The following is a 71,065-nucleotide window of genomic DNA, read 5'->3' as shown; positions in this document are numbered from 1 at the left end:
TTCAGGTTACAGACTCCGCTAACCCAGAAATAGTACCTTGGGTTAAGAACTTTGCTTCAGGATGAGAGCAGAAATTGCGCAGTGGCGGCGCGGTGGCAGCGGGAGGCCCCATTAGCTAAAGTGGTACCTCAGGTTAAGAACAGTTTCAGGTTAAGAACGGACCTCCAGAACGAATTAAGTTCTTAACCCGAGGTGCCACTGTAATGAAAACTTTGCAGCTCTTGGGATTTTTTTAATTTAGAGAGAGGGAAAGCCGGAGGTGACATGATAGAAGTTCATAAATGGATGCATGGCATGGAGAAATGGATAGAGAAAAACGTTTCTCTGCCTCTCATGGCACTAGACCTCATGGACTTATTCAAACAGAGCATAAACTGTGGAACTCACTTCCCAGTGTCTGTTTTGATGCCGGAATGTCCCGCTTTTCCTTAGGACATCCCTATTTTCATCAGAGAAATGTTGGAGGGTATGGAATTATGCGACCCCCTAAGCCAAAGAGATAAGTAACTATACAACCTTTAGAAGACATCTAAAGGCAGCCCTGAAGGTATAGGGATTTTTTAAAAAACATGTTTAATGTTTTATTATGTTTTTATATATGTTGGGAGCCACCCAGAGTGGCTAGGGCAACCCAGTCAGATGGCCAGGGTATAAATGCAGCAGCAGCAGCAGCAGCAGCAGCAGCAACAACAACAACAACAACAACAACAACAACAACAACAACAACAGCTGAATAGGCTGTCCCTATTTTCATTGGAGAAATGTTGGAGGCTATGGTCATCAGGGGCAAGTGGGGAACCACCAGAAGTGCCTCCATCATAGAATCTCAGCAATTGAGCATAGAGAATCACAAGGTCCTTTGGGCCAAAGCTGCTTAGGGCTTTGGGAATTATCACAAGACCCTTGAACCTGGCCTGGCAACCAGAGGATGTAGGGCATAGGTACTGATGGGTGAGGCCTGGAGGAGACTTCCAAGAGTCAGGCTGGGAGGGCCACATTTGGCCCTAGGGTTTGAAGTCCTCCACCCGCTGCTTTTAGGTATTGTTGGATGCACCAGTTTAGATGTTGTCACGGCTGATCTGCAGCCTAAGCCAAGGAGCCCAGCCACTTGCCCCGTCAACTTCAAACCAGCCTGGCTGGCAGTACTTGCCTACTCTTCCCCTCCCCTCCTTCCAGCTGGGTTTGTGTGCACTGATCCTGCTCGTTCTGTGCCTGTTGAGGTGCTTGGCTGGGTTTGACCTGCTTTCGATGAGCCAGGGTTTGTCTTTGCTGAGACCTCACCCCCTCGCTGCCTGCTGTGTCCTCCTCCTCCTCCCCACTGTAAATCTTGCCAGGGCCACTGCAAATCACAAACAAGCCTGGAGGGCAAATGGGTGGGAATGGGTGCTGGCTGGGGAGGAAGAAGAGGGCAGAGCAGTTGGATGTGCTGTTTTCCGCAACCTGGGCTTGGATGCCATTCTGCCCACAGCCATATCAGTGTGACGGAAGGATTGCTCTCCTAGGCACTTCTACCTGGCTCACCTGCTCAGGTGAGTGCGATGGAAAGGGAAAGAACCACCAGCCCACCCTGCTCCACCTGCAACGTTTGAAAGTGGGAGCTTACAGCCCGGAGAAGCTGCCAGCAAGTTGGATTTCAGACTAATCCTTAACTGTAAGGCATGACAATTTGCTTTCTTTACCTCCTTCTGTCCTTCCCTCACCCTCCAGGAGTTGGCAGGTGAAAATGCTGGGTGGGGGGCTATTTGCAAGTACAATGGTACCTCAGGTTAAGAACTCAATTCATTCTGGAGGTCTGTTCTTAACCTGAAACTGTTCTTAATCTGAAGCACCACTTTAGCTAATGGGGCCTCCTGCTGCCGCCGCGCCGCCGGAGCACGATTTCTGTCCTCATCCTGAAGCAAAGTTCTTAACCCGAGGTACTATTTCTGGGTTAGCGGAGTCTGTAACCTGAAGCGTCTGCAACCTGAAGCGTCTGTAACCCGAGGTACCACTGTATGCCAGCAGGGCCCTTGTTGCAGAGGCAACAAAACAAAGACTGACCATGCCTTTGAGCATCTGCTTTGCATGCAGCAGGTTCCCAGGTTCAATTCCCTGACGTTTCCTGGTAGAGCTGGGGAAGACCTTGGGTCTGAAACCCTGGAGACCTTCTGCTAGTTTATGTAGACCATACTGAGCTAGATGGGCACCTTCCTGTGCTTATGGTTTCCTTTTGCTTTTTATTTTCGGGTTCAGCTCCTGTGCCCGCAAGAGAGGCTGTGAGATTCATCAGGCGAAGCTCACCACCATTGGTCTCTTAATCTCCATCCCAGGAAAAAAAGCTGAACCCACTTAAAACCTGCACATCAGAAGACCTTGAAAGGCACAGGGTTCCCCTAAGCACATTTTGAGAGCTTGAAGTCACTTGGGCACGGTGGCAACATACAAATGAGAGTCTGGAAGGCGTGTGTGGCTGGGACAGGGCTTCAATAGACAACAAAGCTCTGGGACCTTCTGTAGGAGAGGAAATGAAGATCAGGAGTGGTTTTTAAAACTCTGCTCCACCATAGTCCCGTTCAGGCTGCATTCAGGTGGCAATTTATTCCGTTTCTCTGACATTGTTAATTTCCTATTTCTAGTTGAGCTTTCACACAATGTAGAAGTCACTTCTAGGAATGTAGTGGAATATAGCTTAGTGTCCTTTCATGTTAATTGGTTCTATCTGCAACCCCATTAACCCAGAAATTAGGGGAACCAATTGCAAAATTTGGGGCAGTATATTGGCATAAGGTTCTTAACCTGAGGTACCACTTTAGCTAATGGGGCCTCCCACTGCCGCTGCGTGATTTCTGTTCTCATCCTGAAGCAAAGTTCTTAACCCAAGGTACTATTTCTGGGTTAGCGGAATCTGTAACCTGGAGCGTCTGTAACCCGAAGCGTCTGTAACCCGAGGTACCACTGTATATAGTTGATTCCTTTGTTCTTATGCTGGTCTCTGTGACAGTTTTCATGCATGTGCTGCTGTTTATTTTTGGATTTTATGATTTTGTAAGCCACCCAGAGGACTTTTTGTTGAATTGGTATAGAAAAGTTGTTAACAACAAACTGCAGCGGGAATTAAAAAATAGTAGTTGTTTCTGTTTGGGCATTTGGGGAAGATCCAGACTGTATCAACAGGAGCGCCACAAGTATTTCCCCAATTACAATGCCTTGTTCCATACAACTGAATGGAGTGAAGCAACGCACTAGGACAACTGGGCCTGGGGTTAGGGTTCGCAATACAGTGGTACCTCGGGTTAAGTACTTAATTCGTTCTGGAGGTTCGTACTTAACCTGAAACTGTTCTTAACCTGAAGCATCACTTTAGCTAATGGGGCCTCCCGCTGCTGCCGTGCCGCCAGAGCACGATTTCTGTTCTCATCCTGAAGCAAAGTTCTTAACCTGAAGCACTATTTCTGGGTTAGCGGAGTCTGTAACCTGAAGCGTATGTAACCTGAAGCGTATGTAACATGAGGTACCACTGTAGTGGGTGAATGAGGGTGATCCTATTGATTTCACACAATGCCCCAGAGTGATGTTGTTTCGGTGTCATTGTGAGAAATTAAAATGGTGGCCAGAGCTAGTCTCCTGGTGTTGCTCAGAGCTGACAATAAGTAAATAAAGGGCCAATTTAAGCAGTGGGGACCTGGCAGCTATCCTGGGATCCCAGATGCTGACACCAGCCTTTGATTTTATGAATTATCCTGAAGCCCTTGGCAGGGGAAGGTCTGTAGCTGAGTTGCAGCACACCTGCTTTACATGCAGAAGGTCCCTGGTTCCGTCCTCATCATCTCCAGGCTGAGCCGGGAAAAAGTCCCTTCTTGAAACCCTGCAGAGCTGCTGCCACTCAGTGTAGGTGATACTGAGCTGCGTGCACCAATGGTCAGACTCAGTATAAGGCAGCTTCCTATGGGCTGTATCCAACAGGATTCCTGCTCAGAGGAGAGCCATTGAAATGAATGGGCACGACGAACGTTGCTCCAGTCATTTCAATGGGTCTACTTTGAGTAGGACTTGGTTGGCTACAACCCAATGTTCCCAAGCCTGGACTGGGTTGGTCCTGCTCCAGGTTTGGTGCATCTGAAGGAGCTGTCCTCCCTGACCCAATAGCTGCCAGCCGCTTCCTGGAGATTTTAACTCCTGGCCGTTTAGAGATTCTGGCACACGGGAAGGTCAGCTGTGGTCCTTCTGCTTGAATACACCCCCTAATGAGCTGTCCAATTGTTTTAGCTGATCATTTGCTCCTAGGCGAGCTTTCAACAGAAAGTTCCTTTCCGAGATGCTCCCCCTGCCCCTCCCCGGGTGATTTCCACGAGATGGGGAAAAGAGCAACCTTTTCATTCATCTGGAAGCGGGCGTGTTTATATAATCTCATTTTTTATTTTTTTGATACTGAGTGTGCACCCCAGAGTTGCTGCAATCAATGGGCCTCGTGCCATTGATTGCAGCCAGAAGCCGGTGGCAGACTTTGACCCAACCGCTTACTCAGGACCATGTGCTGATGTTGCCATGGGGATACAGTTGTAAATGTATATTCCCTGGCATGAGCGATCCTCATCCATGTTGGACGGGTGGTGCCTGAATGCAGGGGTGGAAGGATCTCTCAATTTTGGTCCTCTCAGTTTCTCATTAGTCCAATGTTGAACTCTCCCCAGGCCATACACACCCTCTTTTGGCCACAGCCCACCTCCCTAGGCCACACACCTCACAGACCCTCTTTGCCCTTGAACTCCAGGAATGCCTCTCCCTTGTCTGGATGAAGGAGAGTAAGAAGAGTGTGTAGAAATACCCTACTGCACAGAGGAATAATAATAATAATAATAATAATAATAATAATAATAATAATAATAATAATAATAATAATAATTTATTTATACCCTGCCCATCTGGACGGCTGCCCACTCTGGGCGGCTTCCAACAAAACACTAAAATACAATAACCTATTAAACATTAAAAGCTTCCCTAAACAGGGCTGCCTTTAGATGTCTTCTAAAAGTTTGGTAGTTATTTTTCTCTTTGACATCTAGTGGGAGGGCGTTCCACAGGGTGGGTGCCACTACCGAGAAGGCCCTCTGCCTGGTTCCCTGTAACTTGGCTTCTCGCAGCAAGGGAACTGCCAGAAGGCCCTCTGCGCTGGACCAAGGTAACATTTACATTCATTGCTCCATCCACTTTTTTTGCCTCTGACCCTACTGGCACGTGGCCCTTAAAGGTTGCTGAGAAAGAAGTGCGGCCCTCAAGCTGAAAAGCATTCCCACACCTGTTTTGAGGCAAGCGACAATCTCGCAGGACCAAACGAAAGGAGATCTGTGATCAGATCTCCCGCCTTTCTAAATTAAGTCATTTATAAATACGTTTCAATAATTAAATATTGATAACTAAGGTTTGTTGCTGCAGAATTAAAACTGGAGGCCCACAATGAACTTTGTTCTTATTTATTCATTTGCCTCTGCCATTGATAGGATTTGGGGTGGGTAGATTTACATAAGTTTAATATTTTGATCACACATGATATACTTAAATATGTATCTTATCTCAGTGTGTCTATTTCACAATGTCTTTTTTTTATCCTAAAACACACATTTCCAACATTTTTGGTTGCATTCTTTGGTGCTCAGAACTGTTATCACGAAATTTGGAGAGAAGGGCAAAGTCTGGAAGGCATCTACATTCTGATTCACACATTCATAGAATCATAGAAATGTAGAGTTGGAAGGAACCAAAGAGTCATCTAGCGGCCAAAGGTGGGAGACCATGGAAAGTAGGAGGACTGCCTATTTTCAGGCCAGCACATTGGCCCTTTAAGAATTTAGATGCTCCACAAGGGGGCGGAGCCTGGGAGAGCTTTAAAAGGCTCAGTCTGCTGTCAGAGCAAGTGGCTTACTTGGAGCTCTCCATGGTTCTGCAAGTCCTGACCAGTCTCACTCTGTGGGCTCCTTCACAGGATCAGAACGTGACACTACAACTCACGTTGCCCTGATTATTTGCCATGTTGCTGGGAGATATTTTGAGTGAACAACCGTCTCCTAACCTCATTGCTTGATGGGTAGGAATGGGCAAATCTGTTCAATTTGATTTCTTTCAGTTTCTCATTTTCCAGTCTTAAATTCAGTTCTCGATATTTTTCAATAACAATTTGTGATTTGTTTTTTTTAAGTCCTCATGAAAATTCATCAGCAAATATACACATTTTAACGCAAATTTTGATGGGTGGCTGCCTGTCACTTTGCATTTTGTTTTTGTAAAGTGCAAAACCAGGTAGCCTCGCTTTTAAGTGCAAACTGAATTAAATTTCTCCCCACAAATCTCTATTTGTGGGTTCATCACCTCTTTCATTTTCATGTCAGAAGTGAAAGGTTCAAGCTGAGGATGGGAACAGCAGGCTGGGTTTTTCCCCAGCTGAAACACCGCAGACATAAACACCGATCAATACCAGCCATTTATCCCAATGACTTGTGGGGTTATTGGCTCCCAGGCCTTCCTTGGCTATTAGCAAAAGCTTTGCCCTTGCTGTTTTTTGTAGCCTGGGGTAGAAACAGATCAAGCTTTTAAGTGTTTATTGTGGAAAGCAGTGAAGAGTTAATGGTCTTAACAAAGTGCTGGTTATTAACAAAGCATGGAGATGAGCGGGGGACTGGAGGCATAGCTTGTCCTGTGGTGGTGGTTCAATCGGGGTTTCTTACCTGCCTTTCATCATGAGGTCCCAGGGTGGTCATAAAACCATAACACACACACACACACACACACACACACACACACAGTCAGCTAAAACTATTTAATTAACTCTGTATACCGCTCTTCATTCGAAGATCACAGGGTGGTTCACAGCATAAAAAATACAGGATAAAAACACAAAATACATAATCAAACCAAAACAATACCCTGCCTCCCACAACCAGCATTTACAATCAGAAGAATAGGCTGGGTCCTAGTAATGCGCACCTTGGGTGACAAAGGCCAGGGTGCAGTACAATGATGGTGCCAGGTGTACTTTTGTGGGGCGGGAATTGCCCAGCTTAGGGGCTGCCACAGAGAAGGCCGTCTTCTGGGCCACCAGGGTGTTGTAGGGGGAAGGAGGAGAAAAACAGCTCTGACAGAAATTCCATTTCCACACAATTCTTTAAGCTGCAGAAGAGCTGTCCTCTATGGTACAGTGAGGTGATTTTAGACTCTGGACTTAATACTCTTGGAGGAAGATTGTGTGTGTTTATTGTATTATTGTGTTGAGCTGAACCCCACCCTCAAGCTGCATCCTTCTCCATGGTGATGAGATATTTTTCTGTTTAAATTGGTGAGGGGTTTTTTAATGCTCAAATTAGCATATGCCACTTTTAGGCAGAGGAGCACCTTCTTTTTTAGCACATGCAACTTTTATGGAAAGCTGTGTCCTCTTTTGGAGGGTGGTGATGCTTTCCCTTTTTTTGGTGATGTAGATGTGATCGTTCCACTTGCATTATGTACAGTGGTACCTCGGATTAAGTACTTAATTCGTTCTGGAGGTCCGTTCTTAACCTGAAACTGTTCTTAACCTGAAGCACCACTTTAGCTAATGGGGCCTCCCGCTGCCACTGTGCTGCTGCCACGTGATTTCTGTTCTCATCCTGAAGCAAAGTTCTTAACCCGAGGTACTATTTCTGGGTTAGCAGAGTCTGTAACCTGAATCGTCTGTAACCCGAGGTACCACTGTATTGGGGTGTGCTTTTGTGAGGAACAGAATTAGCGTGCCAACTTCTCACTGAGCTTTTTGTACAGCTGTTAGCTAAAGAAGTTTCCTTACTGTGTGTTGATGGCTTAAATCAGCACTGGTGATTGGTCGCTGATGACTATTAGATGTCCCTCACCTGCTTTGTTCAGGCTGGAGAGTGTGTGTTTGGCCTTTTGGAAAGAAGGCCTGTGGAAAGATAAAGTTTGTATCTTTGCAAATGGCTGACATGAAGGTCCTGGAAGGAGGTAGGGAAGCTTTGGGGTAGCTTTGAGGGGGGACTGACTCATACTGCCTGCTGAATCTGGCATGCCCCAACCCCATGCTCCTCTTGCATATAAGCAGCTATTACAAAAGCACCCACAAGCTTCTAGTCCTCTTTAAATTAAAAAAAATCTGGAAGGCTTCTAGGGAAACAAATAGCATTAATGATTGGTTTCAGTGGTTGAGGAATAAACCCTTAAATCTTTGGCCCATCTCTGCAGCGCTTCCCATCAATGAGCTGAAGATCCTGCTGGAATTGTAGGTGTTATGAGTTCAGCATCTTTGCTGCTGCCACCCCTATCTCCACAGCTGTCTGATCTCATTATTGCACTTTCCCTCTCAGTCCCTGGGGGTGGCCGTTTCTGTTTCACAAGAACTAGAACATCCCAAGTGAAGTTGGTCACCTGGAGAAGGGTAATGGTAACAAATACCTGGAACTGACAGCTTCCCTTGTGGGTAGTCTATGAGTCCATTGCACCTCATCCCTTTTCCTGATTCAGAGATAGGGCAATGTGAGCCTGGATAGTGTTGCGATGCTCAAACATGGCAAACCAGAACACAGATGTGAGAATCTGCTAAACAGTCCCGATCTCATGTCATGTTTTCCATCCAACATTTACGAGCTAGAAATAAAGGACACACTTGTAAACCCACCAACCATATTCTCTAGGTCACTGTGCCTCACTTTCAGGTCCCAAACAGATGCAACTATTCATTCTTCAATTTATTATTTTTTAAAATTTAAAAGAGAGTAGCTTTGGGAAATCCTGATCCATTTAGAACTGGGAACGTTTGATGTGCTGCTGGTCTGCAAGGTTAGCTGTCAGAAATGTACTTTGGAATCATCTCTTTGCTGGTTTGGGGGGGATGAAGTGCATTGGTGATACTTTATTTTTGCTTCTGTGGTTTGTTTTCAATTAATAATAACATTATTATTATTATTATTATTATTATTATTATTATTATTATTAATTTATCCTCACAACAGCCATGTGAGGCAGGCTAGGCTGAGAGGCAGTGTCTGGCCCAGGGTCACCCAGTGAGTTTCATGGCTAAGTGGGGATTAGAACTCTGTCTCTTAAATCCTTGTGATACTGTTTTATTTCCTTTCCTTTTACATTTTTATGATCCACCGTGGTTTTAATGCTGCTGGGTGCTGCCCTGGTATCCTTGAGTATCCTCGGATTCCAAATGTCTCAGTTAAACAGGCATCTTCCCAGCAGTTGATTTGGGGTTTCATAAAATGGAGCAAATTGTTACTCAGCTTATTAATCAGATAAGGAACAAGATGGGGAGAAGTCCTTGTGGAGTTTTCTGTCCTGGGTGCTGAAGTGCTGAAGCTCAGGCTTAAAATATGAAATACATACAGGAATTGGTTTTGGGGGAAGCGCCATTTGCTGCTCTGACCTAGGCAATGTCTGCCCCCATTTCCTACAGCTCAGGCTTGATGCCTGCCTTCTGGATTGACAAAAGCGACTCTGATCATCTTGGGATGGTGTCACAACAGCCTCTGCCAGCTTCCAAGTGGGTTGGATTTCAACTCTGGCCTGGTGAAGAGTGCTTTATAACTAAACATTGTGCAAAAGCTGTGGGACAGATTCTGAACCTTATAAAGGAAGATAATTTTCACCCCTTGAGAAGCAGCTGCCTCAGCCGAAGCACTAGTGACGCCTGGTGGTCAAGTGAGGCCGGACACTACCCAGATTCTTGCAGAACAGGTTTCCCCCAGAGACATACACCCCCTTCAGCTATTTCTGCTGAATAGCTACAGAACCTCCCCTTTTGCACGGGTTGCTGGCGTACCTTGCTGGCTGCCAGGAATATCAGCACTCTTGGAACACATTTTCTGCTGTCTAACAACCTTTGCTGGATTAGCAGATTTCAGAGGGGTCGCCATGTCACTCTGTTGCAGAGAGAACAATAAAAGGGAGGCTGAGATGAGCACAGGGATCATAGCTGTCAACTTTTCCATTTTCTTGCGAGGAATCCTATTCGGAATAAGGGAATTCCCCTTAAAAAAGGGAAAACGTTGACAGCTATGACAGGAACATACTGCAGGTGCTGATCCACTGGTCCACGTAGCTCAGTATTGTCCACACTGAATGGCAGCAGCTCTCCGGGGTTTCAGGCAGAGTTCCAGGAGATGCCTGGGATTGAACCCAGGACCTTCTGCAAGCAAAGCAGGAGTTCTACCACTGAGTCACACCCCTTCCTCCACAGTGCTCCAACCCCCTACCCTGCACTCCAGTTTCTGAATCTCAACCTCCCCTCCCCACTGTTTTTGTCAGAGTATACACAAATCCTGATTTCTAAATGTACATTTAGAATGAAGTTGTATTTCAAGTTGTATTTGAATTTATCATGACCGCTGTCGCCCTCCTCTCCCTCGTTTGCCGCCCCATGTAGAATTTTAGATTGCAGCCCCTTCGGGACAGGGAATTGTCTTCCTGTGCTGTGGGGAACCTCCAGCCCACAGGCCTCATTGGGTCTGCCAGGCCTCCCTGTTTGGCCCACAAGGAAAAGCTACACCCACTTCCCTCTACAATTGGCATCATGTATGACATCAGGTCTGGGGTAGGTGAAGGCATGGCTTTGTCAAAAGGGGGTTTGCAGGCGCCACTGATCAGGTGGTCAGTGGTGCCTGCAAAGCGCTTTGCAGGCTCCAACAATCTGCTAACAGAGTAGGACTTGCAGGGATGGATTGTCACATTTTGAAGTACAGTGGTACCTCGGGTTAAGAACTTAATTAGTTCTGGAGGTCTGTTCTTAACCTGAAACTGTTCTTAACCTGAGGTACTACTTTAGCTAATGGGGCCTCCCGCTGCCCCCACACAATTTCTGTTCTCATCCTGAAGCAAAGTTCTTAACCTGAGGTACTATTTCTGGGTTAGCGGAGTCTGTAACCTGAAGCATCTGTAACATGAAGCAGCTGTAACCCAAGGTACCACTGTAATACATATTATCATCTAAAGCAGACATGGGGAACTGCAGCCCTCCAAGCCTCTGCATGTGGCCCTGGGACCTCTCCCCAGGCCCATCTCCCTCGGCCCATAACCTTCACTCGCCCTGCTTCAGACTCCAGCTGTTTTTGCCTGGCTGGAATGTGTCCCTTAAGCTCCGATGGTGCCTCTTGCTTGTCTGGGTGGAGGATAGTGAGAAGTGTGTGGCACTATGTGCATAAACCAGCCTATTGTACGGGTAACATTTGCATTGATTGCCCCTCCCACCTTTGCCTCTGGCATGTGGCCCTTGGAAAGTTGCTAAGGAGGGAATGAGACCCTTGGGCTGATAGAGATTCCTCACCCTGTACCCCATGAGACCATTTGAAGTAATAGACATTGCCCCCCCTCTCTCTCTTTCTCTCTCTCTCTCTCACACACACAGACGGGGGGGGGGCTATTAAATCCAGAGTTTCAAATTACCTAACTGCACCAGTGTTCTCAGGTAGAGATGGACGAAACTCACCGTTTCAGTTTCTCTCAGTTTCTCATTTTTCTGATAAAAGTTCGGTTCTTTATATTTCCACATCAGTTTTCAGATTTTTAAACAAATATGAAAATTCACCAGCTTTTTAGCACTAATTAAACAAAAGAATTTCTACTTGGTTTTGCCTAATATACACTTCCCTCCCCCCAAGTGATTTCCCCTAATATCAGGCACATTTGTATGTTATTTTTTTACTAACATCTACATTTGAATACAAACTTTATGTGCAATTTTGTATGCATTACTTGGTTGGAGAACTGCCTTGCAAAATTCAGAGATGTTTGAATTTCCAAGGATGGCTGCATTCTGTTTCATGTACTGAAATAAGTTTGCCTTTAAATGCAACCAGAAGCAGCAAAAGAGGGGACTGTATTTTCTGGAACTTCCGACACTCAAGCCCAGCTGGTCTGAGTATAAGGATGGAGGAGACGTTTGCTTCTGTTTGCATTTAAAGGCAAACTTATTTCAGTACATGAAATGGAATGCTGAATTTTGAAAAGCAGTTCTCCAACCAAGTAATGCTGCTTCATTGCTTATTTCCTTCCTCCTCCCCTTTTGGTTACTCTGTTCTCGGGTGCTCTTGTTCCTTTGCTTCCACCCTCTATTCCCCCCCCCCAAAAAAACCCTCTCTCCCCTTTGCTTGGCCTTCCTCGCTCCCTGCCCTGCATCTGGCTCCTTTTCTCAAGGCTTCTTGTGGCAAAGGGATCCAGCAATTCCCATGCACAGGTGCAAAATCTCTTGACGTGGCGCTGGCCCCCGGGCAAATCCCCATAATGCTGTGTCTCCTCAGCCCAGCGGAAATAATGCGTTGTGGCAGGTAGAGGAATTCAACAGACCAAGAATATCTGCTAGTGCGGGAAAGGCTCTGCCAAGCAGGCTTCCAAACACCTGTCTCTCAGAGCCCCAGAGCCTTGTTCCCAAAGCTACAGGTAGCAGTAGAAAGACCCCTGCAGACAGCAAGCCTGCCCAAATGCCCCTGGACCCTCCCTTGCTCATCTTCATCCGGTGTATGTGACCAAACTGACACTCTCTGGTGTGCAAAGCCTCCAAAATTTTGCCAGTGAAAAATCAAGACACCGGGGGTCAGGATTGGGGCCAGGGGTCACTCCCCAGAACCTCCCCGTTGCAGCTTGCTAAAAGGGTTCTGCTTTGTACTATGCATAAATTTACTCTGCAAAACCTTGTCCAGCGCTGAGAGGCCACAGATAGCCTTGAAAAGGGGCTGTGAACTGTTACTGAGAGTTCAAAAGCAGCCTAGGCAGCACACTACCCCCATGAATGTGTAGAAACTAGCCTACTGTATAAAGGTAACATTTATATTGATTTGTATTTGATTTGTGGTCTTCGGGCTGAAAAATCAGTCCCATGCCTGTTTTAGGGCAAGCTGTAATCTCTGGCAACCAAACTAGAGGAGATCTATGTTCAGATCTCCCCGCTTTCTGTTTTTTGGGGTTTGTTTGTTTTTTTTTTGTAAAAAGCAGCTGGGGTGGGGTGGATTCAGATGAGGGCCACAGCACTGACGGAAGGGGGCATTTAACCATTTCCTCCAGTGCCACTTTCCCAATATAATTTCCCTTCCCAAATAGCTACTTGCCCATTAGGAAAAATTGTGTTGGTGCCTGCAAGTTTTTCCAAAACAGATTTTTAAAAACCTGCAGCTTTTTAGTCAGAGGTAAAGACAGAAGGGCAAACCCCCCACAAACCCAGAATGGCAGCTCAAATTTCTCTCATATACACATCCAAACACAGAAATAACTTCATCTGCTATGCGCTAGTAACATTGTCCTACTTTTAGAGAGGGGCAAATCTGCCAATTTTGGTTCTTTCTTTCAAGTTCTCCCTCCCTATCCTTCTCTCTTTCACACATTGTATAATAAAAACACAATGCTGTCCACATTTTCACATCAGTTTGCATGTCGTTGTTGTTTTTACGGCATGAAAATTCATCAGCATCTGACTCAGATCTCTCACAACATGCATGAGTTTGTATGCAATTCTTCCCAAATATGCACATTCTTGCAAAGTATCCCCCCTCCCATTTAAGTGCATTTTAATGCATATTTTACCCACGAAAATGCATTTTTGTACCCGCTGTGTGGCTGGAGAACTGCATTGCAAAGTTTAGTAAAGTGTGAATGTCGAAAGGTGGCTGTGCTTTGGTTTTAATATTAATTCAGAAATTATCAATCGGACCTTTGGAGGAGAACTAAATCTAATTTATTCCCCTACCTTACAGGGCTGTTATAAGGCTAACAGGCAGCGAATATGAAGCACTTCAAACATTTCAGTTTAGCATAGAAGGGAGAGGACAGTGGGAGTGTGCCAAAATGGAGCAAGCAGCCCCAGTCAATGCGAACTACAATTCATTAGAAGTCTCTCCAGGCGCAGTTCCTCTGTGATAAGGATGGCTCTGTTGGTTGAGACCAAAGGCTGATCTAGTCCAATATTCTGTTCTCTCCATAGTGGTTGTGCTTCAGCACAAATTCCTGCTGCCCCCGCGCCCCCCTTCTTGCCAGGGAGAGTGCATTGGGGGATTTTTCAGTCTAGTACAGAAGGGGAACAGCAGAAGTGTGCCAAAACTGAATAACCAGTCCTGGTCTGCCTGTGAATATTTATGAGGCTGCCTCAGGCACATGAAGAGCAAATGTTTCTGAGCATCTGACCTGCAAACTGTGTTTGCAGAGGAGAGAGGAGTCCAGTTTCCCAGCTACGATTTCAGGCTGTGCATGAATCAATCTCTGAGGAACAGGAAATAGGACTGAGTTGGATATGACCACACACACACACACACACACACACACATATGAAATAAGTAAGAAAAGTGAGGCGATGCCACTGTACTCTGTACACACAGATGTCGCATCATGCACCTTTTAATGTGAAACATTACTAGGGGTGTGTGAGATGACAGGAACACAGGAAGGTGTCTTATACACAGTCAGACCATTGGTCCATCTAGGTCAGTTTTGTCTACACTGACTGACAGTGGCTTTCTGGGGTTTCATACTGGGAACATTCCCAGCCCTACTGGGAGATGCTGGGGATTGAACCTGGACCTTCTGTGTGCAGTACAAATGTTCTTCTGCTGAGCTAAAGCCCATATTTTCCAGTGAATTTATTTTTAATATCCTCTGCGTATCCAAATTAACTTAATTTGCTCATTTATTCATCTACTTCAAATATATACTCTTATAAAACTGCAGGTTATTACAATAATCCTGCCAATGATCTTATCCGTTTACAATTTATCTGTAAATATTCAATAAACCATTTCCATTCTTTTATAAAAAGTTTGTTATCTTGATTTCTTATTCTTCTGGTAAGTTTCACCATGTCTGCGTATTCTGTAAGTTTTTGTATCCATTCTTCCTTTGCTGGGACTTCTGCTTCTTTCCATGTTTGGGCGAGTAACATTCTTGTTGCTGTAGTTGCATACATTAATAAGTTTCCATGCATTTTAGGTAGTTCTGTCCCTATAATTACCAAAGAAAAACTTCTCAGATTTTTTAACAAAGGTTATTTTAAACATCCTTTTCATTTCATTATATATCATTTCCCAGTAAGCTTTAACCTTACTACAAGACATATAATAAAAATAACCTTCTTTCTCTTTACATTTCCAACACTTATTTGATTTAGATTTATATATTTTTGCCCATTGTCTATTAATGCATCTTTGTGCTCTCTCTCTTTCCAGATTGTGCTGTGGTTCCAGCAAGGTGAGCCATCGGGCGTGGATGCCTCAAGCCCCACACCCCATAACTTGAGATCTGGATTGTTGGGGGCAGCCATGTCGAAGGAAGAAGCGGGCTGTAAGCTGGCCTCGGTCTACAAGCACAAAGAACGCAAGCCCAAGAAGCCCCACTACATCCCTAGGCCATGGGGGAAGCCCTATAACTACAAGTGCTTCCAGTGCCCTTTCACCTGCATGGAGAAATCCCACCTGTACAACCACATGAAGTACAGCCTGTGCAAAAACTCCCTCTCGCTGCTCATCGAGTCGGACTGGCCCTATAAGAAGGGTAACCTCCTGCACCCGGATCTCCGGCTCCTGCATGCCACAGAGGCTTCACGGACTCGCGGGAGGTCCGATGAGCCCGAGATGCGCGCCTCGGGGGCCACTGGAACCACAAACCACAAGCAGGCAGCGGACAGAGAGGGCAGTGGAGACAAACTTACAGGGACTGAAGACCTGGCCTCAGAAAGGATGAGTGATGAAGCCAACCAGTTCCAAGAGGAAGAGGAGGAGGAAGAGGAGGAGCTGTCTGGGCTGCTGCAGGACATGGACTCTGGGGAGAAGAAGGAGAAGGCGAAAGAGGCCAGCCCTGCTGGGGAGGACTCGGCAGAGCCTGACATGAACACCTTGCTCTTCCGGTTTAAAAATAAGAGGGATAAGCCTTGCAAAGACCCCGCACCAGACTTCATCATCACAGATGTCTTCTCCTTGAAGAAGCATGTAGTGAAGGGGAAAGAGCCGCCTTCCCCTCTGGAGTTAGAAGCCAAACCAAAGCATTGCAAAGTGCCCAAAAAGTGTCCCGGGACAGGCGGGGTCCTGATGGAACAATGGAAGCTAGTAGCCAACGGGCAAAGGAGAGGCACCAGTGAGGTCCCAACGCTGTCTCCCGATGGCAACATCATCCCCTGTTATCCTCCTCCGGCATACGGTGAATACCATGAACCCCAGAGCCTCAACCTCTCTTTGCTGGGGATCAACTATCCATTGAACCCCAACCTCTTCTCTTATCTCAGCCCTTCTGTGACCAGCAGCACCACGCCACACTCCCACCTAACCCAGCTGCCTTTCCTGGCCTCCACTGCCCAGCTGATGCACCCCCATTCTGCTCATTTCCAGCCCCTGCAGAACCCCGAGAGGTCGGCCTTCCTGCCCCGCTTCTACTACCCACTCCTCTTCGAGCATTCTTTCGGTTCAGCGGAAAACAAGATGGCCACCGCCAAGCCTGAGGCCCAGCAACAGCCCGCAGCCGCCGTGCCCACTCCTCCCCAGGCCAAAACCCCCACAGAGCCCCCCAAAGCTGGCCTGCTGAAGGTGCCAGTGCTGAAGACCGGCCATCCTTGGGTGAAAGGGTTCCGGGAAGAGCCGCCTCCTCCAGAAACAAGCCACAAAGCGTTGCTGCTCCAAGCTGAAGAGGAGAAATGGCTGCTCCATGAGAAGGAAAGCGGTTCTTTCCTGAGTGTCAACAGCCTGTGCAGAAAGCCAGTCCCTGATGCCTACCGGAGCATCGCGGGTTTAAAAGAGGGGGTCGCGCTTCTCCCCAATAGTGTCAGGAAGGCAGAACTACCCATGTCCACTTGCTTGGATAGTGGAGGGACCAACCACAGCAACCTGAAGAGGAAATTTGCAGGGAACGGCCTTGATTTTGTAGGCTCTGATGTACTGACTCCTGCAAAAGTCACATACCAGGCCAGGTACGATGCGCTACATAGCCTCCATCCCTAATACATGCTTCGTAAGATATCCTGTGTGGCAGGAATGGGGAATCTCAGACTCAGGGGCCAAATGCAGCCCACCAAGCCTGTCTGTCTGGCTCTTGGGATTCTCCCGTCACACCCCCTCTCTCCAGGCCACACCCTTCAGCAGCCCTACTTCATACCATCCTTGAGCTTTTTTGCCTGGCAGGGATGTTTCCTTGAACTCTGATTGCACGGCTGGAGGAGAGGCAGGGGTGTGTATATGTAAGTAGCCCCATGTACAAAGATAACATTCACTTCCATTGCTCCACCCACTTTTGCCTCTGGCCGCAAATGGGCATGTGGCCTCTGGAAAGTTGCTTGGAAGTGAATGTGGCCCCTCAGGTGAATTAGGTTCCCACACCTGCTCTATAGCTTTGCAAGCAATTCTTCTTTTCTTTTTTAAATGAATTTTCCGCAATATGTATACATACAAATATAAAGTGGGGAATGAGATTAGGGTTACATCCGGGGTTATCAAGCTAGGGACCTCTGTTTTAACAGGCTGCTGCAGAGTCCAGGCCTGATGCTGAGTGATGGGCACACAGACCAGAGACTTGTTAAAGCAAAGCTTAGAGTTGTTTGGAACACATGATGCAGTCAGGCCACTTTGGCCATTCAGGCTGTTACTGCCTACTCTGTTTTGCAGTGAGCAACCATGTATCTTCCCGCCCACCAGGCACATTGGTTACTTCCAGACAGTCTGTTCCTTGAGCATTCATCTCGATTTGTTTGCACAGGGTCTGATGGGAGGTTAGATGGCATCAGCTATTTACTGAGCTTTCATCTCAATTCATTTCTGAGGATGTTAGATGAAGTTGAGCCATTTTTATCCCCCTGCTGTCCGGTACATTTTTCTGTCACTTTCCTTATCACAAAAGTCTGTGGGCATGTCTTCAGGCTGCTGTGGTATTTGGCTAGGAATCAATCACATACTGGCAAATGAAGGTGATGTCATTAAAGCTGATTGGGAGTTGCTTGGGAGCTCTTGCAGAACAAACCTGCTTCCCCGAAGATTACAATAAGGGAAGTGGCTGGGAAGCTGCACTGCTAGGTGTGGGGTGACACTTACTTTGATGCAACGTAATCTAATCTCCCTGCACACAAATCAGAAAGATTGCTCGTTAAATAGCCAACATCATGTAATCTTATATGATGTTCCTCTCGCTGCCCTTATCAGAAAAGTTCATTGCAATGGTGGTGGTAGGGTTGTTGAAGAATACATGGAAATAAAAAGCTGCAATGCCCTGTGGTTAAGCCACTGTACAAAACAACATCTGCTACTAGGGAGCTGTCATTGAAAATATTACCAAAGTGGTATTTGGCACCAAGGAAGTTATCCTTGCTGAACCCTAATGCTTCTCCTATATGTTAGAGAGGGTGAAGTTTGGTCAGTACATACCTCCACATGTGGTAGGATTGCCACAGGTGCAAGAGTTTGGGAAGGTGGTATGCCAGGATACCAATGTGATTCCCGGCCAATGGATACATTGACCAATGCTGGTCAACACTGGACCAACATCCATCTCCAACACTGTGTTTCTGGATATAAATTTAGACATTAATCATAAAGAGCTGTTGAGCAATTGTAGCTCAGAATTGGAAGACACTTCAGAATGTAAATATTGTACAAAAAAAGTGGCAATGGTACAAAAAAATGTGCTCTTTCAGAGAAAAACACAAAACAAAGGGTAATGCCAAATCAATTTAAATTTTGCAATGTGAATTTGTTGATGTGATTGATTCCCACCCAAGAATAGTTACAATCTGAAAGTGCCCCTTGCAAACTCATTCAACCAAACCAGAGAGGTCTTATTTTACCTTAGATGTTGTTCAGGTTATTTGCCCTGCTTCATTAACAGTTCTCTTCCACCCTGTCTGTTTTTTGTCCCTCTACCTTTAGCAGTTTGAGAGCTGCCCCTATGCAACCCTCAAAGTCTCTGGACCATTGGCACGTAGAACTCCATGCCTGCCCACCTGAAGACCAGGAAAAGATTGGCGGCTCTGACATTTTATCCCCCATAATTACACCTTCAGACCACCTACTTCTCAAGCCAAGCAAAGCAGAAGCTGTAACTGTTGACCCGAGAGACCCAGAGGCAACAACAGTGCTCATTGGTGACTTGTCGAAAACTTTAGAGGAGTATCAGGATGTGGAGAAGAAGCTCTCAGACCTGGCCAAAGAGGACAGCCCAGCACAGAAGCAGTTAAGGGACCAGCTAATCAAAATCCGGCAGGAACTGTTCCATATCCATCAAGCGCTGGAGAAGGCAGCCAAGCCCAGTGAAGGCCCTTTGGATCTCTCAGTGAAAAGGTCCTCAAAAGGTTTGGAGAAAGGATACCACGACAAGAAGGAACCCAAGGATGCCCTTGGTGTTGGAAAGGTCTATGACAAAGATCCAGGTTCCACCAATAGATGCTTGGTGGTGGGTGAAGCTAGCGAAGAGGATGAGGCATCTGATCGTCTTGTTGAGACAGAGAACAAAACCATTGACCTGTTGATCAAAATGAGTCGTTCAGAGGCTCTCCGGAGAAGCTCCTCTTCAGACACCCACCTGGGAGCCGTCATCAAAGCCGAGGTGCTCCCACTTACTGTCCCACTAGAACTCAGGCACGTGATGGAGCCCTATTATAGCCGTACCACCAAGTGTGAGGCAGACTCCAGTGTCCTGCTGTGCACAGATGGGAGACCCAACCCCAACCAAGGCCCACCACTTCCTGTGACCGAAGACATCCCGACAATGGGGTGTCGAGCCATCCCACGCTCCCTGTCGTGTGGTCTGCCAAACGAGACAGACAGGGTGTGCATCCACAGTCCTATAAACACAGACCCGTGATCCTCTCTGCCTGCACTTGCCCAGAGCGCTTCGACATGTCCCCTGCCCACAAAACTCCCTTTCCACACTCTTCCCGCCAACTCCAACAAACAGTTGAAAAAGGCTTTGAGGTCTGGAAGGTGCCCTACCCATCACAATGGCCTCTTGAACTTTCTGCCATGAAATCCAGGTGGATCATAGAGCACCCCCTTTTCAGATATTTATGAAATTGAGCTGTATTTGGAAAGTCCCATCCACACCTATAAGTCCTCCTCTCATTGTGTCCCCAATCTGCAGACCTGGAGATGGTTGGGGAGCAAATGAGATCAACGCCTTTTGCAAGGACATATGTAAGAAGGGGATCTGCCCCATTTCCTCCCTTATCAGCTAAGCAAGATACATTTTCTGATAAGGCTTGCTTCCAGATTACCTGTTTATTAAGCTGTCATATGGATTGGGTTCCACAGAGTTTGTAGGGCGCTCACTTAGGAGATCCCTATCCCCCTCACAGAGCTACAACTCCCATAGTTCCTTGGGAAGAGGGATTGACTTAAACCACTCTGGGAAATATAACCCTGTGAAGGGAATAGGGATCTCTAAGCAATTCTCAGCACCCTTAACAATCTAAAGTTTCCAGGAATCTTTGGGGGAAGCTGTGACTGTTTAATGTGGTATGGCACTGTTTTGTGTGTACTTACTTACTGGTTTAGTACTGGAAAATGTTGGGGAAGCTTGTCACCAGCATTGTTGGCACAACTAAAAAGCACAATTCTTTTCTTCATGTGAATTTTAAAAGCTTCCCTTTCCTGACAATATTCAGATAAGTGGTTATCTTTCTACATCACAGCTTCAATTGTTAGACTGGTTTAAGCATCATTCCCTGTCCTGTCCCTATAGTTTTATGAAAGGAGTTACACAGGAATGGCGAATTTGAGTTCCTCCAATGTTGTTGGACACCAGCTCTCATCAACCCCAGCCAGCATGGCCGATGGGTAGGGATGATGGGAACGGTAGCCCAAAAATATCTGGAGGGTTATAGATTCAGCATCCCTGAATTTTAGCTCCAATAGAATTTACAGCAAGCAACAGTTTCCAAGGATTCTCTGCTGGAAACCAAGCCACTGAAACTGGTATAGAACTGACACAAGCTTGTAGTTTAGACAGGGTGCAAGGAAGCAAAGGATCCCATAGCAATTCCCCAGCCCTCCCATCTGCTGAAAGAAGTGACAGTGTTCAAAATTACCGCTTGTCTTTATGCAGTCCTATGACAGGGATGGTGGATGGGGACTTGTGGCCTTCCATTGTTATTAGAATGATAAGAGTTGGAAGGGACTTCCAAGGGTTATCGAGTACAACCCCCTGCAATGCATCCGTGACAGATGGCCATCCAACCTCTGCTTAAAAACCTCCAATGAAGGAGAATGCACAACCTCCCGAAGGAGTCCAGGACTCTGATTGTTGGGGGTCCAGCAACGTCTGGAAGGTCACAGGTTTTCGATCTCTGCACAGTGCCCTGGGAGATGGCAGCATTTTGAGATTTCAGGAGGGAAGGGAGTTTTCTTGGCCTAGCCCATGGTTCTGAGAAGGCAGTGAATACCATGTGAAGACAGTGAAGGCATCAGCATGGTGTCTTATTCCATAAGGGATTCTGCACACATTGCAGTTATTCTACACACAGAAGAATATGAATTAAAAAATTGTCCAGTATTGTCTTCAGATACTTCTCTGAAGAAGTGTGCGTGCACACAAAAGCTTATACCCAGAACAAACTTAGTTGGACTCTAAGGTGCTACTGGACAATTTTTTTATTTATTTTGACTGCGTCAGACCAACACGGCTACCTACCTGAATACAGAAGAATATGAGTTTACCATAATGTGTAAGTTTTCCGGAAGTGTTGTTTACATCACTAGAATGCCAGAAGCTGTTTGCTAGTTTTGCTTTCGTTTCGTTTCTTTAAAACAAAACAAACAAAAACACCATACTTACACAACACAGGCTAACGATGTGATTCAATTGTCAGCAGAGACTATTATGGAACAGAACTGTATTCAAGGCTATATCCACAGTGGGTATTTCCAGATGACCTGTTTATTGAATATTCATCCCGATTTGTTTACAGGGAGGCTAGATGACATTGCAACAAAAGCAAGTATCATTTCACACTTTCTGGTCACTTTCCTTATCACACATAAGCCTGATTCTTTGAGGAAGCAGGTTTGCTGTGCATGAGCTCCCAATCAGCTATAATGGCACATCCTGAATATGCTGGCATGTGATTGAATCCCACCCTAAGATAGCAACAGTCTGGATGCACTCTGCTGGCAACTGCATCCAAGGTAGGCAACAGGGTTGGGTTTTTTGTTCTTTTGTTTCTAGAGAGCTGGAAGCAGCATGAGAGAGATGACATTTGCACATCATATCAGGGATACACAAATACACAAAAAGTGGCCTTACATCAAGCTGGACCATTATCCCATCTGACCAAGCACTATCTGGTTTGATTGACAGCAGCTCTCCAAGATCTCAGTCCATTGTCTTTTTGAGACGTGTCAAATTAATGAATTTAATGGATTTATGTTTTGCTGCCTTCACCATTCAAAGATTCCCCAAGCCAGCTTAACATTCATCAGAACCATAAATACAGTATGGTAAAGGCAGGCACTAAAAATAAAAATGCTTTTGCTGCACCATAAAAGCAGGAAGATCGGGGAAAACTCACATATAAAACTCAAACGCCTCATCATCAAATTAACCATGGGAAAAGGCTACTTACTACCTGTGGCTTCCAGGGACTGAACCTGCTGTCTTCCATATGCCAAGCAGACGCTTTACTACAGGGCTGTGGGCTCCACTTCTGGGTGCAAAAAAGGAGGTTTGCAGGTTTTGGAGAGCGATAAAAACAAGTGCACCATGGGCAACTTTCTCAAACAACTTTCAGCTCCTAGCTCCATGGTGGCTACACAGAACCTCTGGACTCTGGAGTCGGTGGTAGTATACCACTGGATGCCCACTGTGAGGGAGCAATAACTATTAAGCCCTGCTTTTAGGTTTTCCAGAGGCATTTGGTTGTCCACTGTAAGACATGGATGCTGGACAATAGGAACCATTCTTCCAATACAGCAAGGCTCTTCTCGTGTGTGTGCATGTGTGTGTCCAACCATTTGTTGGGAATGCCTTTCCAAAGGCAGGACCTACCATATTCTCTTACCTAATGCACAGGAATAAGGGATCACAGCTGCAGGAAAGGATGTCAAGCTAAGAGCCCCAAAGTAATTTAATGTGTGCTAAATGTTATCACATGGGCCAGGGTTGGGGAACCTGTGGCCAGCTTTCAGCATCCCAGGAATGAGAAGCTACATTCAGCCTGTGGGCTAGGCTAAATTTGACAGGCAGGTAGGGTTGCCCACCTGCCAATCACCTGGTGTCAAAATGACATCAGGTAACCTATTTTTGATGGCGTGCTTTGCAAAAAAAGCACTCCCCAATCAGATGATAGCTGGTGCTTCAGAAACGCTTGCAAGGGGCTTTGCAGGCACTTGTTCATCCAAGCTGCACCTTTACCTGCTTCACACCTGACATAATATGTGACATCAGGTGCAGGGCAGCTGAACGTGGCTTGGCCAAAACAGCCTTGCAGGCTACATGGGGAGGCTTGATGATGCTCATAGGCTGGAGGTCCATCACCCTGTTGCCCTCCCACAAAATCTGGAAGCCGACAGTGGATGACATAGGCCCATCCGAACTTTACATTTAAAGCAGGATCACTTCCCTCTAATAATCCAGGAAACTGAAGTCTGTTAAAGGTGCCGAGAGTTGTTAGGCGATTCCATATCCCCTCAAAGAGCTACAATTCCCAGTGTTTACTGGGAAGAGGGATTGATTGTTAAACCACTCTGAGAATTGGAGCTCTTTGAAGGGAACAAGGAATCGCCTAACAACTCTCAGCACACTTCACAGACTACAGTTCTCATGATTCTTTGAAGCCCTGGCTGTTTTAAGTCGTACAATTACTGTTTTTAAACGTGTGGTGCAGAGGAGGCCACGCTGTCTATCAGCAAAGTGCTCTACTAGCGATGTTAATGTAGGAGGACATTTCCGCGATTTGAAAAGCTAAGCTGTGAACATCCAAATGCTGGGGTGAGAGGAGGCACGTCCAGAGTTTGCCACAACATTGTCTTGTTTGCCCACACTTCCTATCACAGCATCCACCACCACCACAATCACCCATGAAATGCAACAGTCACTCAAACACCAATGCTGGGGCAACACCCCACTGCACTTCGTGCATCAGTCAATGGCAAAACACTGGTGAATAAATGATACATGCTATATTTATTTATTTATAGTGTATGGTGCTGTGGGGAGGGATATCACTGGGGTGGGGGTGGGATAAAGAGTATTATGTGTTATTTATTGTCCACAGGTCTAAAGAATGTAAAAAATAAATAAATTAAATTTTAAAAAATGAGTGGAAGTGAATAGCCTGATCTCTTTGCTAGGGTTATTATTGCTATTGTTGCAGAGGCAGCCTCTGCAATTGAAGTAATATGAATCATTCCCTCTCCTTCTGATGTTTATGTCTTGCCTAAACAGCATCACCCAAGAGAGAGGTATTAGCAGGCCATATATATAATTTATTTAGACCGTTTGTACCCAGCTTGTATCTGAACAGCTTACAACCAGTCAATTAAAACAAGATGGGCAAGCACTGTCTGCAGATTTACCACCTGAACAGCATGACACAAACGGGGGGGGGGCGCGGGGGGGAGCAAACCTGGGCACCAATTCTTAAAAGTTCAATAGTAGTCCTTGTAACGAGAAGTTCAAGTGTGACTGATGGATCTGGTCTCTGTTACTTAAGGGGGAAGCCTGAAAACAGTTGAATGAAGACCAGGTGTGACTAGTGGGCACAAAATTGCTAACTGACTGTTCAGGGATAATGGACAACTGGGGAATGGAATGGAATCTCCCAAAAGAGTATTGGCTGGGTGCAACCCTGAGCGAGAGGACCCTCCAATAGCTCCCGCTTGGACTCCCAACACGCTGAAATGTTTGGACGTTCCTTCACTATGGTAGCCATTTAGCTGTTAAAGCTTTGGTAATAGACTTGTCTAATATTTGGCTAAGCCTCATTATTAGAAACACATTCTCACCCTAAGCCCTGCAGAACACTGGCTAAGATTAATTTCACTGTCTTTCCTAAACCGAAAAAAATAAAATAAAATAAATTCTTCCAGTAGCACCTTAGAGACCAGCTAAGTTTGTTATTGGTATGAGCTTCCGTGAGCTCATACCAATAACAAACTTAGTTGGTCTCTAAGGTGCTACTGGAAAGAATTTTTTTATTTTGTTTCGACTACGGCAGACCAACACGGCTACCTACCTACAGTGGTACCTCGGGTTAAGAACTTAATTTGTTCTGGAGGTCCGTTCTTAACCTGAAACTGTTCTTAACCTGAGATACCACTTTAGCTAATGGGGCCTCCCACTGCCATTGTGCGGCTGTCGCACAATTTCTGTTCTCATCCTGAAGCAAAGTTCTTAACCTGAGGTGCTATTTCTGGGTTAGTGGAGTCTGTAACCTGAAGTGTCTGTAACCTGAAGCGTCTGTAACCCGAGGTACCACTGTATTTCCTAAACTGGTGATGGCAATCGCCTCTTTTCTCTGAATCATTGGCCTTTGTTGGTTTACTGCAAAGAGCCTGGATTCACTCCAAGTCCAAATAGCAGCAGCACCTGACTGATCCACTGATCATTGTCTTAAGATCACATGGTGCTTAAAGCTGATAATCGGGCCAGAAGATCTACCTTGTCCTGACTGCATGTGACCAGTAAGGCTACACATGCTGCATTTGTCGGATCTCATTTGTCGGACCTCAGGTTTGGGAGCAGCTGGGACCCTCCAGGTCTCTCTGTCTGGTCCTCAGGACTCTCACTGTTCCTGCTTTGAATACCATTGCCCAGAAGGTGTCCATGAACCCTGTTGATGCCTCTTCCTACTGAACAAAAGTAGCAGAGTGGGGGGGGGCATGGTTCAGCTTTCCCTCCTTGGCCACAATCTTGGCAAAAAAAGTATCCTCCTGCCACAGAAATTAAAATTAAAATTAAAATTAGATCTGATGGCAGTTCCCCTGCTCTATTGTCTCCACACAATTCATGGCAGGGCAGATACCTCCCTTGGCTTTAAAGAATAATAATCGCTCTATAAGGTGGCCATCAACACATGGTGGAATTGATCACACAATGGCGTTTGCAGAATACACACACAAAAAGTGTCCAGAGAAGAGGCTCACAGGCTCCAACACAAGACAACTTTACCAAGGTCACCCGGTAAGTCAGTAAGAAGATGTGGAACAGCAAAGCACCTCCACGCCTGGACTCCTTGCTCTTAACTAGTAGCAATAGTAATACTGATATGAATACTAAAAAAAGGGGTTTTCTGAGAACAGCAACAACATAGCTGCTGGGCAAATGAAACAATGGAGGAGGAGGAACCTTTCCTGCTTATGAACTGGAGGAGAGAGCGTGGAGCGAGGCAATCAGATTTCAAGTTCAAAAAGCAAAGTGTTTACCTTTGTGTTTAGATAATTGGATAGGAGTTGAGCGATTTGCAAGACTTATCGTGGCTCAGATCACGCCCTGAGGACACCCAGCTTGCTCCAGTGCCAGCCACATTACATGGTTATTTGGTCAACCTAAGGAAATCTGATAGTCAGCCATTACTTCTCCTTTATGGTACAGCCCAGCTGATAGGCATCTGAGTTGGTCTCAGGTGAACAAAGAAGGAAGCTTGCCTTGTCCCAGTCTCCCATACCAACAAGAGCACCTGTCTCATGTTTGCATTTGGGTCTCTGGGGTGGACAAATGGGTCAAATGAGAAGGGCAAAAGTAGAAGAAAACCTTGTCTGTTCTTTATTCAGCATTTGTTCTTATCCATTGGGGGCGGGGTATGATTATAAGACAAGGAGTGCACCTCCTGAATTTGTGTAGAGGTTATACATCTTTCCATCAATTTACTTGTTGTTCCACACTTTCTTCAGCACTTTCCTAACCACAAAACAACCTTTAAAAAGTGGATTTGTTGCAAGAGAGTGCTTTAATCCACTTTAATTGCACAAACCTAAATTTACAGTATGTGACTGAATCCCTCTCACAAAAAACTGATTATCTGGAGGCACCCCAGAGCAGGTGCAGGAGGGAGAAAAGACCAAGGCTGGATTAACCTCTCTCCCCCTGCAGTATAGAACTCATTTTTTTACACTTCTCTCCTACACTTCTTCCAAGGAGCTTAAAGCGCCATACATAGTTCTCACCACCACCACCCATTTTATCTTCACAACAACCTCATAAGGTGGGTTTAGTCTGTGAGAGAGGTACTGGCCAAAGTCAGCTAAGAAGCTTGATGGCTGCATGGGGATATGAACCACCCTGGCTGTTGGGATGAAAGATGTTCTCTAGGCTGTATACAAAGTGCTGTATACCTTTAAAGCAAGTTTGAAGCACATTCTTTGCCTCAAAGAGATGGTGGGCCATTTGCTGGACAGGGGTCCCCAGCCCTGAGTAAACATTACTGAAGACTCATGGCCACAGGGGTGGGACAAAGGTGGATAATATTGCACTATATTACGTGCAGTGCAAAACATCCATCTTAATTCTGCTCCCGGCTGGTTGTGGAAAAGTCATGCCTCAGCGGTGCTAACAGACTCTAGTGTGGAAACAATCCTGTTCCTAAAATGTCAGGATTTTAATTTTTATTTTTAAACCACCACAAAGCCCTATGATGCTCAAAGGAGGGATACCTGAAAAATCAAATTAAAAATTATTTGAGAAAATCACTCATTAATTTATTCCACTTTTAAAAAATAATCCATTTCTTGCTCCATGGATTACCCTGCGATGACTATTCCAAATACAATTCCTCAGATAGTGATAGGCTTCCTCCTTATCTCCAAATTAAATGCATTAATGCATAACTTAATTTATGTCTACTCTTCATATATCCCCATTTTGCTTTGTGCTGGATTTCTCATTTTAAAATATGCATTGCAATGAAGGTGTGCAAGTTCCCCTACCAACACCCCCATCCAGCACTCAATACACTCAATAGTTTTTACGGTATGTTCTCTCATTTATTAGTTGGACTGATGGATCCTTCTGGTGGTCATCATTGAAACTGCAACAAAACCTTTGGATTTAGAAATTAGGAGGTGCTTCCAGGCCTGTGTTTATAATGGAATGATGTTTCTCAAGCACATCTTCTCTTCTCTTCTCCTTTCCTTTCTGCATCCACATGATCTTAGTGACATAAAAGTGTCAGCCTTTATTCTCCCTACCCCATTTAATCCAGATTTACCAACTTCAGGAAAATAAATTTGATTTTCTTAATTAAAAACAACAACACTGTCGCCACTCACCACCCTTCTGCGATGCATGAATGACCCATTTACAGTATGAAGCCCTCTTCTGGAAGCACCCTATGGTAAGAATGAAAATTTTAAGCATTATGGGGTTTCTTCAGCGTCCTCCTTCTCATTAGCCCACGGGAGGGGAACCGGTGGCACCTCCATACCGCTCAACTTCAATATCCACCATCCCTGACCATTAGCCATACTGGGTGGGACTCATTAGAACTGGGCATCCAACATTTTGAGGGCAACAAGTTCCCCCTGCTACTGCATCCTCTACTTTTTCGTTTTTCTTTTCTCCCTCTCAAGTCTGTTCCTGTTGAATCAAGTGTTACAGGATTTTTTTAGAATGATTGGGGGGGTTGCCCCTCTAGCATGCAGTGTGTACCCCTCCCTTTGTTCACACACAATGTCTCCTCAAAGCACCACATAACTCACGACACCACACAATTTCCAACGTCGTTCTGCTCAGGGAAAAGATGGCTACCAAAACTTGGGAAACTGGTAAAAGACAGCCATAATCCCTGAAACCTGGGATCAGGTACACAGCAGCCTTTTGCATAGGAGATAATCACTGGCATCCTGGTAAATGGGTGCCAGACAGATAGTCATCCCGTGGACAATAGCGAACCATCCAGGAATGGATTAGGTTCTTGGTCAGGACAAAAAAGTATGATAACTTGACCGGGAAACCAGGAACTTGTAAATATTTCTTTTGTCTTACTTAATGGGTGTAAGGTGGAGGTCAAGGGAAGGATGGGGGCAAACCTGATGCTCAGGTTTCTGTCATCAGGCCCTCCCAATTTGTGACGTATGCATGATGTAATTTTCTTAGGGATGCGGGTGGCGCTGTGGGTAAAACCTCAGTGCCTAGGACTTGCCGATCGTATGGTCAGCGGTTCGAATCCCCGCGGCGAGGTGAGCTCCCGTCGTTCGGTCCCAGCTCCTGCCCACCTAGCAGTTAGAAAGCACCCCTAAGTGCAAGCAGATAAATAGGTACCGCTTTATAGCGGGAAGGTAACAGCGTTTCCGTGCGCTGCGCTGGTGCTGGCTCACCAGAGCAGCTTCGTCACGCTGGCCACGTGACCCGGAAGTGTCTCCGGACAGCGCTGGCCCCCGGCCTCTTGAGCGAGATGAGCACGCAACCCCAGAGTCGGTCACGACTGGCCCGTACGGGCAGGGGTACCTTTACCTTTACATGATGTAATTTTAGGGGTGTTGTGGGTATCTTTGTAAAACTGATAAAAGTGGGAGCAATCTTTTGTTCTGGGCGTCTTCCTGCTTCGCCCATGCAACGGGTGGAAGTCCTGTTGCAACAGTCGTTTGAATAAAGACCAGGCCTCCTGGCTGGTGTCTGGTAATCCAAGTGAGCCCAAGGATTTTCCTATAACACAAGCATGCAACCCTCTCTTCAGGTTCTTGTCTACTAGGAGCAAAGGAAGCTACCGTAGACAGAGTCAGACTATTAGTTCATCTTGCTCTCCCCAGGAAGGCTTACCTGCCACCTTCATTATACACCAGGCGAAAACATTTCTCTTCTCCCAGGCCTTTGGCTAATTGAACCATGTATGGACTGACCAGTCACCCTCTCCAGGATCTCAGACACTTTTCCCAGACCTACTGGGGGATGCTGCGGACTTCTTACAAGCCAAGCAGGTACTCTGCTACCAATGAACTGCACAGTGGAGCAATTCGGTAATTTTAGATTCTGGATTTAATTCAGTTTATTTTAATTATGTATGGTCATGTGGAGGAGGGCGTTGTTGTTGTTTTATGCTTTGCCCAGAGGCATCCCAAAATGATTTGCAATATAATAAAAACATCTATAAATGGCATATATAAAAACAGTTAAAACAATTGTGTTTATTTTTAAAACACATTTATATAAACAGTTTAAAACATCAACAGTGCAATCAATTAAAATCCAATACCTACTGGGATAATTCATATTCCACATTTAAATGCAAATGAGTATTGCTTTAAAATGTGGCAAGCATCTGGGTGCCCTCTTGCTCACTTGCCTGAAAGGGACCCTGAATTTCAGCCCTGTACTGCCCTGCCCTGAAGGCACCACAGCAGCTTTTCCATACACCTCCTTCATTCTCCATGCCTCAGCTTCTCTACCTGTTCACAGTCCTCAGCCTATACCCCAAGACCATAGCTGTCAACTTTTCCCTTTTCTTGCAAGGAATCCTATTCAGAATAAGGGAATTTCCCTTAAAAAAAGAAAAACATTGACAGCTATGCCCAAGACACTACTTCTGCTCATGGGGACCGTGTACAGATCAGCTTTATCAGAGAAAGCCAATGTAATGTAGCAGGTACAGCAGAAGTGTGCAAACTGTGGCCCTCCAGATGTTTTTGGCCAGTGGTCAGGGCCAATAGGAGTTGTAGCCCAGCAACATCTGGGAGGCCAAAGGTTAGCCACTCCTGCTTTACATAATTTCAAGTGCTTCCTTGTATGTTATCTCAGCAATTATTTCAACAGCCTTATTGGTAGTGTAGTGAGGGCTCCCATCTTGGATGGCTTTAAATGCAGATTAGGAAAATTCATGGAGAATAAGGCTATCAGTGGCTACTAGCCCCAATGGCTGTGTCTCCCTATGCTCTCAAATGCAATATAGACTAGGGTTCAAAGCTCCAACACAGCAACAACAAAGCTCACTGGTTGATCGGATGGCAATCATTATTTCTCTCTCAGCCTAAGCAACCTCGCAAGGCTGTTGTTGTGAGTGTGAAGCTGGCACAAAAATATAATTAATAAATGGATTCGCACACACCCTGCCTTACAGGCGGTAGATAAGAAATGGAGGTGACAGGGGACCATTTTGTGCTTCCCACTGGAGGCAAGGAGAGCCTAAGCACGAACAAACCCATGGCCGAGGTGTCGCTAGAGGCTTGGGGGTGGCTTTCAAACATGCCTTGACAGGCCTTCAGCCTCAGAAAGGTGAATGGGCGCCAGAGGCCTAGTTGGTATGTTTGTTTATCTCAGCGTTTAAAGCAACAACAAAAGGTCAGAGTCCGTTGCCGTGGGAGATGCTTTTTTTTTTTAAGCCTCCCACAGCCTTCCCACTGTCCAGCTGAGACAGGCCTATTTACTTGTCAACTTCAGTTATTTAATTCATTTCACCACTGTTAAAGAAATAGGCCCAACTCAAAACGTGAAGACCCAGCAACTTGGGGGATGCTGAACTGAGAGGGAAGGAGATGCATTTGCAGCTCTTGCTTGTGCAAAATACACGTTGGGTCACAGTGGGTGGCTTCTGGGTTCCTGGACCTCTTGCAATATCTTACCAGAAGTCAGAAGCCACAGCCCCACAACCGTGATAAGTAAGGCTTTGGTTGCAGGGCAGCGGCAGCACCTTCCCGTTTTACCTTAGGTGGCAAAACAGGATGGGCCGCCCCTGGGCTCTTGTCTATTTTAACTTGAGCGCCTTTGTGTTTACCCTGGCAAAACAATCCTATTGACACAAGCATTGGGCAGCAAATTCCTGTCACTAACAACAGAGCCCTGGGAAACTTATCTCAGTGGTATATTTGAAGGGAAACAGGAGAATACTCTAGGTCTCTCTATAGAGCAGTTTGCAAACCAGGGGGGAAAGAGAACAGCCTGGGCAACTTTGATCACAGGTAAGTAGTCCTAAACTTTCTTCCCTACTTCAGCTAAGACTATTTACTATTTGAGTCTGTAGTCCGGCAGTTTGGGCTAATGGTCTAGGCACCTGGGTGACAGATAATACCCTGCACTGCTCAGCAAGTCCATCACCCCAGGATTGCTCAAAACTGTTTTCCCCAGAGTAGTAGTAAGGTAAAGGTAAAGGGACCCCTGACCATTAGGTCCAGTCATGGACGACTCTGGGGTTGTGGCACTCATCTCGTTTTATTGGCCGAGAGAGCCGGTGTACAGCTTCTGGGTCTTGTGGCCAGCATGATTAAGCTGCTTCTGGCGAACCAGAGCAGCGCACGGAAGCACCGTTTACCTTCCCGCCGGAGCAGTACCTATTTATTTACTTGCACTTCGTGCTTTCAAACTGCTAGGTTGGCAGGAACAGGGACCAAACAACGAGAGCTCACCCCATTGTGGGGATTTGAACCGCCAACCTTCTGATTGGCAAGCCCTAGGCTCTGTGGTTTAACCCACAGCGCCACCCAAAAGCTTGATCTTAGCTCAAAAGGTGGTATTAGATAGAGTTGGATCCACTGGAAGATGGATGGTGATTTACAGTAGATCCAAAAGGGTTTCTTATGTCACCTCCAGTCTATCATTATTCTGTGGGAGGGATTTAATCACATACTGGAAATTTAGGATTGTGTACACACTATGCCTTTAAAATCCATTCAAAGCCCATTCTTTCCCTCAAATAATTTTGGGCACTGTAGTTTGCCCCTTGCAGAGTTGCAATTCCCAGCAAACCCTTAACCAACTACTGTGTCCAGAATTATTTGAGGGAAATAATGAGCATATAGTGTATACAAAAATAAAAAGAATCCTGGACTTTTTTGCAGTTTGGGGGAGTGGCAGGGTTAAAAGTATGCAAAGGGTAGGGGCATGGGGGAGAAATATGATTCAGTTCACATTTAAAGGTGAGGCTGCTTAAACCACACTTAAACAATACACAGACTGAAACGGCACCATCCTTTGAGATTTGCACTTCTTCACATTTTGCAATACTGTTCCCCAGCCAAGCACTAGGGTACTGTGTGCATAAAAATGCATATATTCATAATAGCAACATACAAAACTGCATTATATTTTTGAAAACTGCCTGTGGTTTGTCTTTTTGAAAGGGGGAAAGGATGGATTATACCTTGGAAGACACACAACGGAAGGAGAAACTTCTGAGGACTGTTTATGCCCTCCAAGTTAAATCAGATGCCACATTTCAGAAAGCCAGCCCTCTCCTGAACAGCCACCCTGGTACAGGCCTGGTGACAGAACACCAAGTGCACCAGCTGGCCGAGAAAGCCAAGGTCATCTGCCATGACCTGGACAATATCAAAAACTCCCTTTACTACCGGCAAGATGAACTGGTGCAGCAGATCCCAAACCCCAACGGCAACCATTATGGAGGTGTGTGTGGAATTCACTGCTCGCTTGATGGGCTTATCTACATGACTAGTGAAAATGCACCAAGGGTCCACTTCCTCAACCGCTCAGGCCAAACATTTCAGTCTATACCATGTGTGGAATGGAAGAAGAATGAGACTTTTTTGCCAGAGGACGTGACCGTGACCAGGGCAGGGATGGTGGCAATTACAGACCTGGTCAATGGGACTGTCCGCATCTTCAACAACCACTCCAAGTTCTCCAAGGGAGAATGGCTAAGAATTGGGAAGTTTTGTTCCCCCAGGGGAATTGGAGTGGATACATCTGGAAAGATTCTGGTGGCAGACTACACGGAAGGAAAAGTTCATAGCTTTGCCCTTGACCGTGCTTTCAAGGTGCAAAGCACCCACTCTGTCTCCAACCTGTGTGGGCCACGCTACGTGTGCTTGGCCCCAGAAGGAGGGTTTGTGGTGAGTGAAGAATGTGGTGATGTCAAGCTCTTCAGTAGCAACCACAAACTGGTCTCTTCCATCACCAGCAAATATGGCCACTGCTTTGGCAATCCCTCTGGGGTCTGCACTGATAGAGAAGGCAACATCATTGTGGCTGATGAACAGCACCAGAAAGTCCACTTGTTTCCCAGGAGTGGGTCTCCCATCTGCCTGGTTTCTAAAGGTCTGCAGAGACCAATGGGAATAGCTTGTTCCACCCAGGGGTTGCTGTTAGTTGCTGATAGTGGAGATAACTATGTCAAAGTCTTCAAGTACCGTGTGAGACCCCATTACAGCTCTGACAATCTTTGTATATCCAGTGACAGTCCAAACCTAACTCCTAGAGGGAGAGCAGAGTAGGATTATTCCATCATTCACCTCCAGGCATCTTCTGCTTTGACCTCTGCCACACTACCTCATCTGACAGTACAGTCAGTTATCCAAGTTTTTCTAGCACTCAAAAGGACTTGCTGCAGCAAACTACACCTTTGTCACATGGTGGACTCAAGCTAAACAGCTTAGATCCCAATATCTGACCCATATCCATATCTTGGATGTTATGACTGACAGAGGGGGCCCTTTTGGTAGTTCCAGTACCCTCAGAAGTTCAAGGTGGCCTGGAGAGGGCATTCTCTGTGGCAGCCCCTACATTGTGGAATTTCTTCCCCACAGAGATGCGACTGGCACTTTCAGTATGCCAAAGGCATACTGGTCTTCTTCCTGGCCTTTGACACGTGATATATATAGTTTCAGTGCCCGTGCTATTCTCTTGACTGCAATTTGTTTTAAAATGATTTTAAATCACCCACCTGCAATTCCCAACAAGTGGTATTCAGAGGCATACTGCCACTGACAGCAGAGGTAGAACATAACCTTTGTGGCTAGCCCTAACTGGCATGGGAGTTGTAGTCCAAAGCAGATGGAGGGCACTTGGTTGGTGAAGGCTGTACTACCACATCTGAAGCTAGCTTAGGGGCTACAGAGAAGGCCGTGAAGCCCATATAGTTCTGTCCTCCAACACCAGCCATTGCCCCTGGCATTTAACAGTGACTGTCACACCCTGCCCAATGGTAGGGCTGGCCCAGGATAGCCCTTGAGGAAGAAACCTGGTTCTTCTAAAGAGCCAGAGCCTTTTAGGAGCCACAGACATGCCATTATTATTAAAGAGAAAGTTTTCTCTTATGTATGTTTTCATGAAAAGTAAGATTACCTGAATTATATTTGTCACTGGTAATGTTAAAAACTAGAGTAAATTATAATAAAATTATCTGATCACAGACTATAGCAGGATATTTAGAAGGTCAAAGTAATAAAAGAGGTCAAAGACTCCCCACTGTTTCTTGTCTTATTTATTTTGTTTTTATTCATAACGTTTAGAAATGGATGCCACATATTGCACCATATTAACTGGGAGGCAATTTGGGGTTTACTTTCAGAGCAAAAATATATGCTGTCTACATTTCATATTTTAAATTGTGACTAACTTCATTTGCGAGGATTGTAAAGGGATACGTTGATAAATGCAATTACAATGAAGCAATAGGGAAATAAGGGCAGAAAATATTTAAATGATCCATGCATGTGTTGCTTTGTCAGCATTTTGCTTATTAACATCTTCCTTTATTTCAATAGAGAATGCCTGCAAATAGAGGGCTCTAAAGTTGCACACATGACCACCCTATTATTCCTAATGCACTAACCTAAAATCCAGACTTTTCTCCTTAATTTAGTGTATCCAGTTGCTGACTGCCAGTTGCTGGGAGAACCCAGCAGAAGAGCTACATGGCCCTTGAGTCCTGCTTATGAGCTTTCCACAGGCATATGGTTGGCCACTGGACAGGAAAGGCTCAGCCTTTGGACTAATGACCTGGTTGGAATTTGTTTTCAAAAACAGGTAACAAAAGCAATACAATGAATGTGATAAACACCCACATCCCTCACTCACATGGGTGAAGTTGCTTATTATGGATGGTTGCAAATAAGACATACAGGAAGGCACAGAACAAATTTCTAGTGCTATCAGCTTCCAACAGAAGTGTGAAGGCACAAGCTACAGTTCTCAGAATTAATAGAAGAGGCGAAGCTTATCAAAAAGAAGGGAGATGCAGACATTGAATTGGAGGGAAAGAATGGGTTCCACCCAGGGGTGTGGTATACAACGGCTGAATTTTGCATGCCTTCCCCAGTTTTGTAGAGGAAATTACTGATAGTTACTCTTGGGAGCCTGGCATGCTCTGGTCCATGGGGTCATGAAGAGTCGGACACGACTAAACGACTAAACAACAACTACTCCTCTTGGGAGCGGCAAAGAGTATTCTGCTGTTTAGAAACCTGTTCTACCTTCTGGGATTCTTTAGGCTTGATCAGGTCAGTATGACATCACAGGCCAAATACATGTCAGATATAAAATACCTTGTTTTTCCTCTCCTAGCTTGAGGTGTACTGCCTTAGTACAGAATCTGCTTGCATTTTGGCATCACCTGATATCTTTTAAGTAGATTTCTTTAATTGTTCTGCTATTTTATTGTAAGCAGCTCTGAAAGCGCGTGGCTTGTAAATTCTTCAGATTAATTAGTAAATATAAATAAATCAAAGGTACATCTCGTATTTCTTTTAAAAAACTGTCAGTCTTAGAGAGCCTTAGAAAAGATTTCCCTCCTCAACAGCTGGGGATACTGAAAATGTTCGTAGGGGGAAAAAAGAGTTGGCAAAAAAAACCCCAGGCCGCTAAATGGGACGAAAGAAATTGTTTTAAAATGAGTTGGTAGAATTTCTTAACGGAAACCTCAGGAATCTGCTGCCCTTTTTAAAACAATGTACTCAATCAAACAGAACGCCACTTCAGGAGATCGGGGGGTCCGTCCGGAATGCAATTAGGCAAGGACTTTACGGAGCGCCTTTAGGAACGGACTGCGTTTCCTAGCAACCGGCCTGTAGCACCCGGAAGTGGCTTGAATGTCAAGAGGAGCGGGCTCTTTCTTTTCTTTTATGCCTGCTAGAAGGAGTGGCGGGAGGAAGTAAGTGTCGTCGGCGAGCGGCGGGGAGTTCTGACGGCTTGGGAGAGAAAAGGATGCAAAAAGGGGGAGGGGGAACCGCGGCGCGGCATGGTGGGATGGAATTGGGACCAGGGTTGCCAGCTGTTGAACTGACCCAGTGACTGAGTTGCTCTGCGGCCATTAGCGGGTGCTAGTATGTTATCGCCATGCCTCCCTCAAAATTTCACCTGCTCATTCCTGCAGAATAAGCCGCTGTTAAAGGCATAAGAGCCGGGGCAGGCAGGTTTCCCCCTCCTGGCTAGTTGGTCACCGTAATTGGGCTACTAAGGCTTGTGTGGATTGTGCGAGGCTAGCTGAGTTATACTTGTGCATATTGCTGCGTTTCCCAAACCCGAGGTGACTGAGAATCGGGGCTTCTGTATAGTGGAGTAGTAGTGGAAGGCGGGGGGGGGGGATCCTCCAGGCTGGAGAAAGGCACATAGGTTTATTTATTTATTAATTACACGTTTATTGTGCACTTCTCCCACAAGGTTCAGAGTGGTATCATTCCCTTTCTTCCCCTTATCCTCTTGTGAGGCAGGCCAGGTGGAGAGAGTGAGTGACTGGCTCAAGGTCACCCAGTGAGCTTTGTGGCTGAGAGATTATTGGAACCTGAGTCTGTCTGTTTAATAATACTCATAGTTCCCTATATCCCATCCATACTGGCTCTAGCATCTGGTTTGAGGCATAAAATGCTTAGCCTTTCTGAGGCTATGTAATGCTGGTATTGATTGGTGTCTGAGCGGGATACTGCCTGAAAACCCTGTACATGCCACCTTAGGTTATCTCTTGGGAGAAAGGCAAGATTACACCATACAAACTCTGTATGCTGAAAATCCCTACTTAATTGCAAATCAAGGTGCATATGCTATCACCTATATTGGGACTACTTCAGCCTTTTTTATTTCTAAAATTATATTTTGGGTTTTTTAGTGTAGAGAAAAGGTAAGTTAGGGGAGACATGATAGAGATGTATAAAATTCTGCGTGGTGTAGAGAAAATTGATGGAATGAATATTGTGCTCTCTCTCATAACATTCAGGACAGAAAAAAGAAAGAACTTCACATCACAGTGCATAAACTACAGAATTTGCTCTGACAAGAATTAGTTATGGTCACCAACCTGAGATGCTTTAAAAGAAAGTTAGACAAATTCATGGAGGAGAGGGCTATATCAATGGCAACTAGCCTTGCTGATAATGTTATACCTCCTCTGTCAGAAGCAATATGCCCATGAAAGCCAGTTTCTGGCAATCACAAATGGGAAGAGTGCTGCTGCCTTCACGTCCTGCTTTTGGGCTTCCTATAAGCATCTGGTTGGCCACTGTGAGAACAGGATGCTGGGCTAGATGGGCTTTTGGCCTGATCCATCAGGCTCTTTTATTGTTTTCTGAAACAAGTACACATACAACCAAATAACACTGAACAAAACTCAAATGTAAAACAGAGCCTTGGAAACACATTTACCTCCCTTAAACCTTTTTGCAACTTTGGGATCCCTTCCTTCTTTCTAGGTACTGGCAGTTCATTAAGATCTGGTGTTCTTTTCTAGAGAAACACAACAGGGGTTTTTCCTGCTCTGCATCATGCTTCTGATTTTATCTTCCCTTATACTCCAGCAGCTTGAACCTATAAGTGCCAGATTCTGATTTTACCAACGTGATTGTGGCATTACCTGACCCTGCTATGTTTAGACTGCTAGAGTAAGAGAAAGGAAGATACCTGTTTTCTGCCTTTAAGTCAGTGTATATCAATGTCAGGGAGTTTTTTATGTAGTCTGGATTTCATGTGACAGAAAAGCACTTGGGCCCAATGTCATATTACAGTGGTACCTCAGGTTACATACGCTTCAGGTTACATACACTTCAGGTTACAGACTCCGCTAACCCAGAAATATTACCTCAGGTTAAGTACTTTGCTTCAGGATGAGAACAGAAATCGTGCTCTGGCAGCATGGCAGCAGCAGGAGGCCCCATTAGCTTAAGTGGTGCTTCAGGTTAAGAACAGTTTCAGGTTAAGTACAGACCTCCACATCATCTCAGACAGCTGCGTACCTTTGCAAAACTTGTGAACTGTAACCCTCTCTTATTTGAATTTTGTATCAGTGCTTATGTGAGCTACAAATCTCTGCCACAAACTCACCAAAAAGCCTTATGTGAACCATTCTGTCTTTCAGTCCAAGCAACCCATTGGCAAAAGGATATAGTGATATTGACTTACATTACAGGGTTGCTGTAATAATTACAAGATAATGTATATGAAGTGCCTTGAACACTCTAAAGTGTTCATGATGGGGTAATGCTGCATTTGGATGGCCTCTGTTTCTGTTTGATACTGCTGAGTTATTTAAAGTGACAGTGTCAGTTAGTTCCAGTGGTCCATTTTGCTCTCTCGGGGATATTCTCAACCCTACCTGCCAAGGGTTGAACCAGGATCTTCTGCCTGCAAAGCAAGTGTTCTACCCCTGAGCCCTTCCCCTAATGATTAGAATTACTTTGCCTGTAGGGTGATGATGATGATGATGATGATTTATTTATACCCTGCCCATCTGGCTGGGCTTCCTCAGAATTATGAAATTCTATCCTGATGAGCACGGGTGGCGCTGTGGGTTAAACCACAGAGCCTAGGACTTGCTGATCAGAAGGTCGGCGGTTTGAATCCCCGCAACGGGGAGAGCTCCCGTTGCTCGGTCCCTGCTCCTGCCAACCTAGCAGTTCAAAAGCACGTCAAAGTGCAAGTAGATAAATAGGTACCACTCTGGCAGGAAGGTAAACAGTGTTTCTGTGCGCTGCTCTGGTTCGCCAGAAGTGGATTAGTCATGCTGGCCACATGACCCAGAAGCTGTACGCCGGCTCCCTTGGCCAATAAAGCGAGATGAGCGCCGCAACCCCAGAGTCGGCCACGACTGGACCTAATGGTCAGGGGCAGACCTTTACCTGTCCTGATAAAGGCCCAACAAAACTTGCCCTTCTACTCATGGGGTTCTTTTTTGTATTGTGGGGCACTGATCAATGGTGGCGAGGGGGACAATCAGGGTCAACACACATGTAAAAAGCACCTCTCCTTCTTGTGGAGAGCTTTCAAAGTATGGATTGGGCCAGTTGACAGCTAGCTCTATCCACATATTCACTATTGAAGGCCAGGCTGCCTGAGAAGGAAGAGTTTTGAAGTGTCCCAAGTTGGAACATTTGTAGGACAGGTGACAAATCCTTACCATTCCCTCACCCACTGATTCCCTCCTCCCCACACACAAATTCTCCAAGACCAACAGCTTTTAATCCTAAGCCCCCTCCCCCCATTTTCTGGATCCTTTTCTGATGGAAAAATATGGGCAGAGAAAGGGCTTTTATAGTGAAGACCTAGTGGTATGGAAAAGGTTAAGCCTGCCTTTCTGCCTGCCTTTTATTTTCTACAAATACCCTCTCTGCCCCTGTGATCTACCAAACTTTTGTTTGCCGATATTATGTGTAGTCCCCCCCCCCCCCCGGCAAAGATCCTGCTTTCTTGGAAGCTCCAGCTTGTCCCCCCAGCCAAAGTATGTGCGTGAACACACGCACACAAGTATTTCAGAGGCCATTGAATGCTTCTTTTACAGTCCACTGGAGGGGAATTGCAACACTATGCATTTTGTTGTTTATTCTTGTTACAAGGTGCGCTCTCTGCCTGCAGCTGTGCACCCAAGATCTTCCTGGCTGCACACATCCTTTAGTGGTTCCTCAACCCTTATATAAGTGAAAGGACTGGAGAGGAATTGGCCCTTAGTACCAGTAACAGTGGTCCTCTCCACATTACAAGTAACGGGACATGTACCAAGCAGACATCCCTTTTCTGCCTCAAGGGGTTGGGAATTCATCCATGAACAGACATTGCCTCCTGCATCATCACTTGACAGGCTGGTAGCGGTGGTGGTGCCTCTGAGTAGATCAGCCAGGGTGAATAGAAGCATTCGGAATGCAAACAAATTGCATTTCTTTTCCAGAGCAAAATGTCAGAATCACAGATATTACCATAGATCAATTGGAAAGTTTTAGCAGGGACATCTATTTTCTGTATCTCTCCCTTTCAGTATATATTCCATAAACAGACAGTAAGGTTTCCTTTCCAATCACTGGACCCATCACAGAGCATACTGCCTGAGGGGTGGTTGGAGTTTTTTGCTTTGCTGAAGGACAGAGAAGGACAATGTTTTCCGGATGTTGTTAACTCTGGGCTTGCCCCCGCCTTTGCTGCTAATGGTGTTTCTGTTTGATACTGCTGAGTTATTTAAAGCGACAGTGTCAGTTAGTTCCAGGGTCAATTTTTCATTTCTGTGTATAAAAACTGAGACGTTGATGTCACCTTAGATTTCAGAGTGATTTAAAAAAACTAAATAATGCAATATATGCCTGCCTTAGTGGCTTTCATCTGAGGAGTCTGCACTACTTTATATAGAGTCTCACACAGGATATACGTGGACTCATTCCCTTTGTTACTGGCCTGGTTCTTGTGCCTTTAAGGTCGAATTGAACCAATTAGCAGCATGAAACTAAGTGGTAGGAAAACCTTCACATTTTAAATGCGTATGCATCAAGCTGCTGTTCAAAGCACAGGCGAAGGGTGAGTGGCAAAACCTATATACAAGGCACAATTAATAGCTGTGCCTTATAATGCAGAAAGTTAGCAGGTGAAACATTTTCCTGGCATGGATGTAAGCGGTGAAAACAGCTTTACTGGCTAAGTTTTTGTGTTGCGCAGCTGCTAAAGGCATAGCAACCCTGCCCAAGAAAATGCTGACAACCTTAGCCACAAGTTGTCAATAGGTTTGCCAGTACTGACCTAATGAAGTTTAATGACATGAGCATTGATGCATAGGAAAGTGCCTTACACCAAGCCAGATCATTGGGCGACCAAGCTGAGTGTTGTTTACTCTGACCAGCAGCAGCTCTCTGGAGTTACAGCATGGGCGTTCCCAGCCCTACTTGGAGACACCAAGGATTGAATCTGGGACCTTCTGCATGCAAGGTAGATGCTCTAGCACTGTGTTATGATGAGCACAGTGCATCAGGAATGGGGCTTAGAGTAGATCCTCATTGTTCTCAATCTGAGGATGTACCGGTACATGAGAATATAAATACAGTGGTACCTCTGGTTACAAACTTTGTTCCGGAGGTCCGTACTTAACCAGAAACTGTTCTTAACTTGAGGTACCACTATAGCTAATGGGGCCTCCCGCTGCTGCCGCACGATTTCTTTTCTTATCCTGGGGCAAAGTTCTTAACCCGAGGGACTACTTCAGGGTTAGCGGAGTCTGTAACCCGAGGTGTTTGTAACCCGAGGTACCACTGTACATATCAAATGAAATGTTTTCCTATATGTAAAACACACTTCTTATTTTGAAGTATAACTCACAACTGGATTTCAAATTTGGATGATTAATCTGATACACTGTGGCAGTTCTTAGGATGGTTAGCATAAATGTCTGGGGGGAAATTCCTATGCTGGCTATAGAGTTTCATTTGGTTGCTTTGACTACATTTTTAGAGTTGTTTTTAAACCTTTTGGTTTTTACAAAACCTGGCCAGATACCTGCCATTCTTCTGCCATCTTCAAATGACACTAGCACTGTTTCTTAACTTTAGTTAACATTACCACTCTCTTGGTTTGCCCCTTGTGCTTCGATCCGTAAGTATTAAGCATTATTTGCATGTCTGCTTTTATTTCCAGGCTTTCTGATTTCCAAGCTTCCAGATCATGGTGCTTAAGATATTCTTCCCCATTTGCTGCTCGGCAGCTGAAAGTGGCCTTCTGGTTGGAAGATGGATCCCAGAACAGAACTCCGCTGTTATCCTGGCTGTGATCCACTTCCCTTTCATTCCTGGTCAGGTAAAGCAGTATCTCTCCGAAATGCAACATGCAACGCAAGTCAAGCTGTCTGTGCTGGGCTCATGGACTAAAACCAAGCAAGCAAAGGAAGAGAGTTTGGACAGGTTCCTTGAAGACCTTGGCACCATTTTTTCACATGACCCCTGGATCCAACTCAGCAAGGAGAAAGGAAGCAAGTTTTGGAGCTGTTCCGCCTCTTGGAAAGACTCTAATGGCAATGAGGAAGATGAAAATATCTTGGTTTATTATGACCAGCGTAAAGTGATGCTGTCGCAGCTTCACCCCGCACAGGACCAGGTTGTTTCTTCTGATCAGAAGACAGTGGAGGCTTCCAAATTAGTTGCCGTGTTTGACACGGTTGCAAAGAGCAAGTTACTATTCATGAAGGACAGGTATGACGAGGGGCCTGTCAAGCTCACCCACTGGCAGTCAGAAGGAGTAGAAGCCAGTATTATTGTGGAGCTGCTGAAACAGGCCTCTGTTCCTGCATGTATGCTGATAACTTTCCTACTTTCACTTGTGTGTGGAGTCTGCAAAAGCAGGTATGTTATGTGGGATGAATAGGAACAAAATCAAACACAGTTTATGCATCGCTTAAATCAGAAAGTTGGGTTTTTTAAAATGTCTGTGTAATATTTTGATATGCAAAAATATGTTTTTCTGGTCAGTTTCCTAGTGCAGACTTAATATTGTCAGAAAAGTCATATGCGCACAAATTTATTAAGGAAAAAAAATGGGGGGCATCAGTTCACATTAACAATACAATAAACATCAATGCATCCATCTTAATTTACATGTACAGATCAATACATGCCACTCACACTAAAGGCTCTGCCCCTGGTAAGTACCATCCAAAGCCCAGGGACATGTGGGACCACAAAAAGTGTCCCATCAGAAGGCCTCAGTGATCAAGGTGGAGCATAAGGAAACAGGCTATCCTTAAGGTACTTTGGGCCCAAGTTGTTTAGGAATTACAAATGTATAGCAGTAAAGTTGTTTAGGGTTTAGGAATGTATAGTGGTGAAATTGCTTTACAATGGGTTAAAAACCAAAACTAATCTACAACGTTTAGTTATTTCTTTCAACAATACATTTATTTCAGCGCAAAGTGCCAATTCTGCCACTTGAAGCAGTCAAGTGGGCACATATGGGGTAAGGCAATCTCGTAGGTAAACTGGTGCCAAGTTGCTAAGGGCTATATATGCTAATAGTAACACCTTGAACTCGTCCCGGTAGCAGATCACCCAGCAGAGCAGACCTCTGAGCACAGGTGTCATATGCTGACAAGGCCTCACTCCCATCAGCAATCGTGCCGCAGCATTCTGCACTAACTGCAGCTTCTGGATCAAGTGCAAGGGAAACCACACATGGAGCACATTGCAGTAATCTTGAAGTAACTAGTACATGAACAACTGTGGCCAGGCTCTCCTGGTCCAGGGATGGCCATAGCTGTCAAACCAGTCGCAGCTGGTAAATGGCATTTCTAGCCACTGAGGCTACCTGAGCCTGCAATGACAGAGCTGGATCCAGTAGCACTGTGAAACTGCTGTGAAACACTGTTTCGTGTTTACTGATTCGCTGGCAACAACACCTGCGTTTCATGCCACATGTCAGAGCTATCAATGAAAGAAGTGTGTCCTTAACACCAGTGTACATGCCCCAGATAGTCTTGATTGGGCTGGAGCTCCCTGGCTTCTGAACATGGATCACATTTGACATGTTTTCTGTAGATGTCCCTGCTGTGAAAGTGGTTGTTGTGTAAAATGTAGACTCCGGTGGCAGCTGGTGCCTGTTAGACCTGGAAGATCGGAAGGCAGGGAGGCCAACAGGAGGTGAAGCCATGGTCAGTGATAGGCAGAGCTAACTAGTTCTACATTTGTCTCTTGCTGAGTTCAACAAGGGGCAACACAGAGGCTAAGGAGGGGGGAAGATGGCCGGAAGATGGCTGCCCCAATCCCCAGCCCTGTTGAAATGTCATTGATGTTGGATTCTTCCCCTGTTTCCAATGGGAAGGCCTCTGGAGGATGGCCAAGTGTAATTCTGAATGGATGTGAAGTTTAAAAGCTCTCCCCTGTAAAGCTCAGCAGGCCTTCAAGTGAGATCAGGTTGTGCTGCCAAAACCGGGGGATTGAAGTATTGTTTCCAAGCTGGCAAAGGGCAGCTTTGATTAATTCCATTTGGATACTAGTTACCTAAAGCATTCATGAGCAAACCATTGCAGCAAGTGTTGCCTCGGGCTACAGAGAGTAGAACTCCTCAACAGGTTTCCAACCGACTAATACTGTCATGAAATATTACAGCCAGCTTTTTCATACTTTCTGCCTGATGTGTAAAACTTGTAGCTTTCAGCATGTCTTCAAATGCCTGGGGGGAACACTGGGGCAGGAATGGAGGTTTTGTGTCAAACTCTTGTGCATGCAGATGAATCTCTGCTACCAGAGGTAATAGGTAGAGCCAGTGCTTTTTTTCTGGGGCTACGCAGGAATATGCATACCCCTAAACATTTTGTGAATCTTTTTACTTTTGTCCATTTACTGTATTTATTTTCCCCGATTTGAACTATAAAATGGTGATTTTCTTGAGTCAAAATGAGAGTACACCTAAACATTTTTTTTTAAAAAAGCACTGGGTAGAGCTAAAGCAGTTACAGCAGTTCTGGATGTGACCAGTTTCTAGCAGCTCAGTGGAGCATTAGCTGAAGGTCAGATCATGGAGCTGCAGGGAATCAAGTGGTCTGTAATTGGCTGGGACCAGTGGCGTAGCGTGGGGGGTGCAGGGGGGTCCGGCCGCAACATCGGGGGGGGGGGCGCGCTTGCACTCGCAGCTAAAATCCACAGGTTAGGGGGCGCAAATTACTTGCCTTGCCCCGGGTGCTGACAACCCACGCTACGCCACTGGCTGGGACCACTTGGATCCCTGCTTACTCTCTGGGGGCCCTCCTGTCTACCTTATTTGGGTGAATGGGAAGACCCTTCCCTATGCAAGAAGTTGGAGAGCAGGCTGCAAGTCACACAAGAGGATATTGGACTGCACACATAACTTTGCTGGCCTATTATTTATTTATTTCATGACCTGCCCTTCATTAGCATGTCCCAGGGTGGATCACAACAATTAAAAATTAAAAACAGTTTAAGACAGTATAGCCACTGAAACAGGGTGTGCCATAAATAGTATAGACACCATTCCTATATGATGCTTGTAATGCAGCTTTTCAATTGAAGCAGAAAATTTCAGCTTTTGCTTGGAAAATTAAATGAAACCACACTATAAATGGATGCCAATATAAGTATAGAAATCTATCTCACAGGAGCCCCCCCCCCATACTACATTGAACTATATCCTGCTCTTTAGCACCACCGTGTGGCATACTCTGGGTATGACTGACATTGGATAAAATTCAAAGAACAGATTGATGGGCATTCATTATTTTATAGTGTCAGAGAGAAGGACGAGGGAGTAGCCTTCCACCCCTAAACTGCAAATGTGGTTCTCTATCAATTTCCCACCAAATTGCAAAATCTATGTTGGGGCAATACCTTTATTAAGTCAATAAAATATAACAAAATAGTATACTTTAAAAAAAAAAAGTTTTCCAGAACCCTCCTTCAGGCTAGTTATAATGAAGATAGATAAGAGTTCGGGAGAACTGAAATGCTTGCACACTATTTTGTGATACGTTGGCTGGCTAAATAAACATACAGTGGTACCTCGGGTTAAGAACTTAATTCGTTCTGGAGGTCTGTTCTTAACCTGAAACTGTTCTTAACCTGAAGCACCACTTTAGCTAACGGGGCCTCCTGCTGCCACCGCGCCGCCGGAGCACGATTTCTGTTCTTATCCTGAAGAAAAGTTCTTAACCCGAGGTAATATTTCTAGGTTAGCAGAGTCTGTAACCCGAGGTACCACTGTATTGCTGTTACACAGAATTTACTCCCTTTTTTTCTTTTTTACTTTTTGTATTACCAGAAAATTGTATGAATTTTCTGGAATAATATCCAGGCCAAATAAGCCTTTTTTGGTCACTGAAACATAAAGGAGAATTCCATGAGCTATCATATTTATTTAATGTGTTGCAGGATGTGAAATGGTTTTATATAAATGTTGCAGAAACTAATGCCGATAAGGAATAAAACAGAAGATATATAATATCACAAGCCTTAAATGGGAAACTGTTTAATAAGGAGATACGTTTTTTACAAATGTAATCACATTCTCCATGAAAAGCAACATGGGTTGAAGAGTTTCTAGGTAAATCCTGCTGGTCTTTCTGCTCAGCATTTAAAATATTGAACAGAAATCTTAATCCTGGATTAAATAATTCAGAAGGCCTAGTTGTGTTCTCAGGTGGAAATGGGTTAGTTCTCCCCCCCCCCCAAAAAAAGAGACACTTACAGTTTTCCTACAGTGCAGCATGCCACTAGCAAAAACATTATCTGAAAAGCACTTTAGAGCTCCTCGTAGTCTGTTTAGGATTATACCATCCTGAATAATCTGGTGTCATATTCAAATAGTTGCTAATTCCAGATTATTCATCATTAAGTTTAACAGTGTCCTATATAATTAATTAAACTGATTGAAGGTTGCAACCCTAGATATTAGATTTAAAAATGTAAAACAAAACAAACAAACAAACCCCACGCACAACGTTTTCCATACTTCTGTTTCTATTTTGTGCTTTGGAATTCCCTTGTGGTAAAATAAGGTCCTGCAGACTGTAATTCTGAAATAAAAGGAATTATTAAAAGGAAATTATGTTTTCCTACATGACTTTGTGTGTCTCCCTATTTATGTTGCCAAGAAGAGCAGTTAGCCCTAGGCTGCCGCCACCCATTGGGTCTTTTAGAGCAATCAACAAGCGACACTTTCTTTCCTCTGTCACTTCAGATGTTGTTACCAGGCAGGCCAATTGAACGGATGTGCGTTCATTTCGCTCCAAGGTGGTGGGCTGCAGCAAAGTGGAGAATAATTCGGGGAATGTGAGTGGGGAATTGCACTGCGCTGCATTTACTGGGAATGCTCCTCAACTGTCCAGGGTGGGGCAGACAGAGATGAGCTCTGAGGCTTTGAACCTGACAAACCTTTTGTGAAGGGTAGCTGAAAAGGCCTCAAGGGCTGCCCACCATGAATTCTGCTGGGCTTTTACCAGCTTAATGGTTATTCCTGATGCCTTTGAGCCGATACACTTGTGTGACAGCCAACCAGGTAACAATGGGAATGTGTAACAGTGCAAATCCAATCTGGTGGCATGTGAACATTTTCATTCATGAGAGATCTCCTTCCATGGAGGCCCAAATGGCTGGTTGAGGGGTGTGGAGAAGACACAGGTTCTGGATGTAAAAGCATTATAATGTGATCACTGCAGCATTTCAGAATTTTCAGGTGTTTCCATCTGAAGAAGCATGGGGAGTCCTGGGAATCTTGCACAATCATTTTCATTGACTGACATTTTTGCCTTTTTTTGTTTTCAAATCTAGAGTGTTGACGTTTTGGCCCTTGTCTTTCATCTGGAGCAAGCTGTCAACTTGTGAGCAGCTGGGGCACCGGCTGCAGCACCTCCAAATTATCAGTAGCAGGCGGAAGGCTCCAAATCAGACTCAGCTAATGAGGTAAGGCCTGGAGGTGGGAATTCTCTTGGTAGATGTGAACAGGTCTGTGTCCAAATACATCAAAACAAACTATGCGATTCATAAAAAACCTCTCACAGTTCCTATTAGTAGTATTGCCCAGGAACCAAATAACTATTCCAAACATGCCCAAGCACCCTGGCACAGCCCAGTGGGATATTCTTTCTCTCTTTCCTTCTTGTATATGCTGATCTGTGACAAGCTGGTAGGCAAACCCAACTTCACAAACCCAGCCTGTTTCCAGCCCTTACAGCATTCAAGAAAGGTGTGGGCATTTGTAAGCAATAACTACTGAAATCTTAAAAGCCAGGAGCACTGTGTCATCTGGTGGCCATTGGGACTGGTAGGATGGAAGGTTGGGTGGCCAACAGGAGGCAGAGGCAGAGCCAATGGCAGACAAAACCAGCTAATTCTAGTTTTGTCCCCATCCTCCTCCCTGCAGAGTTCTACAATGGCAGTGCTGAGGTTAAGAAGGAAGAGGCAGTGCCACCCTCTGGGCCTGTTCAAAGTAAAGGCAGGCAGGTAGAGGCTGGCTAAAGACAGAGTGAGTGTGTACCATGTACCCTGATGAACCAGCCACCACTCTTTTTCATGGCCTTGCTCAACTTAGATATGTTGATTAACTATAGCACAGAAATGCTTAGGGCTGACTTTGTGGGGGGGGGGGGTTATGAGTGAGGTGGAAGACTACTATCCCGTTGCCCAAAATATAATTGCTGTCTGTTTGCTTTGCTCTTTTTCCGGAAATGCCTTTCTGTTCCATGATACTTATTGTCCATACAGCTGCACCTGAGAGTTTTAGATTAGAACATATTTTTATGTGTGTCCCCATATTCCCACCCACACAACTTCCATTTCTGTCTAGCAAAAAAAGAGGTTGCCCAGGAAACAAGCCTGGCAAGCACTGACGCAGCTGTTGGGAATATTTGTACCAGCGCCTACCTTCTGCTCCTTCCCCAGCTGCAGTGACCTCAGATACCCCCTTGAGAACATCCAGCATTTCATGACCCAACGACTACATTGCATGCCTTATATTTTTATTTGACTGTTGTTGTTGTTGTTGGTTGAATCACTTTGGGTTTTTTGAGTTTTGAATCTTCTTAGCTCCGAAAAACCAATCCAAAAAGTATATTTTTACCTTTACTGAATGAACCGATCCAGTCCCGTGGACCACTCTACCAGATGCATACAGGATCTGCTGGCATAATGCAGCTGTTGGAACATCTGATACCTTGTATTGAGTCAAACCCATTATGTCCATGTAGCTTAGTATTATGTACACTGACTGACAGCAGCTCTCCAGGGTCCTTCCGCATGCAAGGTGAATACTCTACCAGTGAGCAGCAGTCTTTCCTCATAATGGTGGTGTGCAAATAGGTTTATCAGAATTGACCCCTGTGCCTGCCTCAGTGCTGAGTGATGCTGGGCTGTCAGAGCTTGAGTCAATACAGCCTTTGCCAACCTGGTGCCCTCTATACATTTTAGACTACGGTTCCCATCAGCCCCAGCCGGCACAGCCATAGGAAGCTGATGGGCATTGTACTCCAAAACATCATGAAATCGCCAGGTTGGTGGAGGCTAAGTTAGTGTAAAGTCTGAACTGGGAAACCATCATTTGGATCAGCTGACAGTCCCAAGAACCAGAAAGCATGGTTTGCAAACCCACTTCAAACCATGGTTAGTGCTGTGGCTTGGTGTAATGTCTGAATTGACAAGCATCGTTGCTTTTGTTGTTTAACCTCCAGAAGCCCCTGGAGGTGTAAGTAAAGAAGGAGCTCTAAGCCATGGTTTTACCTGCCTGTTTGGAAATTTTAAACTATAGTTTGTTTTCTATAGGCAATTAAGTAATTAAAAGCATTTATATACAGCCTTTCAGTAAGAACTAATTACAATATGGTTTACAATAACAGCATTAAGTACAATAACAATATTAAGAGAAAAAATATGGATTGCCAAAAATCTAGCCATTCCTCTCTTGCCTTGAACCTGAATATATTTATTTCTACCCTGGTTTCAGAAAAGCCAACATATTTCTTTCTCTTCTGATTGACATGACTCTTGGGATACTACTGATGTCCTGGCTGTACCAGAAGAATCGAATTGGTCATCTTGCCAATGCCCTTGTTCCAATGGCTGATGTAAGTTTTTGGCCTCATACCCCTGAGGCCAGCACTGTAAGGATTAACTAAAAATGACATCAGCTCCAATATGGTGATGGGTCACTTGCCAAGGTGTGTCTGGCACTTTCATTATACGGTTTTCATTGTATACTGAAGACACACCTCTTCATCTCTTTACCCTGGTCTTTGACATCTGGGACCTGTATTTTTAGGACACCCTACCCCAACCCCCACTCTTCCTGTGGTTGTAATTTGTTTTTAACTGTTTTTAGTGTTGTATTTTAAATTGTATTGACCTGACCTTAGGGTGAAGACTGGGTAATAAATCCATAAATCATAAACACTAGCAGTGCAGTGAGGATGTGCAGAATCATAGAACTGTAGAGTTCGAAGGAACCCAAAGAGTCATTTAGTCCTGTTCTCTGCAATGCAAGAATCACAGCGGTGCAGTTTGGGGAGAGTTCCAGGGCCCAGATACAGAGGTTTGGAGGGCCGCATTTGGCACTTGGGCCTCACGTTCCCCACCCCTGGTTTAAATAAATAAATATTTATTCTACCTTCTACAGTTTCTAGAGAAGACAGTTGTCCGTGTCTATTTTATAGCAACCCTACATAGCACAAAACACACACTTGAGTATTAATCACCTTGCTGAGAGACCCTTCTGCCTCTCTCCTCCTTTTCCAATGATGCCACACATGGAGGCAATCAACTGCCTGCACTGCAGGTTCAACCTGGCATCTGAAACTCAAGATGTGCTTTTCCTGGCATCAGTTTCCTCCAGCAGAAGCAGTTCTGGAATGAGTCCTGAGCATTTGGTGGCGCATTGGGAACTCCTGCTCTCTCACTCTCTCTTTATGGTGCAAGTTTGCTTTCAGCCACTGAATGGAGCAAAGTTGCCTAGGAAATAAGGTTCATGTGACAACAAGGACCTAATTTAAGTGTTCCTTTCCCTGAAATTCAGTGAAAGAAATGACTAGCGCTCTCTTGCTTTTCTGTCTCCCCTCATTTTCTCTTAATGAACCGTTCAGCCCAGACTGGAATAGAGTCCTACAGAATCTGGCAGTATAGCTGCTTTACAAAGAAATTACTAGGCAATGGCCCATTTTTGTGCGGCAAAAGCAAGGGTGGGAAATCTTCTTTTTCTTTTTGGTCATTGAGAGATGCAGTCTCTTGGTGGTGATTTCTCAAGGCTGCCTACTAGAGGTGGGTGGAGCCGGAGTGTAAAATGGGCAGGAGCAGAGCCCAAAACGGGTTGTGCCCAGGAGCAGAGCCCAAAACGGGTTGTGCCAGAACTGAAGATGGGCAGGTCCCATCCCTCCACTTCTTTCTCTGCCTCCCTCCCCCCCCCAGCCAATGTTTTTCTCAATACCAGCATGAAAGTAGGCCAAGGACCACATGAGGGCTGAGGGTCAGACATTTAATGAGGCTTCTCCTACATCTCTTTTCTGAAGAGCTGTCTAAAAGCTGGCAACTTGCAAAGGCAAGTCTCCATCTGATTAGACTTTGGGTTGACTGAATATGATTTGCATTACCTGCTTCCAAAAGAAGTACAGCCCCCATGTACACTCAATGGAGCTTGTGCGGACAGACCTTCTGGTGCAGGTATGTGGGACCTTTGGCCCGTCAGATGTTGCTGAACTACAATCCCCATCATTCCTCGCCATTGACCATACTTGCTGGGTCTGGTGGGAGTTGTGCCCCTTGTTAGCCACTGGGTAAGAAGATACTTTTGAGATATTCCAACCCAGGCCCCAGCATTTTTCAGACCAGCCCTGAATCCTTTCATTGTCAGGCATGCTTAATATGAATGACTGCAGCTAAAGACATAGTCTATTTCAGGCTGTGGGTTCCCCACCTCTGATCCTTTCCAAAATGTTAAGCACTGTGGGTTTCATACTAGGCTAAGTTGAAAACCACAGTTTTATGGATCTTCAATCCTGTGGACAGACATGCAAAGCTGCAGGCACCAAGAGATTCAAACACGTGCCATGCCACAAAATAGCTTTCCTCTATCTTGGATGTTTAAATCTTTAATTCCGGTGGATGCTCTAAATATTATATGAGATCTGTTTCTAAAGTGTCTTGCGCTTCCCTTTGGAACAGCAAGTCAGTGGAAGTCAGCGGTGGCACAGATCAGCCCTGGATCCTAGCCAGCCAGGCCTCAGATGGGAGCGAAACCAAGGGAGATGGCACAGTCAGTTTGGTTATTAATGAAAACTGCTCTAGCCTGTGGCTGAATCTTGAATGCCAAATGCTATGTGGCAAACATGGAGATAACCTCAAGTTCATAAATCATAGAAACTAGAGATCTGAAGCCAAATGCTCGGTTCATTTATTTTGAATCAGAACGCGAAATCCAGCCCTCCCAGGCTCCTTGGCCTTCAGTCATTCCCACTGGCAGCATTCAGTCTCTCCTGTCACTAGACCCTATACCAGGCTCTCCTCCACCAGCGCCATCAGCCTTCTGCTGCCTTCACAACAGCTGTGCCACTTGACAGCATCAGCACAGGAGTGCTCCTGAGTACTAAATACCTTGAAAGGATTTCCTGTGCTTGTCTCTTCTTTTCTTTCAGTATGCATGAGTTTTCCATGCCATTTTGCAGTTCTCTTCCTGCCATTTCCGTCTCGTGGCCAGAAGCACACAGATTCTTCCCTTGTTGAATTTTACAGTAGGTATTAGCAGGGTGGCACTAGAATATTGTAGACGGTGTTTGGAAGGATAGTGTGCTACCAAGGCTGCATGTTTGAGGAGTGGGGTGTAGAATCAGCATAGCAGATCCATTGTCACTTCAACGTGGTAGTGCAATGTGGGGCTAGCAGGAGGCACAGATGTGATTTTCTTTCCCCAGGAAGCATTATGAGGCTGGATCAGGCCAGCAGCCATCTAGTTTAGCATCCTGTTCTCATGGTGGCCAACCAGAAATCCATTATGGGAAGCTCACAAGAGGCACTCTCTCCACCTGAAATTCCTAGCAACAGGTAGTCCAAGTCTGTGGCCATCACTACTTCTTGTAATAGTGAATGCCACAATTTAACTTTGTGCTGTGTGAAGGTCATAAGTTGTAAAGAAGACATGGGTGCTGTACACCCAACTCCATCCCAGGCACCTCAGATGTGATGGTCCACTCCGATAAGGTATTGCCAGCTAGCTCCACTCAAGCAGCATCAAAACCCAGAGGTGCTGAGCAGTCGAAGGGCTGATGGCAACGACATGATAGCCACTTCTGGAAACACAAAGGGTAATGTAGCAAGTGGCCTTCAGTGTAGACATAAAACTTGGCTGCTAAGCCCATCCCAGGATAATTGTTCTTGCTACTTAAACAAAAATCCAGCTTAGCTGTATCCATCACTGATGCTTCAGATGAAGGTTTAAAGACAATGAAATATTTAACGAAGGAAAGAATCCTTATCTGCCACTATTGAGGCTCCAGATTAATTGCAGAATACCCTTCATAAATGTCTCTAGGTCAGCTGATAAGTAGAGCAGAACTACTTATCTTGGGAGTATGTCTTTAGGCATGAGCTGTACTTTACTGTAAATAGAACACTTGCTGTAAGTAAAACAATGTGCTTGTCTCTGAAGGGTAGCAGATTTCTAAAGGTTGGTCTCTGGGATTCCCAGTAGAGTCTTCCATGCATTTTCAAAGAATCTTAAGAGACTCTGAATTATCAGGTACACTTGAGAAAAGGCAACTATTATTTTTATATATATATATATATATATATATATATATATATATATATATATGACATGTTCAATATATTATTTTATTTATCAGCCTTGGAAATAAGTACACAGTAAGTATTTATTCCCCATACATATTACTACACTTCCTCGTGTTAGTCATTATGGGAAAGAAAATAGAAAACCAAATACTGGGGGTGGGGAATCCTGCCCGGTTTGGAGGTCATTTTAACAAACCATAGGCAACCAGGCATGTGGCTATTTGCAAGACTGAGGATGAAAGAAATATGATACCTCAAAGGTCAGATAGCATGTAGGATTGTCTGTTCTCTTCTTGAATTTCATTCAGAAGTCAGCTAAAACAAAAAGAAATACTTCTTCACCCCATGCATAGTTAAATTATGAAATTTGCTATGTGAGGATGTAGTGATGGCCACCAACATGGAAAGCTTAAAAAGACGATTCAGCAAATTCACTAAAGAGAAGGCTCTCAATGACTCCTAGTCATTATGGCTATATTAACTCCATTATGGGAGGCCATATGCTTCTGAATGCCAGTTGCTTAGGATCACAAGCAGGAGAGATCTATTGCACGTGTGTCCTGCTTATGGGCTTCCCATAGGCATATGGTTTCACTGTGAGAACAAAATGTTGGCCTAGGTTGGCCTTTGGTCTAATGTAGCAGGGCTCTTCTTCTTGTGTTCTCTTGTAAGACTCCTACCATTTGAAACGTGTCAGGCCCTGATAAATTATTTCTAATGCCCCTTTCCTGTCCCCTCTGGCGTTAATTCCCATGGCGGTAACTTTCCTGTTTCCCTGTCTTTTGCAAGTCTACTGAATGGTGTGTTCTTAAGCCCACTGATGTTGATGGACTTTACCCAAGTATCCATTCTGTTTGCCTTAAATTTGCACACATAGCTCTTTCTAAGATGTTCTTTACTGTGCAATGTTCTTTTTCTGAAGACCAGATGCTGTCCTCTGCTGCTGAATGTTTTGCTGACTCGCCAACTGGTGATCCAGTTTCTGGAAATGTGGTCTTCATTTTATACTATCAAACAACTTTTTCCCTCCACAACATGGAAAAATTAAATCCATTCCCACCAACAAATCTCACTGTGTACTCCAAACAAGCTGAATGTTTCCAGTACAACCATGAAAACATTATTTTTCCTTCCACAAAGGAAAGAGTAACAGAATCTTTCAGATGATCTCATCTTTTTGCGGGGAGCACGTTGCACACACAACAGAACAGCTTTCTGCTAACCCCAGCTGTTTTATCCTTTATGGTAGCACGTGGCCCAGCAGCTCCAGGACCTTCTGCAGTGGCTGATGGGTGTGCCAGCTGGTTTGAAAATGAACAGAGCTCTGGACCAAGTGTTGGGGCGGTTCTTCCTTTATCACATTCACCTTTGGATTAGTAAGTGCACCTGCGTTTACCTGTGATTTAAAACGAGAGAAAGAATTTTGTGAACTTTTCCAAATGCAAAGGATTTTACTTTCACTTTTAAAGTAAGGTCATATCCAGGTGACCTGCTTTTTTAGCATTCTTCCTGATTTGTTTGCAAATGACTTTGCATCAGAGCAAGTGCTGTCAGACCGTTTTCATTGTATTTCCTCATCACTTTCCTTATTGCAGAAAGACTGATCTTTCGGAGTAGATTTCCCCAAATTAACTAGCGAAGCCAGCAAAATTGCCACGTTCTGGTAGCATTTGAAAGGACCCAAGATACAAGGCAAATCATGCAGAAGTTGTAGTCCAATGTTTCAGGAGGGCACTGGAATGGCAAAGACTAATATAGAGCCTGTCCATCCACGAGGAGGCCAGCTTTTGTGGCCAAATGTGCTTATACTCCGTGGACAGAGTGAATTTGGAAGTGAGCCACTCAAGAATTAAGCCAAATCTGTTCCATCCTTGTCCTGTGCTTAACTAAATCAGTTGCAGGGATGCTGTTCATCAACTACGCACCACTCTACTTCCTTTATGTTGACAGGCTGAAATGCACCTGGCATGCGAGTCAGGCAAAAGGGTAATGTGTGCTTACTGGGATTTGTGCTCTGAATGAACATATTAAGAGCCATGCAAACCTCTGTGGCAATCTTTCACAACCCAGTGTCCTCCAGATGTTTTGGACCAACAGCCCAGCCATCATGGCTATTGATTTGGATTGACAGGAGTTGTAGCCCAGAAACATCTGGAGAGCACCTGCTTGGGGAAGATTGCCTTAGGAGGTCACCCCTTGGAGAAGAGAGTACATGAGACGTTTGGGTTTTGTCCTTAGCCTTTTGAGGAAGATGGTGGGGGTGAATATTTTGATGCTACATTGCTTTCCTTCTGTGTTTCAGAAGCCTCTCAATGAACAGAAGTGATGTTCTTTTCAGTGTTGCTCTTTCTTTTTCTTTCTTTCAGGTTATATCCATCTGATGTCTCCTTTCATTGAGATGATCCTCTGGCATGTTGGCTTATCAGCCTGCCTAGGCCTGACAGTGGCCCTTTCCATCGTCTCTGATATCATTGCACTCATGACCTTTCACATCTACTGTTTCTATGTCTATGGAGCCAGGTGGGTGTGGTTTATCTGCTGCAGCTAGGCATATGCCCATGTGCTAAGAACCACTGTGAACTCATTACTCACCAGCATGTAAGGCCTGAGATTATATCTCACCATTCAAGAGATCACTGAGAGGCCTTTGGGCAGGTATCTTCTCCAACTTTACAATGTGGAGACTGATCACTCTGAACTGTGAAAAATATGAACCAGATATTGACCTGATTCAGACATAATGGCCCCATCCAACAAAACATGGTTTGTCAGATCAGGAATGAGCATGTGCCCGTGCATTTCCTCCCTTCTATTGCTAATCTTAATTCAGTACTTGCTGGGTTGTTAAATCACAGTTTACATGTACATGCAAGCCAGGAAAATGAGGTTCCTGAAAACCAGATTATCAGACCATAGTTTGGTATCCTAGTTTGTAAGGATCACTCAAGCCGCAGTTTCCTAATACAAAGGTCACAGAAAGGTGTGTTTTTAGAAAACTGAGTAATGTTGGATGAAGGCACGCAAGAGAGTGTGTGGGCACAAGGCTCGTTCCTAGTCCCACAAATCATGGCTCATTCAATCAGGATTTTTGTGTCTCTGAACTAGGCCAAAGATTGTAAAACACCTTGTACAATGTATCAGGTGTTGGTGTAATGTGAACTCTGAAGAGTGTGAGCTATGAAGTCTCAATGATACCCAAGTAATTTAGTTATTATAAAGCAGGGTTGGGGGACTCTGTGCTTTTCTCCAGAGGTTGCTGAACTAGTTTCCATCATCCTGGCTGGGGCTGATGGGAGCTGGAGTCTATAACAGCATCTGGGGGGGGCACTGGTAACCCACTGGTTAAGAACTATGCACCAAAGAATATCTGTGGGACAGTCAGCATACTGTGTCACCTTTCACAGTGGGGGGCTGGAAGAGAACATACGAAGCGAACTTTTTCAGAGTCCATCTAGGCAAGCAGTGTCTCCTCTGACTGATAGCATCTTTCCAGGGTCCCAGGTAGAATATATTTTTTCCTAGCCTTCTGCACTTGTCTGGCCCACCAGAGGGTGCTGCACTCTTTACTGTCACAAACAGGAAAAAACGGGGAGAATGTGTATGCACAGCGCATATCACATTTCATACCCAATACGTCAGGGTTACTTTCACCATAGCCTTTCCAAACAAAATGTTCTCTGCTGCATCTTTTGTATCCAAAGACAAGGAGGACAATTGGAGAAAAGAAGCCCAGGGAAACAAAGCAAGTTCTCATAAGGATACCATGCTGGGGAATAAAAGGGCAGCGTTTTCTTGGGCTGCGGGAGACTGGGAGTATAAGGTTGTCAGAGCTGCAGAGAGCATTTGGTGCAGGAGGAGCATTGGGCTGGGTGGCCAGAAGTTTTACTTGCGAAACTGATTCCACCAAGGAGGAAGCTTTTAGGTGGTTCATTCCCAGAACCCAATTAGCAACTCTCCAGGTGAATTTGGATGCCAGAGATCCATCCTGATGACTTATAAGGGCTAGGGTTATAAGGAGTGGGAAGTGGCTGCTTTAAAAACAGTTATGCACAGGAGGCCTGGGCCTGGTATACAGCAAAAGTCTTCAATTGGGTGAGCCGGGCCTATAAGTTGCTCATGTCCTGGCTTAAAATGGGTGGTACCAGTAGCATCATCACCATCTTTCCTTCCTTCCTTCCTTCCTTCCTTCCTTCCTTCCTTCCTTCCTTCCTTCCTTCCTTCTTTTCTTCTTTATTAGAAAATCAGAGGCAGGAGAGAAGTAAATTGTAGGACAAAGAAAGATGAGGAAAGAAAAGGAAAAATGAGAATGATGGATATATCTGTTCATTAATTTCAGAAAGCGATTTTGGTTCTGAAAGGGGGTAGGACTATAAATCAGTGGTAGAGCATCTACTTTGCCTGCAGAAAGTTCCAGGTTCTGTCCCTGGCAGCACCTTCCCGCAGGGCTGGGAAAAGCTTCTGTTTTGAAAACCCCGGGAGATGCTGGCAGTCATTATAGACAGTGACCTCGATGGATCAGTACTTTGACGCAGTGTGAAGCAGCTTTCCATGTTCCTGTTCTGAAGGCTACTAAGTTTTCAAACTTCAGTCTTCAGAAAACCTTTTCCACAGGGACTATTGGCCTATTGAAACACCCCCTCAACTCCTGAGCATTCCAAGATAGGTTCTAGGGTACAAGTTTGGTAGACACAGAATACTTGTTTACCGTAAGAGCCAAGATCCTTTTCCAGAATTCATTTGTAGGCAACCTTCCAGGGGCTGCATGTCATAAGGTGGACAGGGCATTTCATGCAGTGGGCAGTGTTTCCAGCCACACCAAAGTCAGGGATTTGCACACATGCTCAGCTCTCCCTCCGGGCGAGCAAAAAGCATTTTCACACTCATTCCAGCCAGGTAGAAGCATTCAAGGAAGGCGTAGAACATGGTTGGTGAGGGCTGGATAGCGAGGCCTGAAAGGCTGCGTTTGTTCCCCTGCCTCAACCTCTCTGCCTTCGGGCCTCACTGCCACCTTACATGAGCTGGTGGAGAAAGAGACCTGGCTTTCTCCAGTAAACATCCTGCCTTGCCAGATGTGCAGTGGAGTGCCCAGCCAGGAACAAAGAAAGCTGCCATTGGAATTTTATGTATTTATTTAATTAATTTATATACTGCCCTTCATCCAAAGATCCCAGGGTGGTTCACAAGAAGGAATGAACCTCATGGTTAGACAGCTGGCTGAGGAGATCCCTATTGAAGCAAGAGCCCCTAAAGGTACTTTTGGGGGTGGACAGAGGTATTTTCTACCAGTCACGATTTTGTGCTTTCCCCCTCTCTGGACCCAGGCTCTACTGCCTCAAAATCTATGGCTTGTCGTCACTGTGGCGCTTGTTCCGTGGGAAGAAGTGGAACGTCTTGAGGCAACGCGTGGACTCCTGCTCCTACGACTTGGACCAGGTGAGGGTTTTCAGGGTGTCTGGGAGGGAGATAGTTCTGTGTTTCCATGTGGATTTGCATGTGCACACTCACCCCATCCCCTTCCCCGTGGCGCATATGCAAAGGGCTTAATTTGGCATTATTTCCAATGGTTTGCTGTTTGTCACCGGCTGTGCATCTGTAGGTGTATTGGCAGAAAGAGCTGCAATTCAACCTTTTGTGCATGTTTCTGAACACCGTGGATGCTGGTGCATATCAGGAACATTCAGTCCCAACCTTCCTCTTTGCCCATACAATGGCCAGGCACGGCCTCCCTGTGTATCACTCAACCCTGACTCTCACTGTTCTCCGCTGGCCAATTTTCTGCCTGGCTCTCAGGCAATTATAGCCGAAGGGGGCCTAATCCCTGAGAGACTCCTTTGGCAGATGCCTGGTGCCATACAAGTCAGAGCGCTGGAGTGATAAGGGCGGGTGGGGAGGGGGGGAAGCAATTTGAGTAAAAGACACCAAATAATTACAACCATACCCCACAGTGTTGCCATAGTTACCTGCTGCTTTGTGTTTCTATTAAAAGGCTCCATTTAATTCACATCAGATGGAGTTGGGCCCACACATTCCCATCAGGATGTGGATAATGTTTTGAAGTGGGGTGGGGGGTGGCTCTATCTGCTTCTTACCTTTTACAAAATGTCAAGGTAACAGCATGACCAGTGTGGAGGCTGGGTCCCCGCAATCCCCAACCCTGCTTTCAAACAAAGCAGGGAAAGTGAGGAAGCTAGGGCTGAACTTCCTTACCACTGTTTTACTCCTTTGTCTGCCAGGAGACAAGAGATTGCTGGGGGGTGGGGGTTGCAAGATGCAAATATTCCTTCCAGCTTCTGCTGCTGTCTCTCTGAGCTTTGGAGATCTGCTTAAGCAGAGCGTGCTGCTGAATTTTGTCTGAGGGCTGTCAGGTTCTTCTCAGTCTAGAGTTGGCCAAGGAGGCCACTGCTGTTCAGTCCTTCCTGGGGGGTGGGAGGGTGGCAAGAGAAGTGCTTTAAACCAAGTTGTTTCTTGTTCTCGTCAACTGACGATCTTTTATATCAGAGTTCAGGAACCTCAGGTTCAGGGGCTGAATGTGCCCTTCCAAGCCTCTCTGTCAGACCCCGGGACCACACATTCCCTGCCCAGCCCCAGGCCCTACTGGCCCTGCATCACACCCTCCAAGTGTTTGTTATCGTTATCATTAACATTATCATTATTTATTAAATTTGTCTACCACCCTTCATCCAAAGATCTCAGGACGGTTCACAACATAAGATTACAATATAAAAAACACAAAATATATAATAAAAGTAAGACCAAAAACAAACCACTATTTCCCCCTCCCACAACACATTTAAAAGGGCATTGGATGTCAATCAGCCCAAGGCCTGGTTGAAGAGGAATGTTTTTGCCTGGCACCTAAAGGTGTATAATGAAGGTGCCAGCCGAACCTTACTGGTGAGAACATAACACAAACGGGGAGCCACTGCAGAAAAGACCCATGCCCATGCTGCCACCCTTCGAACCTCTCATGGAGGAGGCACAGGAAGAAGGGCATCGGATTATGATTGCAGGCTCCAGATAGGTTCATATGGATGTACAGTGAACGCTCAGGTTGCGAATGTGATCCGTGTGGGATACACGTTTGCAACCCGCGTCTGTGTGTGGGTTGCGATTTGGCACTTCTGCGCATGCGCAAAGCACGTTTTAGCGCTTCTGCACATGCTTGACTGCCGAAACCCGGAAGTAACCTGTTCCGGTACTTCCGGGTTTCGGCGGTCCGCAACCCAAAAAAACGCAACCTGAAGCAGCTGTAACCCGAGGTATGACTATATTGCAGTCCTGAGCTCTTTAAAGCTTTAAAGGTCAAAACCAGCAGTTTGAATTGGGCCTGGAAACTGATTGGCAGCCAGTGCATTTGGGCCAGAATTCATGTAATATGGTCAAACCATCTTGCCCCAGTGAGCAACCTGGCTGCCAAATTCTGCACTAGCTGAAGTTTCTGAACCATTTTCAGAGGCAGCCCTCCATATAATGCATTGCCATAATCTAACCTAGAGGTTACTAGAGCATGGACAACAGTAGTCAGGCTATGCCTGTCCAGATAGGGGCACAGGTGAGCCACCAGCCAAAACTGATGGAAGGCACTCCATGCCACCAAGGCCACCTGAGCCTCAAGCAACAGCAAAGAATCTAGAAGTAGCCCCAAACTGCATACCTTCAGAAGAAGTGTAACCCTGTCAAGAGCAGGCAACCTCCTAGCCATCTGGTCTAGGGAACCACCCACTAACAGTGCCTCAGACTTATCTGGATTGAGCTTTAGTTTATTGGCTTTCATCCAGTCCATTACCAAGGTAAGACAACAGTCCAGCACATCTACTGCCTCACCTGCAGATATTGCTGACATCATACGCCAAACCTGTAAACATTTTCACTGGCTGAAATGTGTCTTTGAGTTCTGATAATGCCTCTCACTTCCCTGGATGGTGTATGAACGTGTATAGAAGATAGCTTGCAGTACAAAGGTATAATTTACTTTCCCCACTCTGCCTGCTTTTGCCTATGGCCCTGCCCTCCACTGGCATGTGGCCCCAGAAGGTTGCCCAGAATGAAATGTATCTGAAAACAGGAAGGATAAGGCTTCTTTGCTCTCAGAGTATTTCAGCCTTGTATTGCTACTGACTCATAACTTAGATCTCTTTTTATAGCTGGCTTCAGCTACTATAGGATTGATTTGTGTCCTTTTCCTCCTCCAGCTATTCATCGGCACTTTGCTGTTTACCATCTTGCTGTTTCTTCTGCCCACAACCGCACTGTACTATTTGGTCTTTACCTTGGTAAGTTTGCTGCTGATTTTGTTGCTACTTATAAATGCATTGATTGCTTTTCTATAGGAATGCTCTCAAAGGGATATACAAAAGTTATGAAGGGTGGCTGAACAGTTCCTGGCCGAAGTGGAATGGAGTTGGGTTTGTATGGTCCAAACAGCACTTGGCTGGATGACAGGATGCAAGACTGGGAGGGGAAAGAGGACTTTCCTTCCCCTTCTCCTGGTAGCCAGAAAAGAGTCTGAGATGATTGGTCAGTTGATATGCTGGTCTGCCTCAAAATGTGTCTGAGTAGCACTCAATTAAAACAGTTGTGTCAATTGTTGCAATCAGTGGTTGCTGTCTTCAGCCAGCTTCCACCTGCTTGCCTTCTTAGATGTCTGCTTGCTGCCAGTCTAGGAACTAGCAGTTCCTCCTCCTCCTTAGTCTCAGCGTTGCCCTTGTGAGAACTCTGCAGGGAGGAGCGGGAGGGGGACAAATATACCATTAATTGTCCTTGGCTTTGGCTCCGCCTGCTTTTTGTCTCCCTGCCTTCTGCCCCAGAAGTCCCAATGAGTCCCAATGGCCTCTGCTTGCAGCTTCTTCTTTTAGAATGAACAATTAGAGTATTTGACAAACCTATGTTTGGCAAATTTGTCCAGTGGTGGTACTGCTGTAGATTGAACTAAAAAAAATCCTTTTTCCTCCTAGCTCCGTCTACTGGTGGTGATTGTGCAAGGCTTGATCCATCTGCTAGTGGACCTCATCAACTCGCTGCCCTTTTATTCAGTCATTCTCCGGCTCTGCCGATCCTACAGACTTGCATGTAAGCTCCATACTGTAGTCAAGGCAAGACTTCAGAAGTTGCATATTAGCGGGGACAGAGGTTGGAAATTTTTGCTTAGAAGCAAGTGACAGGCATCTGAAGACTGGCCATGTGTACTTTAAAGCAGGGTTCAATTTCATAGAAACACTCACCACTTCTGCAATAACAATGGTTTGCATAAGGCTTGCATGGTACTGGGACACGGGTGGCGCTGTGGGTTAAACCACAGACCCTAGGACTTGCCGATCAGAAGGTTGGCAGTTCGAATCCCCATGACGGGGTGAGCTCCCGTTGCTCGGTCCCTGCTCCTGCCAACCTAGCAGTTCAAAAGCACGTCAAAGTGCTGGTAGATAAATAGGTACTGCTCCAGCGGGAAGGTAAACAGTGTTTCCGTGCGCTGTTCTAAGAATAATATCTTTATTGTCATTGCCCCCTTCGGGGACAATGAAATTACTTATTCTGGTTCAGCAGAAGCGGCTTAGTCATGCTGGCTTAGTCATGCTGTACGCCGGCTCCCTTAGCCAATAAAGTGAGATGAGCACCGCAACCCCAGAGACGGTCACGACTGGACCTAATGGTCAGGGGTCCCCTTTACCTGCATGGTACTGGGAAGGCTATGTGTTTAATTGCTTGCTAGTGGGGAGTTCAGGCAAATTATCACCTGTCATTATGCTTCATGAACAAGATGCTATCACCTCCAACAGCTAAGAAACCTTATGGGCATTCAGTGGTTTTCTGGTGATCCTGCCACATACATCAGTAGGGTCACACTGACAAACAGGTCAGAAGGGAGATCACCAAAACCCCGTGGACTGTTTCTTGGGAATCTGCCTTCTACCAGGTCAGACTCTTTGCCCATCTAACTCAGCATTGTCTGCTTAGACTAGCAGCAGCTTTCCAGAGTCTCAGATGGAGAGGGGGGCCTTTCACATCACCTGCTTCCTGATGCTGTTAGCTGGGGATGCCAAGAGTGGATTGAACTAGGGACCTTCCATATGCAAAGTTGGCGCTCTGCCATTGAGCTATGGTGCCATCATGCTGTACATGCAAGAAGTTCAGAAATGCTAAGGGCATTTAAACAAACACCAGCTTGTTTGAACCCTGAACAAAGTGAATGGAGACCTCAGAGACCAGGGTTCAAATCCCCACTTATCCATAAAGTTCAGTTGGTGACCTTGGGCCAGTCACTACCTCTCAGCTTAGCCTACTTTACAGGGTGATTGTGGGGATTAAATGAGGAGGAGAACCCTGTGCACCACCTGGAGCTCCTTAGAGAAAAGGTGGAGTATAAATGCAAGCCATAAATAAATAATGCCCTCTCGATGTTCTTAGACTCCAATTCCCATCAGCCCCAGCCAACGTGGCCTATAGTCGGGGGTGATGGGCGCTGAAGTCCCAACAAGATCAGGAGGGCACCATGTTGACTACTAAACCAATCGGCCAATACAGACTGTATCTTTCCACTGTATCTTGTGTATTTTCAGCTGGTGTGAAGTTCAGAGTCCTGGAGCAGGAAGCTGGGAAACCTCTTCGACTTCTAATGCAGGTAAATCATTTCATTGCTTGATGGCCTGTGCTTAGGACTTTTCCTGCTTTTTAGAACAACATTTTGCTCTTCCATATTGATCTGCTCCCCAAATTTCCCTTCTGTGAGAGTGCACAGGACTCCTCTTCAGTTTTCTGTAAAACATTTAGCCCAGCAAGGAAGGTGTCAGTTGTAGCACTCTGGATCCTGTCCAATCTGAATAGGCTTCAGTCCCCTAAAATGCTGAGCTAAGCTTGTGTTTAAGTGGCTTCCTGGATCAGGGCCAGAGCCCTTACTATAACATGTAGTGTGAGACTTGCAGTGAATATAGAATAGCCTTGTGCTGTCAACTCAAATTATGAATCCTCTAGCCATTTCCGGTGGCTTAGAGATTGTTAAGAACCCCACTCTCCTAATTTTGTCTTCCAACAACAGCCATGTCAGAAAAAACACTTAGAGTGCCATTTCTTTGGTATTCTCATGTCAGTTGTGATCTCACATTATGCTGAGCTTCTGCGCTCCTGTTTCCAAGAGTGTGAAATAGATCACCAAACGGTCAGGCGTGAAGCTTTAATTTGAGAGGAGCAACTCTTTATGCAGGAAAGGAGTTGCACGCACACATCCACACAGGCACACCGCTCACCCTGTGCGCATGACTCAGCCTTGTCCAGGTACAGCCGCTGCAACTGTCCCTCTCGCTCCTTCTCTCCCGGCAGATAAACCCTCTGACCTACGGCCGCGTGGTGCAGCTGTACAAGCTCCCAACATACAGCTGCTACCCCAAGGACTCCTGGGTCTCTTTGTGCAAGAAGCTGCTTGTTGGGGAGCTGATCTACCCTTGGAAGCATAAAGGAGAGAAGCAGGACTGATACGCAGCAGCTGAGGTGGACTGCAAATGCTTGAGCCGGAAAGGAACACTGGAGAGGCAGGGCTGTTACTCCTGGCAAAAGACACCTTGGAAACAGCAGCTGCCGAGTGGTACCCGATGGATGCTTCATTTTGCCAGGAATGTGTTGGGCGGTCAGTTTCCAAGGAGGGAGGGAGGGATTCATTTCAGGAATGGGCTCCCCTTTTCCTCTGGATTGAGGGAATTCCTTCTCCCCACCACCACTCAACAAAACATTATCTAATCCCGAGTTAGAAATTGCCAGCCTGGAAGTATCAGGTGGCCAAATTAACGCGACAGCCGAGAGGAAATCTGTTTTCGTTTGTTTGTTTTCTTAGGGTAAGCTGCCATTTCTGCAGGAGCCCAGTGTGTGGTATCTGACACACAATTCCACTTCTTGATAATTTCATCTTCACTTCCCCCCACTCCTGACATACAAGTGTCTAGCCCAGGTGATTGTGATGATGTAGGTAAAGATGTATGGGCAACACCTGTCACAAGCTTGGGAGCCAAAGGGTTGGCCAATAAGATCCAGTGGTCTGAAGTGTCTGCCCAGCTCCGATCAATTCCTGTTGGGAGACAAGCACCTGGGGAGAGCCAATGTTTTTATACCCTGCTTGCAGGGTTCCCAAAAGTATTTGGCCAGCCACTGTCAGAGACAGGAGGATGCTGGTCGGGTTGGAACCATGTCCTCATCCAGGAGGACTTTGTTCTTAAGGTATTATGAATTAATGGGCAAGCTAGCTCTGAAATGTATCATGTAGCTTATGTGATTGATTTCTCTTTGACAAATACCTGCCATGGTGGGATGTGAGAGATGGACAAGCTGAATCAGGACCATGGCATCTTTAACCCTCTGCCATCCTGATTAGAATGGAGCCCATGTACATCTGCTATTTGCAGCAGGAAGAAAGTTCTCATGGGTGCTAATAGGGCTTTATTCCCATTGAAGATAGCAGGTGGGGGGAATTCTGTGGGCAAGGGGTTACATGCTCTCCCTGGCATACTCCTGATCCATTTCCCACCCACACCAGCTCTTTGTTGAAAAGGAATCAGCTATACAATGTCATGCTACATGACAAACATTGTGACTAGTCTGGTCCATAGTTAATTACAGAGTTCCTTGCCTCCCCTGCTCCTGGCAAGTGACTAGAAACCCATAGCAGATTATGCAAAATTGGAAAAAAATGCATTGGAAATTATGTAAATATGCTCCCAGGTCACGACATTTAGTTTTACTCATCCCAGACTTTTGCTTTCTTTTATAGATTATATGACATGGTTGTTGTTTTCAAAAGTAGCCCCACTCAGCTTGTCACAGCACTTCTACAAGGTATTGTGATATGTCCATTAAAAAGTGGAGCGGGGAATCATTACAGGCAGTGACCATTTTGTGCAAGGATTACGTTCCCTGCCCCCGCGCATGTCGGCAGAATGCATATACCGGTAAGCCCGTCCCACCCTGTTCCACCCTGCCCCGTTCTGCCTTCTTTTGGGTCCAAGGACCTGTGCATAGCCGATTGTGCATCAGTTGGACATGTCTAAAATGGTCACCGCCTGTATTACACCGCCTGTAGGACAATTCTAGGACAAATGTAGACTGCCCCAAAACTTTGATATATAAATATTTAGTAGAGAATACACACTTGCCGTTCTTTTTTACAACATAGACCAGAAACCACAGATCTTTATTATCTAGTATTTGATCATTCTGAGCTCCCTATTACATAATTTGGCCCTAGTGAGGCCTAGAACAATTAGTAAGCAGATGATGGATCCATGTACTTGGTGATTTTTAAAAATGTTTTAAGCCAATTTATTGGACGTTGAATTCTATATTGGAGGCAAATCTGCTTTGAGCACCCTAATAGAAGCTGGTGGAAGTGCAGGCAGGATAGCGTCTTATCTGTTGCTTAATTTGGGAGCAGGACTTTATTGTATTTCAGGCAACTTGACGTGAGAGAAATTATTCCTAGACAAGAAACTGGAAGCATACTTCGCTTTTCAAGTCAGCTCCATTGAAAGTCCTTGGGGCAGATTCTTTCTGAATAGTTTTAGGTCAATGTGTTTATGTAAGATGAAGGCCCAAAGTACTCACTGCCTTGCCATTAAGTTTCAACTGAAGAGCCATTACTAAGTGCCACAGTACAAAGCAATAATCGGTGTACCTCTCAAGGCTCTATGATGGCCAAGAACATTCCTGGTTTTTTTAACCTTTTTGAAGTCAAAGCTTTAATGTTCATTTCACCACCAGTCCTTGATTTCCAACATGTCTTCCTCCTACCCATTGGTGTTTCTGTTTCCGCCATGCCTCATAGCAGGTGGTACCTGCCAATCTTAATAGCACAACCACTAGCCTCCAGCTGTGTGACACACACAAACACACTCTTTAGCATTAACATTACTCTCTACTCAGGACAGACAGTGACGACATACCCCGGGCACGATTTATGCCAGTGCTTCCATACTTCATCCTCAGGCAAACAGCCATGCCCTGAGTGGGGAATTAAGGTGGTTTTGGCAAGCAGGCCCTGGCCTCAAGACACTGCCAAGGATGGGGCACTAGGGGACCCCTTCAAACATGGAGCTGGCTGGGCCTTGCTTAGCTGTGGATCTGGACTCATTTGGTGTGCTGCCAGCCTCGTGTAGCAACAGCCAAATACACAGTGTTGCCCTTCCTTGTGATTTGATGTGACATGATTGAGGCCCATTTAGTAGCATGGGTGCACCTTGCAGCACCTCCATGTCTCTCTTTCACCATATGGACTTCCATCGGAGAGAGGCCGTTATTTGTATTTCCCTGCTTTACGTTGACAGACGTGCATTGAATTTGATGTTGCCACATAGCCACTGTGTATATTCTTAAGCCATAACAGAGACAACCTTTAGCTGTGACACTTGTGCCTAGTCATAGAGCCCTGTTCTGTATGCATGTGGTCTTGTGTATGCACAGTGGGCCTTGGAAAAACACTCGTAAAGTCACACACTCCATGTTTCTGAACAAGACTCCAATACAGCACAGAAGAACCATCCCGATGGAAATGAAATCTCTTCGTATGTGCATCTCGCCATGCTCATTGCAGGATGGAGATCATAAATCGTTCTAATTTCTCTCTCACTTTAACTTAATTTGCTGAGAGTTCGCATGAATGTCCTCTTTCTTCTGTCTGCTTTTCCCTGGGTCTTGCTCTGGTGTGAGCATTGTTGTTGGCCTGAGGGGGGCAGCCTTGCCAATCCCACTCCGGTCACAGGCAGAATGGAGCAAGCACTCAGCTTGCTGCACTCAGCTTGCTGATGCCAGCACTCTAGAACTCTTAAGGGGAGAAGACGTGCAGCCTGATCTTCTCTGTCTGCACAGTGTCAGTGCCTGTGTTGTCTTCTGCCAAGCATTGGAGAACGCCCGGGAACTCTTGCCCTGCCCTAGCATTGCCAAAACAGGACTTTACTTCTCTGTTAGGATACTGCTGCCAATAAAAATGATTTATCTGAGCCTTTCTTGCAAAACTATGTTAGTGCTTCACTTAAAAGCAACAAAACCGCATCTTAAGCAATGATTATGGTCTAGAATCCCTACCGTAAGTAGAAATACACCACTACTACTACTCTTGCTCAAGCGCCATGTGATGTTGTCAGCAGGAAATATCTCCCTCCTTAAGTTACATAGAAAGACTCTGCTTGTGGTTTCTGGGGTTTGCCTTCTAATGCAGTCCAACTGTTTGACTCAGTCCTCCAACCAAAGGCATGAGCCTTGATATAGTGTCACCCATGTGTGCTCACTTCTATTCTGGCACAAGACTGCTAGCATAAACAGGGGCCCCCGACCATCATCCTTTGCTGCCCCAATTGGTGCCGCTCTGGATTCCCAACGGATGGCCTTGTTCTCTAAGACTGTAGTTCCAAAGTGATAGTGGTAAAAAGGTAAAGGTAAAGTGGTAGAGCATCTGTTTTGTATGCAGAAGGCTCCAGCCTCAATCCTGTGCATCTCTGCTGCCAGTTAGTATAATTCAGTGGTTTTCAACCAGTGTGCCGTGAATGATTGTCAGGGGTACCACAGGTAACACTGGCCTCTGTCCCTCTTTCCATCCCTCCCGCCTCTGATGCCCTCTTGCATCTCTGCCTCCCAAAGGCTTGTGCGACTGTTTGTTGCAGCAGCTCTGGGGCTGGCCAGGGGGAGCTTCCCAGGCCCCTGTGGGGCAGTGTGAGGAGGCACCTCTTTTGGGGGCAGGGGGGAAGCTCAGAGACCAGGGGCATCGGCTGCAGCTGTCCAGAGGACTTCCAAGGAGAGGGGAGAGGAGACTGAGGGACCACTCCACAAGGGAGGAAGTTTGAAAAAGGGTGAGAGGCTGGCAGCTCTGCAGGCAACGGGTGACATAACTGGGCTCCTGAGCCCCACAGGGAAAGAATGTTGTTGGTCAAGAGAGCCGTGGACTCAAAAAGGTTGAAAACCTCTGGTGTAAACTCTGAGCTAAATGGACCAAGGGTCTGACTCAGTATAAGGCAGCTTCCTATGAGCATCTATCCTTGTTTTTATATTTGGCTTTACATTGTTTCTTTGAGACTTTTTTCTGAAAATGATAAAATTATTATTATTAAGCAATTTTAGTGGTTTGCAGTAGTTTGAAATTCCTCGTTCTGATAGCATACTGCTTTCTATTGGTGCTGGGCCAGTGTCATGCTTTGTTTATCTTGAAAATCCACTGCAGCATCAAAATGATTTAATCTTCCTCGTCACTGGAAATACAGAGGGATTAGATCATGCAGTACGGTCCACTGAATGAGAAAGGACTCTGAATTTATACCTGCCTCTCATTCTTCCCCTTCCCCATGCTGCTTCTGCTGCTTTCAGTCTGGATTGGATTCAAACCGCTTAAACCATCTGGTGAGTCAGGGTTGCGAACCATCTGATCTCATGAGCTTTCTGTTTGTCTTGCGTATGTGTGCCAGCTGGCATGTGCATTGGGGGGGAGTGTAGATGAAGATTTCCAACATTTATTTCTGCTGGGTCTCAAGAGCAGCTTTTGTAGGCCTTTACCAAACTGAGTCTGACATGGAAAACCTTCTTAGCAGAAAACACCCTGATCCATTTACAAAGGAGAATGTAACATGTCACCCAGGCCATCCTCAAGATAACTGCTCTTGCCATCTACTACTACAGGAGGGCAATAGCTCAGTGCCAGGGCTTCACATGCAAGAGGTCCCCAACATCTCCAGGCAGGGCTGGGGAAAACTGCCTGAAATGCAGGAGCTTCTACTAAAAAATGAGTCATGCAGAAGAGGCCTTAGCCTTATGTTGAGCAATAGTCTTCAACTGGGTGGATCAGGCCAACAAGTTGGTATTGCCTGGACAAATGGGTGGCACTAACAGCATCATGACCATTTTCCTTTCATTTTTTATATATACGAATGAGAGGCAGGAGAGGGAGAAGTAGAATGGAGGAGGAAGTGTGATGACAGGAGAAAACAAAGAGAGAGGGAGGTGGGCATACCTGGTCAGAAATTTCAAAAAGGGGATTCCAGGTT

The 71,065-nt window shown here is 45.5% G+C and overlaps 3 protein-coding genes across 4 annotated transcripts; all 3 read left to right on the top strand.

Annotated features, from left to right (window-relative positions):
• The first annotated feature begins 14,388 nt into the window (after nucleotides 1-14,388).
• PRR35 (proline rich 35) lies at nucleotides 14,389-24,205 on the top strand. The gene is made up of 2 exons (XM_083473654.1): nucleotides 14,389-16,894; nucleotides 18,840-24,205. The coding sequence occupies exons 1-2, from the start codon at nucleotides 15,258-15,260 to the stop codon at nucleotides 19,771-19,773; spliced, it is 2,571 nt and encodes an 856-aa protein (XP_083329780.1). The 5' UTR covers nucleotides 14,389-15,257; the 3' UTR covers nucleotides 19,774-24,205.
• A 5,949-nt stretch (nucleotides 24,206-30,154) lies between these two features.
• On the top strand, nucleotides 30,155-35,029 carry NHLRC4 (NHL repeat containing 4). Its single transcript, XM_083473845.1, has 2 exons — nucleotides 30,155-31,790; nucleotides 32,949-35,029. The coding sequence occupies exon 2, from the start codon at nucleotides 32,958-32,960 to the stop codon at nucleotides 34,056-34,058; it is 1,101 nt and encodes a 366-aa protein (XP_083329971.1). The 5' UTR covers nucleotides 30,155-31,790; nucleotides 32,949-32,957; the 3' UTR covers nucleotides 34,059-35,029.
• A 940-nt stretch (nucleotides 35,030-35,969) lies between these two features.
• PIGQ (phosphatidylinositol glycan anchor biosynthesis class Q) lies at nucleotides 35,970-69,034 on the top strand. 2 transcript variants are annotated; one of them, XM_083473679.1, is made up of 11 exons: nucleotides 35,970-36,065; nucleotides 42,436-43,136; nucleotides 48,069-48,200; nucleotides 50,236-50,356; nucleotides 55,315-55,441; nucleotides 56,432-56,585; nucleotides 59,387-59,498; nucleotides 62,258-62,338; nucleotides 63,020-63,134; nucleotides 64,619-64,680; nucleotides 65,376-69,034. In XM_083473679.1, the coding sequence occupies exons 2-11, from the start codon at nucleotides 42,463-42,465 to the stop codon at nucleotides 65,526-65,528; spliced, it is 1,731 nt and encodes a 576-aa protein (XP_083329805.1). In that variant the 5' UTR covers nucleotides 35,970-36,065; nucleotides 42,436-42,462; the 3' UTR covers nucleotides 65,529-69,034. The 2 variants fall into 2 exon arrangements, with proteins under 2 accessions (XP_083329805.1, XP_083329804.1); XM_083473678.1 differs by lacking the exon at nucleotides 35,970-36,065 and adding an exon at nucleotides 36,608-36,715.
• Nucleotides 69,035-71,065: the final 2,031 nt, after the last annotated feature.

Source organism: Podarcis liolepis (genome assembly GCF_965112155.1).
Source record: "Podarcis liolepis genome assembly, chromosome: 14".
In the NCBI taxonomy this organism is placed as follows: Eukaryota; Metazoa; Chordata; class Lepidosauria; order Squamata; family Lacertidae; genus Podarcis; species Podarcis liolepis.
This window is presented reverse-complemented; position numbering and strand designations above follow the sequence as displayed.

Bases quoted from the DNA above. Each gene is read 5' to 3' on its own strand.
- PIGQ (XM_083473679.1), top strand. From the start codon at position 42,463: ATGGTGCTTAAGATATTCTTCCCCATTTGCTGCTCGGCAGCTGAAAGT. The intron at 56,586-59,386 runs GTGGGTGTGGTT...CTCTGGACCCAG, and splicing joins TTCTATGTCTATGGAGCCAG to GCTCTACTGCCTCAAAATCT. The intron at 64,681-65,375 runs GTAAATCATTTC...CTCTCCCGGCAG, and splicing joins CTCTTCGACTTCTAATGCAG to ATAAACCCTCTGACCTACGG.
- NHLRC4 (XM_083473845.1), top strand. From the start codon at position 32,958: ATGGATTATACCTTGGAAGACACACAACGGAAGGAGAAACTTCTGAGG.
- PRR35 (XM_083473654.1), top strand. From the start codon at position 15,258: ATGTCGAAGGAAGAAGCGGGCTGTAAGCTGGCCTCGGTCTACAAGCAC. The intron at 16,895-18,839 runs GTACGATGCGCT...CTCTACCTTTAG, and splicing joins AAAGTCACATACCAGGCCAG to CAGTTTGAGAGCTGCCCCTA.